General features: G+C 45.8%; 4 protein-coding genes and 5 long non-coding RNA genes across 9 annotated transcripts in view; 6 read left to right on the top strand and 3 right to left on the bottom strand.

Moving 5' to 3' along the window:
• Nucleotides 1-3,610, bottom strand: part of LOC116780410 — a 7,042-nt gene extending 3,432 nt beyond the window's left edge. The window contains exons 1-2 of the long non-coding RNA XR_004354461.1: nt 2,341-3,610; nt 1,189-1,264 (exon numbers count right to left, since the gene is read on the bottom strand). This is a non-coding gene — a long non-coding RNA (uncharacterized LOC116780410). The remainder of the gene's footprint in view (nt 1-1,188; nt 1,265-2,340) is intronic.
• Nucleotides 3,611-3,687: 77 nt separating this feature from the next.
• LOC116780404 (heat shock factor protein 5-like) lies at nt 3,688-10,202 on the top strand. Its single transcript, XM_032675374.1, has 5 exons — nt 3,688-4,249; nt 5,261-5,563; nt 6,440-6,627; nt 8,811-8,931; nt 9,996-10,202. Exons 1-5 carry the CDS (start codon nt 3,757-3,759, stop codon nt 10,064-10,066), a joined length of 1,176 nt encoding a protein of 391 aa, XP_032531265.1. The 5' UTR covers nt 3,688-3,756; the 3' UTR covers nt 10,067-10,202.
• A 973-nt stretch (nt 10,203-11,175) lies between these two features.
• LOC116780408 lies at nt 11,176-12,990 on the top strand. The gene is made up of 2 exons (XR_004354459.1): nt 11,176-11,369; nt 12,030-12,990. It is a non-coding gene; the product is annotated as an uncharacterized LOC116780408 (long non-coding RNA).
• Nucleotides 12,991-30,412: 17,422 nt separating this feature from the next.
• Nucleotides 30,413-33,954, top strand: LOC116780409. Its single transcript, XR_004354460.1, has 3 exons — nt 30,413-30,550; nt 32,705-32,826; nt 33,887-33,954. It is a non-coding gene; the product is annotated as an uncharacterized LOC116780409 (long non-coding RNA).
• Nucleotides 33,955-38,870: 4,916 nt separating this feature from the next.
• Nucleotides 38,871-45,848, bottom strand: LOC116781092. Its single transcript, XM_032676692.1, has 3 exons — nt 45,830-45,848; nt 44,348-45,341; nt 38,871-38,936 (listed from the first exon to the last, which is right to left on the bottom strand). The coding sequence occupies exons 2-3, from the start codon at nt 45,143-45,145 to the stop codon at nt 38,871-38,873; spliced, it is 864 nt and encodes a 287-aa protein (XP_032532583.1). The 5' UTR covers nt 45,146-45,341; nt 45,830-45,848.
• A 730-nt stretch (nt 45,849-46,578) lies between these two features.
• LOC116780406 lies at nt 46,579-64,616 on the bottom strand. The gene is made up of 2 exons (XM_032675376.1): nt 64,606-64,616; nt 46,579-48,067 (listed from the first exon to the last, which is right to left on the bottom strand). Exon 2 carries the CDS (start codon nt 47,691-47,693, stop codon nt 46,635-46,637), a length of 1,059 nt encoding a protein of 352 aa, XP_032531267.1. The 5' UTR covers nt 47,694-48,067; nt 64,606-64,616; the 3' UTR covers nt 46,579-46,634.
• LOC116780411 lies at nt 47,874-49,795 on the top strand. Its single transcript, XR_004354462.1, has 3 exons — nt 47,874-48,500; nt 48,648-48,851; nt 49,618-49,795. It is a non-coding gene; the product is annotated as an uncharacterized LOC116780411 (long non-coding RNA).
• On the top strand, nt 51,535-58,033 carry LOC116780405 (heat shock factor protein 5-like). The gene is made up of 5 exons (XM_032675375.1): nt 51,535-52,096; nt 53,108-53,404; nt 54,281-54,468; nt 56,642-56,762; nt 57,827-58,033. Exons 1-5 carry the CDS (start codon nt 51,604-51,606, stop codon nt 57,895-57,897), a joined length of 1,170 nt encoding a protein of 389 aa, XP_032531266.1. The 5' UTR covers nt 51,535-51,603; the 3' UTR covers nt 57,898-58,033.
• On the top strand, nt 59,006-60,653 carry LOC116780407. Its single transcript, XR_004354458.1, has 2 exons — nt 59,006-59,199; nt 59,860-60,653. It is a non-coding gene; the product is annotated as an uncharacterized LOC116780407 (long non-coding RNA).
• Nucleotides 64,617-69,572: the final 4,956 nt, after the last annotated feature.

Raw genomic sequence — 69,572 nt, 5'->3', positions numbered from 1 at the left:
CCCTTCCCAAATAGATGAAGCCCATCTGGTTTGACGAGACTAGGCAACATGGAGTTTGCCCCATGATCAAAAAACCCAAAATTTTGATGAAAGTATATTTCTTCCTTTTTTATTTTTTTAGTTTAGAAGTTTATTTTATTTCCTGTCCAGTAGATTCAAATTTTAGAAGCTGGAATTTAGGTGAGAAATATCTACAACAGATATTTGAAGGATTCTTAACAAAATTTGCAAATACATATATGCATACATACACATGTAAATACACTAACAACCTTAAGCACCAGATGAATGTCTAACTGTGAAAGGGCTACACAGTATAATAGCTTGAAACCACCTGCAAAGGATTGATTAAAAGATGAAGTCTGTTTAGCCATTGCCTTGAGCATGGAGCTAAAAAGTCTTGATGCAACAGCTACACTGCTGCAGGAGCTGAGCTGTTTGAAAAAGCTCCAGGAAGCACCTAGCAAGCCACAGAGGAGCAAAAAAGCTAAAAAGTGTTACAATCAATAACACAGCAGAACTTACTCTCCCAAATAAGGTATGCCAGGCAGATCTTGAGGGGAAACTGGGGAACCAGCCAGTGGACACTCAGGGCCCACCAGGCGAACTTTGCTTGGATATTGGTGAAGTGGCCAACAGGCATTTCAGGGGCTACTATGGTGAGGGTATTTAAGATGATGCCTAGGGTGGTATGGGGGGAGGGAATGCTGAGTGGACTGCCGCGGGAGCTGCTGCCACTCTGTTAATACTCTGCCTGCCAGTTCACTCTTCCCAGGGTGCAGGACTTGGCTCTTCTCCTGGCTGACCTGCAGGAGGTTCCTGTCGCCCCTTTCTCAAGCCCCTCCAGTCCCTCTGCTGGGCAGCAGCACAGCCCTTGGGCCCAGGAGCCTCCACTCCCACTTGCTCAGAGCCATATGCAGCTGTCTGAGGGGACTCTCAGCCCTGAAGGTGAACAGGGTCCTCAGAGGATAGCACAGGGTGTGCAAGCATGCACCCTGAGAACATGCAAATCTCAAGTTGACAACTACTCCCCTCTATCATAAATTTCTAGGTATTTTGTACTTTGCTTGAGCACATGCCTAAAACGTTCAAGAATCCATCCTCGATAACGGGTTAACAAAACATAATTTTTTGCGATATTAGAATCCCAGTTTGGTTTTATTTTTGGCACATGTTGTCCCGCTGTACCTTGGAAAGCTTTAGTCCTGAATGCAGATTCATATCTCCAGAAATCTGGAAGCCTTTCCCAACAATGCCTTCCCGTCTAATAAAAACAGGAAAGTAGGGGCAAGACATCCCCACATCACCATTGGCCAATCAGAGCTCAAATCAGTCCAACAGTTTAATTACCTTGGTAGCCTCATCTCCTCAGATGGTAAGATCGACGGAGAGATAGACAACAGGTTAGCTAAGGTATATAATGCTTTTGGAAAACTCCACAGAAGAGTATGGCGTAATAAACACTTGAAGAAAAGCACCAAGATCAGTGTTTACAAAGCCATAGTGTTGTCTACTCTCCTATACGGCTCTGAATCATGGGTCATCTACCGCCACCACCTGCGTCTCCTAGAACGCTTCCATCAGCGCTGCCTCCATACAATCCTTAACATCCGTTGGTCAGATTATGTGACCAATACATCTGTACTAGAGCAAGCAGCTGTCACTAGTATTGAGGCCATGTTACTGAGAACACAGCTGCGATGGGCAGGGCACGTCTCAAGGATGAAGGACCACTGCCTCCCTAAGATCTTGCTTTATGGTGAACTTGCCACTGGCTGCCACATGAGAGGAGCCCCGAAGAAAAGATTCAAGGACTCCCTGAAACAACACCTCAGCCTTGGCCATATTGATCACCATAACTGGTCTACTCTGGCCTCAAATCGGGAGGCCTGGAGACACACCATCTATAACGCAGCTATCTCCTTTGAGAACACACGCAGGATCACTCTTGAGGAAAAAAGGCAACGCAGAAAGAACCGTATCTTGCAAAATACACCATCTAAGGAGTCTTTCTGCTGTGCCTTTTGCAATCAGATATGTCTGTCACGTATTGGCCTCATAAGCCACCAGCGTGGCTGCAGCAAATGTGGATAGTGCCTTCCCAAATCTTCGTTCGCGAAGCCTAGCCATGAGAAATCAAAGTGGAAACAACAAAATTAATTTTGTTTTCTGTTTCATTACAATAGAGGTTTCCTTTGAGCTTCTGAATTTATAGACTGTCCCATGCATTTTACAGACAGTAGTCTGCTCAACAATATTGCTACAAGACAAGTTTTTTTCTCTTCTTTGGTTTACTTTTGACAAAAATACGTTCTGCTGAGACAAAATATCCTGGTTTACCTTTAAGATTCCCACTCCGAAAGCCAATGCCCAGCAACATCTGTGTGCTTATTAAGGAAGTCTGTTAAGTGAGTTCAAAGCAAATCAATAGATGACAAAATGTTTTCAGTCCAGGAGTTGCGTTACTTAATGGCTAGACACACCTCTTGTTTCCTATTCCTTACATGAAAATGTGAAAATTTAAAAGGAAAACGAGAAATTGAACCTACTTGAAAAGCACTGGTCTTGAAGAGTATTTTTCATTCTCCATCAGTCACAACATTTGAAAAAAACTTGAAACTGAGCTGCCAGCCAAGTGACGAGTTACTATATAGAAATATTTTATGTGACACATTTCTACAGTTTTCTAAATGGGATTTAATTAATTGAGTTTTATTCTTATTTTGACACATCCATGGTTTAATATGTACTTCTCTGCTAGGGAACCTGTTATTTTACAATCCAGTCACTTTATGAGTTAAATTCTGACCAAGAGAAGCTTGAAGCAGTCAGTAAGAGCAAAAAATTACATAATATCACCCACAAAGTTGCTGAACTCTCTAAAACGTAATTAATTCAAGCCAGCTATAAATTCAGTCCACAGAATCCTGAGATGGAGTGAAAGCAGGCTCTTCAAACACCTTACCCAGCTCCTTGCAACCCCTTTGTCGCTGTAAGAAGCAACGTGGTAAATGCCCATCCCTTGGATACATCACGGCATAAACATCTCTCAGGTTCTCCAGATCCTCCAGTCTGTTTGATGGCCTGCAAGCTCATCTGAATATGGTGTCAGCTTTGGGGACAGGCCCCAACTAAAGGTCCGCAATTAACAAACCCGCTGTGCCGGCTGGTGTTTTACAGTGTGCACAATTATGTTTAAGCCCCACTTTGTTTGCCAGGCAAACTGTGATTGACAGGTCAAATCAAAACTGAAGGTACCATGGGCCTCTGCTGTTTAGGAAAAGTTAGCGAAAAGCTCACACCCCACACTCCATTGCAAAAGAAGACACGGATTCCTGATAGCTATGCCAGGCTTGCTCAGCCCTTGGACAGCTGCTCTCTGGCATTTCCACAGGGGTTTGCATTTAGCCCTGAAGACCCGACCTGTGCCAGGAGACCAGCAAGTACAAGAGCTCTTTCGGCTCATGGTGGAACCAACCAGCTCCATTCTACACTTGGTTTCTATCAACTCGCTGTGATTCCAGTTTCACGAGCTGCCGCCGAGCTCTGCCCGCCACTCCGGTTCCCGCTCCCCCCCATTCGCGTCCCCGCTCCCCTCACGGCCCCTCCCGGGCGCGCTCCGGGCTCTGCCCCGCGGGCTCTCCAGCGCCCCCCTCGGGCCGCGCGGCGCCGCCGCAGCCGCGGCCGTTGCGCTCCGGGCGTTGTGTCCTCGCGGCGCCGCGTGTCGCGACAGTCCGTCCGTCGGCGACCGGCGCGATGGAGGAGCTGCCGCTGCCCGCCGGCGTCAGCCCCAGCACCTTCCCCGCCAAGCTGTGGCAGCTGGTGAACAGCCCACGCGTCCGCTCCGTGCGCTGGGACCCCCGCGCCCAGGGGCTGCTCGTCGACCGGGCGCTATTCGAGCGGGAGCTGCTAAACGCGGGCGGCGCGGGCGGCGATGCGGCGGCGGCGGCCCCGGGCGCCTTCAAAGCCACCAACTTCGGCAGCTTCGTGCGCCAGCTCAACCTGTACGGCTTCCACAAGACGCCGGTGCTGGCGGGGGGCGGTGCCGCGGCCCTGCCGGGCTCTGCCGGGCCTCTGCTCCGCTTCTGCAGCCCCTACTTTCGGCGCGACCGCCCCGAGCTCCTGGTGCACATCAAGCGCCTGACCAGGGCCAACAGGGAGCGGCTGGCGGCCGGGCTGGAGGTGCGCAGCCGGCAGCCCAGCCGCTTCCAGCCGCTCCACAGGGACCGGCTGCTGCCGCCCGGGGCCGGTGAGACGGCTGGGACACGCGGGGGCGAGGGGGTGGAAATGGAAATGGGCACTGCCCCGAGTCAGGAGGGCTCCCTGCCCTTGCTGGGGCGGCTCAGCTCAGCTCAGCTCGGCTCACCCGGGGCCAGACAGGGTTGTCCTTGGGGAAGGCAGATCTGCTGGCACAGCCCGGGAGCTGTTCCCGTGTGTCCCGCTCTGCCCGTGGGCTGCAGCAGGACAGTCTCGGCTGGGCTGCGCTGGGAACACCCTCACTCCTCGCTTTCGAGCTGGCCCAGCCCTGCCCGGGGATGTCCCTGCTCCCTGCCCAGCTCTGGGGAGGCTTAAGGAGCTCTCTGGGAGTCCGTGGGACACGATGGGTCGGTCCTGTGCAGGGACAGCTGGCGGGAGTATCCTGTGAGTTTTGTGCAGAGGGGAGGAAGTCTCCTGCCAAAGCTAGACGGTATTCCACGAGGATTGAATGAGTCATCATCATGGCCAGTCTTCGCGAACGAAGATTTGGGAGATTTGGGAAAGGTCTCTACCCACATTTGTTACAAGCGCGCTGGTGATACAGGGCTTTGCAAATGCGGGTAAGGCCTTCGAGCCTGCGCAATGGATTTTTTAGGTGAGACACGGTGTGTGCTGAACTGAGCCCACCCTTTAATCTTAAGGTTCATCTGCTGGGGCCGAGCGAGCTTGGACAGTGGCAGCGAGGTCCTCAGGACGTAGGTTTGTTAAGAGTGACCTTCTCTTAGATGGATGGCCTTACAGGGCTGAATGAGCTCCATCTGCCCGGGTTTAGAGTTGTCCTTCCATGTGTTATTGAATGAGTAGTTGAGAGCTAAATAGACAAGTTATTTGTTGTTGAAAATCCCCAGAACATGGGATTTTTTCTTTCTAACCCTGCTTGGGAGTATCTGAGATTTTATATGGCCTGGTAGAAGTACAATTGCTGCCAAGGGAGGAGTACAGGAGGACCAATATTGACTCTCTATCTCCTTTCTTCCTTTCTTCTTCCATTACTCCTACACAGTGAGTTTGGGCCAGAACCTCTTTACTTTACCAGCCAGAGGTTTAGATGTGCCTCCAGTCCCTTCCAGGACAACTCAAGGTGTTCAAGGCCGTGAGGCTTCTCCAGCACCTCGCAGTAAAGTGGTTGTCACTCCAGGACTTCTCAGGTTTTCAAGGGAGGTCCCGGTCACGTCCACATCCACAGTGCAGCCTGTGTTCTTCCTTCCACTGCTTCACCAAGGGCCTCAAACCGCTGCCGTGGCCCTTCCAGAGCACAGCAGCTGCACAGCTTCAGAGCAGAACTCACCAGCCTACAATCCTGCAGGTATGGAAACAGCTTCTGCACTTGCTTTTCAAAACATACTAAAAAGTGATAGGTTTAAGTATCTTTCCACAATGCTCTGTCACCTGTTTATCTCAAGTGAGAATCAGATAGAAAGCGCAAGGCCTAAAAGGAAGAGAGATCTTGAAAGCAAAAAGATTCACTGTCTGGTTTTCCTATCCTTCCTCCAGATTTAGAGCATCCTCTGGGGGTTTTGCACACAGCCTCTCTGTTGAGGTGAAAGGGCAAGGAGAAAAGCATTTGCCCACAACTAGTCGGTGTTAGGTTGACTTTCATCTTTCTTTTAATTAAGCAAAACTCGGACAATGATAGGATAGTGCAGATTTTTAAGATTATCTGTCCTGCAAATAATGGCATTACTTTTAGATGACCTCGGTGTGTCACCCAAACAGTCGTACCTGGAGAACACTGTTCCACAACGCTGCTTTTTAGAATAAAATCACAGTTCAGTTTTGGTGTGTGCGTCTGAAGATGTAATCTCATCTTAGGTGAATCCACTTTCAGTGGTATGTTGTGATGAGAAACTAAAACAGCCAAATCAAAAAGCTGATGGGAAGATACAGAAGTCTGCAATTATGAAGCTTTTATGTGTGTGTATAGACTTTACAATCCATATTTTAAGATTTTATATAATATATATAATTTATGTATCATTTCAATATACACATCAACTAGAATACTTTTTTTTAAGATTAATAAATCGGTAATTGGTCTTCAGATGACCCGGAGAGCACAAATACATTTCTGGAATTGATTTTACTGTGTGATTCCTGAAAAGTTTGATCAAAGGGAGCAATAGAGCTCTGCAAACCAAACCCAAATTCTGGAAGCCTGATGACCGTGTTTGGATTCTTGCAGCCACACTGGGGAGTTCAGCCTTCGATTCTCTGACTGGCAGTGCTGGTTCTGCAGCATCAACGACCTCCAGCTGGGCCTGTAATCCCTCTGCTGCAGACGAGTGGGCAGGAATACGTCTGGAAGTTGTGTTTCAGATGCTCGAGGAGGTGCTTGCATCAAACCTGCCTGAAATGTTTCCCTTTCTTCAGGTAACTCCGTTCAATAGCAATGCTGGGGGTGGACTGACATGTTTTTGATGTAGTTGCCCGCCTGAGAAGTAAAGGCTTCTTTAATTCAGCTTCTAATGGACAGCAAAGAGTTTCACTGGTAAAGTAAGATTGAAAGAAGAAGAGGGACTGAAAAAGTATCCCACATTCATGAGCATGAGGTGGGTTAGCTTGTGTTGGCCAAATTAGGGGACTCATTTTCTTGGGAAAAATACCTCCTGCAGTTGCATTCACAGTGATGAAGTGGAAGCTTTGTCGGTTATAACATGATGTCTTGGATCCTAAATAAGAGAAGAGTATTTTGAGCATTGCCACTGAAGGCAAAGTCTCACGCGCAGTGAGGGGCATGTGAGAGGTCCCTCTGTTGCAGCACCAGATGTGGGCTCTAGCTCTTTTTCTTTTGAACCCCAAAGAAAGCCAAGAGCTGGGCTGCACCTGGTGCTGCTGCCCGTGACTCCAAGTGCTGTGGTGTGCATGTGCTGGAACTGCAGCAGTTTATTGTCCTCTTTGTGTTTTGAGGTCTCCAGTAAAGTTTCTGGCTTGGAAATCCTCAACTGGAGCAAACTTGCCACTACTGCTCTCCATGTTCCATAGCTTAGTCATCTTCCTCTTGGGTATCCCTCTTTCTAGAAAGGGATATGTATTCTAATCTAAGGTCCCTGCAAAGCTCCAGCCTCGATGGGACTGTTGTGCTCAGTGCAGTGCAGGGAAGAGCACGTCCTTGCACCAGCACACACGGAGCTGGCAGGACTCTTTCCTTAGAGCCCTCTCAGTGTATTGAGTGTCACCTGCACGTTAAACATTGTCAGCTTTGACAGCTTTTGAACTGTGTTTGAGAAGTAAATCTCCATTTTTAAGGCCTTTGGGGCCCAGACTTCCTTGTTAGCAAGGAGGGATTAAGTGTGTGAGCCATGGAGTTGATGGGGGGCAGGCGTTTGGGTTTTGAGGCCCCATGACTTGTGTAATTGGTGTGAAGGACAGTGTTGGTCCTGGATGTGAAATGGTCAAGGACTTATTGAAGTGGTCAAAGGCTTATTCTGTGTTGAAGAGCAATTCATGGACTATTAGACTCTTTGTTGGACAAGTTGCCTCTTTTGATTAGGAATCCCCTTTCTCTAACTCTTGCTCTTCCCAGACTTCTCTGGAGTGTTCAGTTCCTGTATTGGCACAGGCCTTTTTGCTTATTGTTACACAACTTTGCCAGAGAATATCTCTATTTCTATTAATGTACGGACCTGTTGCCTTTTGTATATTTAACATTGAGTAAGGGCAGAGTCAAGGTGGGGAGTGTGATTTTTTGGCGTGACCAGTATCTTCTTCCAAGTGTGATGCCCTTTTGTCTACTGTAACATCACACATACCAGTTTTCAAAAGCGTTTGATTGCTTAATAGAAGGAAATGTTGCAGGCTCTGAGCAGTCATTCATCTCTAGGATTCTGATGGATAGGCTGTGGCAGAAGAGATGAATATCCTAGAACTGGTCATAGTGAGAATATCTTTGTGTCTAAAGGTAATTTCCAGGTGCTTAACCTTGGGTCTTTACTTCCTCAGCGGAGCAGAAACATGAGTTGGTTGTCTGGTTTTGGGGGGCTTTTTACCCTGCAGATTTTTGTCACATGATCGTGGAAATACACCAGTTCAGTAAATGGCTGGCTGCAAAGTACGTGTTGGGCAGCAGCAGAAGGCTCCAAAAAGCAAGCAACACCTTGTAATTTATTGTCTTAGAAGGAGGATGGGCGGGGGAGGGGGGATTCCCAGCCAGAAATGTGTGGCTCATGTGTAGTTTTGCACCACACAGCCCTGTGCAGTGGTTTGAGCAACCTGACACACGTGTGGGTAGCAAGGAGGGCACCTGGATTTCTGTTGACTGGTTTCTTGCAGCTCCTGTGATAAGTGAGGGCAAAGTTCTGACTGTGAGGACACACAGCCTCACTTAGTGTATTCTGGTTTTCTGATTTCATGTTTTGCTTAATAGGACAAGAGCTTTCACTTTGGCAACCTTAATTCTGAGTTTAGAGCACTTGTCCTGTAAACCATCTGAGCAGTGTTCACTTCGTGTTACACATCCTTCTGGAGCGTAGAACAGTTTTTACTGTGTCCCTAAAGTGATTCCAAGAAAATATCGAGTGATCCTTGGGTTTATTACCATTTGTTTTTCTTTTAAGGGGAATATTAGTGTTCCCTCTGAGTCTTCAGGAGGGGAGCCTGGGAACAAGGCTGCAGCAGAGAAAGCTTTGCCTGGCAATGCGAGCAGCGGGAACAGTTCCCTGGAGCCAAATGAGCCTGGTAAGAAGAGAGTCTACGTTCTTTTAGAGATGACCGAGACAGCTGCTCTAAGGCTGACTATTACAGGAAGGGAGATCAGAACAGTTGAGTTATTGTCTGCAGTGTTAGTGCTTCCTTGTGCCTTCAGTGAAAATATTGTGCTCGTACAACCTCACAGAGTACTCACCAACACACTTCTCTAGATGTGCTCAGACCTGGGCTGCTTCTGTGCAAAAGGGTGTGAATTAGATGAGTGAACAAAACCTGACGTTCTGGGAGTTGTGCCACCAACCCAGATGTGCTACAGAGGCAGTGCTGAGTAATGAGGTGACTATTAAAGCAACAGGGAGAAAACCCAGCAAACTGGTGATGTCAGCGTAGAAGTCCAGGCTTTTTGTCTCAAATCACTACCTACATTTTATACCAATCTGCTGATACCTATGCTGAGACACATGAGAAAAACAAGAGGCAGAACATCCGAGGCCAAGCAATTCACAAATCCAGTAACTAAAGGAAAAAACCTGAATGTCCCCAAATCAGCAAGACGCAAGAGGAGAAAGAGAGCACTTTAGATCTATTCTAGGGCAAAGGTGGTGCAGGCTGCTGGCCTTGTAGGGAGGCCTTTTCCCTCCCAGCTGTTCATCCAAGAGCCGATGGGAGAGTTGGAGGAACTGTTGCTCACTTCAGAGGGCGGTTTCTAGATCCCGGATAACGATGCTGGTTAATAACTCAGCTCACATTGCCCATGAGTTTCAGCCATGTAAGTAAGGACTGAGGCCTTTGGCGGCACAGAGAAAGAGCAAGGCTGGAGTTGTCTTTGTGAGATGTGACTGTCTCTGTTTAAAGCTCTTGTGCCATTTGCAGGGTGAGTGCTGGGACTTTATTGGGTACTTCAAAACTTTAAAGTATTGAAAACTTGGAAGAATTCCTATTCTTTAAACAGCAGGCCTCAAATTCCCAAGTGAGAGCCTGCCTTTGAGGCCACCTTTTACAGTCCCTGAGTACAGGGAGTTCAACTGCTCGATGTGCTGCTGAGGAAAATGTACACAAGGCCCCACAGTGACTCTGTTCCCTTTGCTTCCCAGAGGTCCATGAGCTGTACCTCGCCAGGAGAGCTGCTCTGCGTGGGAGGAAGAGACTGAGGGAGAGCCTGTGAAACAGGGCAGCTGGAATCCCTCTGTATATAGTTGTATTTAAAGATGAGTAGAGTTACATTTCTAGATATAGTTGCATATTTATATTTATAGATGTATAGAGATGAAATAATATATTAATATCTATTATTATTTTAATATAACATTTAATATTATTAGTATTGTAATTATTGCTAATATCAATATTTTAATAATGATATAATTAGGTAATTTTATTATATTATCATATAATAATATAATTATATATCGTTGTTATTAATATGTTTTATAGTTAGTACTATATTATTACAATATTTTATATTATTAGAATTATTTAATATTTTTAATTTATTTTAAAATATTATATATATTATTATTTATATTTATTTTATTTATAGATGTACATATTTATATTTATATATACGTATCTTTGCATCTTTATATAGTTATATTTTTATATATTATATTTATTTATATATATACAAACTACATACAATTTTATATCTAGTTATATTTATAGGTGTATTTAGTTACATAGTTAGATGTAGATGGATGTTTAGGTATGTATATTGATATTTGTAGAGGTATAGGCTGCTTTCTCACCTCTTGTCTCACTCTGCTGCCTTTTCCATCCCTCACTCTTCCCGCTGTGCCGCCTCTGTCTCCGCTCCCTGTGCCGCCTCTGGGCTGGTGGCCGGGCCGGGGGAGCCCCCATGGGACTGGGGGGAGCTTCTGGTGGCACCAGGCACCACTCCCCAAGGAGCTGCTGGAGAATGGTGAGGCTGAGGGGGCTGGAGGGATGGAGGAGACGGTGATGCTGAAGGGACGGTGATGCTGAGGTGATGGTGGCACTGAGGGGACAGAGGGCTGAGGGGGCTGGGGGAGCTGTAGGGGACCGTGGGGACTAAAGGGTCTGAGGAACCTGAGCAGAATGGCAGGAATGGAGGGACCTGAAGGAGCTGTGGGGAAGCGTGGGACTGAAGGAACTGGCAAGAGGCACAGGCTGAGGCAGGTGTTGGGGCTAAGTGGGCTGGGAAACTGAGGGAAATGAGACTCTGAAGGGACTGAGGAGACTGGAGGGGCTCTGGGTTTGCCGAGGGCATGGTGGGGCCGAGGGGATAGTGGGGGACTGACAGGGAGCACAATGGGGTCCAAGCCTGTCCAAGCCTGCTGGGCCACAGCACCGGTTCCAGACTCTCCACTTTTGCCAGGACTGCCCTGAACTCCTTGTGAGCAGCAAGAGAGTGATGAGGGCCAAGAGAGAGAAGCTGACGACCACCAGCCACATCTTGAACAGGGACCTGCTGCTGCTGCCTGAGACCCTTGGTGAGGCCACTGGGGCCGGTGAGATGGGATGGGTGTGAGGGTAGTTTGGGGTTGGAAATGGGCACTGCCCCGAGTCAGGAGGGCTCCCTGCCCTTGCTGGGGCAGCTCAGCTCGGCTCAGCTCACCCAGGGCCAGACAGGATTGTCCTTGGGGAAGGCAGATCTGCTGGCACAACCCAGGAGCTGTTCCCGTGTGTCCCGCTCTGCCCGTGGGCTGCAGCAGGACAGTCTCGGCTGGGCTGAGCTGGGAACACCCTCACTCCTCGCTTTCGAGCTGGCCCAGCCCTGCCCAGGGATGTCCCTGCTCCCTGCCCAGCTCTGGGGAGGCTTAAGGAGCTCTCTGGGAGTCCGTGGGACACGATGGGTCGGTCCTGTGCAGGGACAGCTGGCGGGAGTATCCTGTGAGTTTTGTGCAGAGGGGAGGAAGACCTGGCAGGAAGTCTCCTGAAAGCTAGACGGTATTCCACAAGGATTGAATGAATAGGTGAGAGCTAAATAGACAAGTTATTTGTTGTTGAAAATCCTCAGAACATGGGATTTTTTCTTTCTAACCCTCCCTGTTAGGATCTAAGATTTTGTAGTCCCTGATAGAAGTACAATTGCTGCCAAGGGAAATGTACACGAGGACCAATGTTGACTCAATATCCCCTTTGCTTCCCAGATGTCCATCTGTACCTCTCCAGGAGGGCTGCTCTGCATGGGAGGGAGAGACCAAGGAAGAGCCTGTGAAGATGGGGCGGCTGGGATCCCTCTGTATATACTTATATTTAGAGATGTGTATAGTTATAGTTATACCTAGGTAGTTATAGGTGTATAGATATTTACATATGTAGATTGAATATTTGTATAGGTATATTTATATATTTATCTGGTTATTTTTATATATGTATGCAATTGTATAGATGCATAGTTATATTGATGTAGTTATAGGTATATGGATATTTAGATAGGTATATTGATATTTGTATAGATATATTGATATATTTATTGATATATGTATATTATATTTATATCTGTATTTAATTATATTTATGTATGTATACAGTTGTATAGCTGTATAGGTTTATTGATGTAGCTATAGGTATGGGTATTTAGACTGGCATATCAATTTCTGTATATTTTTATATGGATTTCCTATGTATATATTTATGTGTTATATATAATATACCGTATATAAGATATATTTATTAAAATATAAATATAATACACATTTAATACTTAATTATATTTGTGTCTGTATTTTGTTATCTTTTTATGCAGTTATATTTAAATATGAATGGAGTTTTATAGTTATATAATTTTATTTATGTACGTATAGTTATAGGATTATTTAGATAGGTATATTTATATTTGTGAATTTGTGTATAGGCTGTACAGTTGTAAAAATCTATAATATTTTTTTTAAACTTAAATTGATATTTGTATAGTTTTATATCAGTAGCACAGGTGTAGCTATTTAATAAATTTAATTTTTTGACTAAGTTGATTTTTGTGTATTTATGTATCAGCAGCATGGGTGTATCATTTTGTATTGTAATTTTTAAACTTAAATTGACTTTTGTGTATTTATGTCTCAGTCGCAGGGGTGTAGCTATTTGTAATAAATTTCATTTTTTAACTAAGTTAATTTTGTGGTTTTATATATCAGCAGCACAGGTGTATCATTTTGTAATAAATTTAATTTTTTAACTTAAATTGATTTTTGTATTTTTATTTATTGGCAGCGCAAGTGTAGAAATCTGCAATAAATTTTTAAACTGAAATAAGTAGTTTTTGAAGCGATTAGCAGATTTTGGCAATGAGAGAAGGGGACTGGGGGAAAATATCCAGACATGCCCAGCAGATCCCCCAGTTCCAGTAAAGCTGGGGAATGAAACTGTAGATTTTGGATAGACAATGGAGCCACAAGCTTGGTAAAAACTCAGTGCAAAGGCCTACTAAGAGAACATGACTCCACTCAATGCAGAACTCAAACCATGAGCAAACCTGGTAAGGATAAATCTTTTAAAGTGAAGGTGACTCCTTGGGGCCTTTCGCCACCACAGGTTTTGTCATTTTTATTCAGAAGAGGAGGAGCTCTATCCCAGGAGTGAAAGTAAACTCTGTATGCATCAGTAAGGTCTGGGTGATATCAAGTGGCCTGAAATTTTGTTCAAACTTTTTCTCAACTTTGACCACAATCGATGTCCTTACTAAATCTTAAAACAATTGTATAGTGCATGTGCTATGCCTGTATCCCCCCAAAAAAAACCAATGAGAACCAAGAATCGGCCAGGAAATCAATAGAAAACAATGGGCAACAGAAATTATGCTGACTCACCTGGCTCTTTTCTGTGCAAATATCACATCTTCAAGCAGCATGCCCAATGGAAATGACCAGGGACAAATTTGAAAATGGTGCTAAAAGAATTAATCTTGGAGGGTAGAAGATTTATGAATCTATTTGCAGAACACTGGTGTGAAGGACAAGGAATCAGAATGGGGAAAATCTCAGAAATGGAAAAATATGTACAGTGATTGAATGGACTTTATGATGCAGGCTTTATAGTTATTATGTATACACACATTGTATGTTCCCCCCCGAGTTTGTATCTTCTGGGCATATCCAGGCCTGTCCACCTCCCTGCTCCCCTGTTTCTCTGCCGATTGGCTGGAGGAGCTGCAGGGAGGAAACAACCTCCATTCGCCCCTTCTCTCCCCAGTTCCTCCTACGTTCCTCCCTCTTTCGCCTGTGCCCCTATCCTGATTTGCTCCCCCGTTTGTCTGTCTGATACCCCACCCTATGTTCTGGCCTTTCCCTACCTGAACCGATAAGAATCCGGCACACGGCTGAATGAACCATTCTACCTGCATCCCACCCTCGTGTAGTGCCATGGTCCCATCCCCTCTTCAGACCGCAGCACACTGGTGCGTAAAGGAATTAAATAATCAGAGGATGACTAGATGATGAGCACCAAAAGAATCTCATAGTTGTAATAGATTTGTAGTAGTAACATAATTTACTCATCAAATTATTAGTAAAGTAATTTACTAATTCAGTGGCATTGCATGTTATATTTCTATATATGCATATAATTGTAATCAAGGTTCTGTTAAGCCCGGTGGACTGTAAGTTGCAGAATGGGTAATTAATCTGTCAGTACTATAAGCTGATAGTCCTGCAGCTGCAGTTCCTAAGCTGACAAAACAAGTTGTTATGCCTTACTGAATAAGTCTTTTGTATATTGTCTAAAAGTGTACGCTTAAAGTAACGAAGGAAAGGACAAGGATCAAAGGGTCAAGAACGAAGATGATAAAAAGTATCCCAGATGGACATCTGGAGAGACTCAAACAGTAGGCCTCAAGGACGAAAAATTACCTAAAACTATGGAAAGGGAAGTACCTGGCAACTGAAAGCGAGCTTGCAAAAGAACCAACTAGAACCAGACTTGTGAACTCGGATCCAATAGAAGGATAACAAGTGACTATGGGAAGGGAATTGACAATAGTATAAAGAATATTGGTTTTGCCCACTGCTTTGCTGGCCGTGAGTGGAGCAGGGGTCTCCCTGGCAGCCCAGCGCACTGATTTGCTTATTTGCAATTTATATAAATCTTTAATAAATTTTTGCTGCTATATTTCAGCCTAAGTTTCATTTACCCGTAACATAGTTGTAACAGGCTGAATGAAGTTCACAGAGATGCTTTTGGTCTACAGAAGAGGAGAAGAAAAGTTTATGTGATAAAACAACAAATGTAGGAATTTACTATCCCAGTGGAATTACAGTTATCACCAAAATATATGACTGATTACCTATGAGTGGTAACATATCTGTGGAACAAAATATTTATAACAAGGCAATGAACTACGTTTCTTAACTGTATGAATATTTCTGTGAATATCTGATGCAAAAATATACAGCTGTCAAGACTGAGCCATTACTCACCCAAGGCTATAGTGGAAAATTTTTTGTGGGCACACTGTTTTCTGCCAGTTAACAAACTTAACTTCTTACCTAGTTCTCAGTTCACAAATTACTCCTCCATGTGAACATTTTCACAGTGCAAAGCATGTGGAGTAAGCTTCTAGAAAAAATGCTGCTTGTTTCAGGAGAGGTATTGTCCCTCATTAATAGAAACTACCCCCAAAGCTTCAGTAAAACTGGGAAAAGGCTAAAACAAATAATTGAAAAAATACTTTAAAAAACTTTGTTTTTACTGGGGCAGGTACAACTGATTAAAGGGTCTGCAGGCTCTAAGAACAGACAATGCTTCTGGGGGGCTCAGGATATGCCAGTAAACCTTCTCAACACCCGGTGAGCAGAGTTCTCTTACCTTTCATCAACCTGTTTTGCCAGTATGGTATTTTCCTAAGAGCAGCTGCTCACCTCCAGCAAGGAACAGGCTGGAACATAGCTGGGATAAAACACACCAACTGAGAGACACTTCAGGTCAAATGGTTGCTATATCTCTTCCTTCTATATTCTCATGTGACACTTTTCTATGCAGCCCAACTATAGCTGAAAAGTGCTCGTTAGTGTATCACAGCTGTCTGTTTCCAGATGAGACACTGTGGTGCTGAGAAAAATATCAGAGACTGTGCTGAGTATTTAAACCAGAGCCCTCATTAGCATGAGAGACACGAAACACATTACTATCGAGTACACAAACGCATTTACCACCCTTTCATCCAACAGCAACAGCAGAGGGTGGTTTAAATCCAGACTTAGGGAGGGAGGTTTTCTACAAGCTGACAGTGACAGGATAAGGTGCAATGGTTTTAAACTGAAAGAGGACAGGTTTAGATTAGATGTTAGAGAGAAAGTCTTTACTGTGAGGGTGGTGAGGCCCCTGCCACAGGTTGTCCAGAGAAGCTGTGGATGCCCAACCCCCAGAAGTGTTCAAGGCCAGGTTGGATGGGGCTTAGAGCAACCTTGTCTAGTGGAAGGTGACCCTGCCCATGCAAGGGGGGTTGGAACAAGATGGTCTTTGAGGTCACTTTCAACCCAAACCATTCTCTGATTCTTGAAAAACAGCACTGCTGCTATAATAAAATTCTTGTTGATTAGCTAAATCAGATAGGAGAAGGGAATTATCTTTAGCAAACGTAGTTTTCAAGGGGGATTTGTTTGTTGTTTTTATTGGGTTTTGATGGTTTGGCTTTGTTTTTGGTTTGTTTGGTTGTTTGGGGTTTTTTTTAATTCTTGGTAGAACTCAAGAAGGTGCAAAGAAAGGAATTAAAGATTTCAGAACTGGAAAAAGATCTGAAAACAATTCATTTCTCACCCAGGCCTTCCCCTGACTGCTAACAGTTAAATAGGTTGCTTTGGTAGAACTACAGGTTTTCAATCACTCTGTACAGTAGCATTTTCCACCTAAAGAATAATTTCTGAAGCACTTGACCTGGTAGAAAACAGCCACATCCTCTGAGTTTCCTTCACTGACATTTGACATCCTTCCAGATGCCAGAACTATGCCTGAGACCTAAACCTGCAGCAGGAGGGAGGCAGACAAAGAAACAGATAAACCTTGTTTTGTTCAGCTAATTTGTGCCAATAAGGGAAGCAAACAGCTTTTGGTGTACAATCTGCTGTCTCTGGTTTCCTTCCATCATGTAGTATTACTGCTGGAGCATGTCTGAAGGTCAGTTTCATCATGAAAATTCAGTCTGTTGGGCCCTGAACAATTTTTACAAATCAAGAGCTGTTTTTTTGCTTCCATTTCCATCTGTTGAGGAATGAGCAGAGTCACTGCGAGCATCTGAGACTAATGACCTGCTTCTCACAGCAAAAGATAAGCCTCTTTATTTATCCTCCAGTATGGCAAGAGAGATTAAGTTGTGAGGAAGTTGTAAACAGTAATTTCATTACAATAGTGGTATTACCAAGTACCAGAGATATACCTGTGTGCACAACTGATGAACTTCAGACATTAGTCCTTTAAGTGGTCCAGAAACTTAATTTCTAGTTATTTTCATAGCTCAGATAATGAATTGGATTGATGAATGGATCAAAAATGGACTGGCTCAATACTGGTGGGCTGAGTGACTTCTGTCCATTTCATAACTCAGAGATATAGGAGCTCTCTGGGTCAGAAGCTCCAACTGTCCTAAGAAATTCCTCCAGGCAGCTCCTACTGTGACTAGAAGAACTTTAAATGTGTCATTTGACATTGCAGGTGAATAATCTGGCCTTTTTAAGTGATGGTTCTTGCTGCAGCATTGATCTGCTGACACACAGGAAAGACAGTTGTGAACAGCTGGTGCTTCAGAGGCAGAAATAGTTACCCTGGCTAATTGCTTGGACGTGGAAAAGCTGAAACGCGCTTTGTACGTACTTTCAGAAAGTTTGCGCTGGAGTGTCGCTCAGGGCCTTGGACCATCTGGACTATTAGGGATGAACTGAATAGCAGCAATTCTGACCATCATTTAGAAATGCAGGATGGAGCCAGGTAAGCCAAGGATCCTCAAAGCCTTAGGCAAAAGGCAAAAAGTTACACATGACTTGCATGGCCTTGGCTCTTCACTGCTACTGTCTTTTGCCAGAAATAACTGAGCATTAGCTCACATTCAAATGCTTCCACCAGCACACAGCCTATGATCATTTGCTCCCTGAGAGCCACATGATGGCTCTAGCAAACATAACAAGGATAGCACAACCTTCACCAGCTGGCCTAGAACTAGCACTGATGTCTCCCTGATCGTTCAGTCTGACTCCACAATTAGAGCACAAATAGCTCTAAATATCATCTAAGTTTCCTTGTCCATGTCCCCCATCCTTCAGTGATGTCAAATCTTCCCCTCATAGCATCGCTATCCTGAATTCCCACACATGAGAACTTCTCCCCATGTTATTCCTGGAAGTCTTTCTTATTCTGTACCCTGAATACATCCACTGTCAGCACAAGCATTGGATTTTGGTTCTAAAAAAGACTTAACCCAGTGCCTTCTATCTGGACATGAGCTGAGTTTGGCTTTGAAATGGCTCTGCTTTCAAACCAGCAAAAGCAAATACTGAAAATAAAGGAAATAAAAAAGCTGATAGACTTGCTTAGGCTCTTGTTTAAAAAATATCAGAACAATGTTTCAGGTGAAATGTCAGTCTCTTTGTACTTCAAGTGCAGAGAGTACACACTTCTAGACCTTTGAGAAACAGAGCAGGGTTGATTCTAAAAAATAAACAGGGACTGAGAAATAACTCTGTTTCCCTTTATTTTTTTTGCAATAAAATAACTTGCAATATTTGACAATAAAGTTGTCCGTTATCCATTCTAGTGGTGGATTTCTTTACCAAATTAAAATAGTTGCTTCTCTTTACCTTTTTTTAAAATATTTTTCTTTAAAAATCAAAATACCTGTTATTCTTTGCCTTTTATATTAAAATAATTTAAAAGAATATTTTTTAAATAAATCTTTTCTCTTTCCTGAAAGAGTAATTTTTTTACCTCTTATTGCAAGGCAATGTGGCCTCTAAAATTTGCTCATTTATAACTGAACAACAAAACAACCCCTCTGCTCTTTAAGTCCTGGGTCCCCATCAACCTCAGTCATGTGTACCTCTGCCAGATATATGATTCTCATTACGCACTATTGTATTAATTCTTTTTGCAATGAGTAATTTTTATTCTACTCTTCTGAGACAGTGTATCTACTTGACATATTATTTCAGTAAATTTCCTTAAACTGGGCAACTCCAGTCTTTTTATTAATAGGAAATTAAGAGTATTATCTTAAAAGTGCTTTTCCAAGATTTAATATGGGCTAGAACCAAAACTATTACTGTCTCCTTCAATAATATTGTCAATAACATAAATCTGTGCTGAACAATTTTATTTGTTTGGGACATAGAGATAAAATTATGACTCAGGATGAATTTTGCACTAGAACTTGCCTGTCTGCCAGAACATGTACTCTCTGCACGCTGCCCTGTTTGTCATCAGACAGTGGAGAGAAACCAGAGCAGAAGTGTGGTTGGCTGGGCAGAGAGGGGGACTGGAGGCAGGCTGAGGGCATCGTCCTGCAATAAGCCCAGCTGCCCCTGCTGCCTACTCTGCCTTTGGCATCTGCTGCACTGTGAGTGGGTGGCTGCAGCAGGAATTCTTATGGGAAGAAGCATGTCCAAAATGGCCCTGGGGCTCCAGGGGCCCATGGCTGTGTACCTCACCACATGGGTGCCACCCTATAACACTCCAGCCCTGGAGCCACAAGCTCATGGGCTTAGAGTTTTACTTTAAAATATATAGAGAGTTTTACTTTAAAATATATATATATATATATAGAGAGAGAGAGAGAGAGAGAGATTTTACTTTAAAATATATATCTCAAGGTTCTTCAACACCTTGAGATAGTGTCAGGACAATAAGCACACACTTGTTCCCAAGAGGCACTTTTTTTTAGGGAAGAAAATAAAGCAGCTTAGCAAAAGGAGGAGATAGATTATATAGCTACCAGCTCTCACGTCTGGATGGCAGGGCCACGATTGCATGGCAATACCTGCTCTGGTCCTTATGGTCAACCCCCGCCAGGTGGGGCCTCTGACCCACTGAACACTCTGGGGCTCCAGGCCAGGGTGAAGGGCAGTATCATCATTGTCCCTGCTAATCTGAGGTTGGGTTAGGGGCTCCAGGACCTGTGGGGTGTTGAAATTTTCCAGGACTGTTTGTGACTGACAGCTGCTCCAGGCTCCAGGCCCTGACATGAGGGATACAACACCACCTCAGCTCCGTGAGATTTGACCCATCCCTTCCCCCTCTGTATACACCTCCCTGAACCCCTTCAAGGTGTTTCCACCCCAACAATTACTGATCTGGTGTGTAAAACACATCAGTGGGGCACAAGGGGAAGAGGAAAGGAAGTAGAAGAGAGAGAAAGCAACAAGAGAGACTGTGTGAGGGAAATAAAAATTTATTTCCCTTTCTTTGAATAAAGAGCTGCAAGAGCTCTGCTAATGCTGCCAGTGGGGGTGGCCTCTTGCTGGGCTGAGAAGAGTCTTGGGAGCTGGAGGCCTTCCTGTTTGGGGGGTGCCAGGATCCCTCGGGCAATCACTCCCTGCCCTGGCTGGGCATAGAGAGGCTGCAGCTGCTGCCCTGGGCAGAGGGACCTGCCACTGTCATTGCCTGCCCCAGCTCCTCCTGGGGCTGGTCCTGCTCTGCAGGGACAGGCACAGGTGGGGGATGTCTGGGACTCCTGGAAGAAGCAGCCTCCAATGTGCTGACTTCCTCCTCCAAGTTACAGCCTTTGGGACCACTGGTGGGACTCCTCTCCCAGGAACTGCTGGTCCTGGAGCTATTGGAGCTGGAGCTGGAGTTGCTGGAGCTGGAGTTCCTGGAATTGCTGGAGCTGGCTCTGGCCACAGGGCTGTTGTTCTCATCTCTGACTGCACCAGATTGCAGCAGCCTCTGGGCCTCCTCGCTGCACTGGCCCACAATTATGTTGATGGCACCATGGACCAACAGTGCTGTGTGCTGTTCGAGGAGAGGCTCCAGCCCTCAATCAAGGCCTGTGCATTCGGCCCCTTGACACAGAGGTCATGCAGGATGGTGCTCTCTGCGGCCTCGACCAGCCACCACCAGCTCCGGTATATTCCCTCCAGCCTCTGGCGCAGCCAGGGCCGCACAGGGTCCAGGAGCTGCTGTCGTCCACGGGAAAACTCCTGCCCGGACCTCAGGAAGAAGACCACCCCCAAACTCCAGCCCTGAGGCCCTCTGCTCAGGTGGGATAGTGCACCCCTGTGGAGAAGATGGATGGGATGCCACCGGGAAATAGGGGCTGTTCTCATCTAGGACATCAGGAGTTGTCCCTGCCAGGCTGCTGCCATCTGGCAGCTCCTCAGGGCTGTGATGGCTGTCTCCAGATAGTCATCTTCACGTCAGAAAACCTGATAGTCTCTATTGTTCTCTGCAGAGTGGGCATGATGGATTTCTCTGAGCCCACCGCAGGATACAGCCCAGGCAGAAACAGTGGTGACAGGGCAGAGTAGAAGCCACGTCCTTCTGAGTGTCCTGGCAAATGGGGCAGTTGCCGTCTGTCTCCATGGCCATTTTGTGCTCTGCAGTGGGCTGAGAAGAGCTGAGGATCAGGAGCTGCTTACCTTCACTGGTGTCACACACTGAAGGAGGGAGAGGCCATGGTCACTGGCTATGGCAGGAAAGGGAGGAAGAAATGTCCAGGTCCCTTGAGAAGGACATCCTCCAAGCTCCCTGCACCTCTTCAGTCACCCCAGGGGGACATTGTCCCACACAGCCAACCCTTCAACTGCTGCCAGTACTCCCAGCTGCCTGAACCAGGCAGGGCCAGGAGTGATGGCCCTGGGACTGGCACTGAGACTCTGCCAATGATAGGCACCAGCCAGCACTGGACAAGCCTGGCTGATTCTCCAGACTTCACTGTCCTGCTCACATGAAGTCAGGCTGCGACCAGACAGGCCCAGGCTCTGCACACACAGAAGCAGACAGCAACAAGATGTCACAACCACACTGTGATGTCACAATCTACTCCTCAGTGACATCAGCCTCCATGCCCAGTGACAGCACAAAAGGCATTCTGTCCCCCCAGGCTCCCAAGATAAACCGTGAGGGAAGTGAGGTCACAATCCGTTACCTGGTGATGTCACAGTTCACAGCTTGGTGACATCAGCCTCCACCCCCCAGTGTTGTCACAGCAGGCCTTCCCATGCTGCAGACACATGGCATCAGCTAAAACTGGGCAATTCAGCTGGAGACCAAGTTCCTCTTCCCTTATGAGGATAGACTGGCAGGGCCAGGTTTCCCAGTGAGGTTTTTGCCATCTCTCTGCTTGGTGGTTTCAAGCCCCATCTGGACAAAGCCCTGAGCACCTGATCTAACCCCAGCAGCAACCCAACTTAGGCAGAAGTTTGGACCAGAGACCTTCCAAGGTTCTCTGCACCCACATCCATTTCTGTGATCTTTCCCTACTGCTGTGAGAAGACTCAAGTTTAAGATGGCCATCAACAGAGTTCATATCAGCAATTTTAGCAGGGTTTTAGGTTCATGTTCTATATCTCTGCCGTATTAGTCAGTTTAGCATCTGCTTAATTTGCAAAGTGTAAAGTTCTCTCTTCACACAGCCTTGTCCCACAGTCTGGCAGTGCAGCAGAACTGATGAACTCCAACTCAGACTGCCAAAAGTAATTGCCTCTGGATCGATGCATGAACAACAGTCATGAGGGATGTTTGCAGCAGAATGGTCACATAGACCCAGGACTTTCTAACGGTCTCGGTGGTAAATTCTGCCCGTGCTACCACATGTGGGTGGCACCCATACTGGGGCATAAGGGGAAAGGGAAGGGCATTAGAAAGGGGCAGAAAACAGCACCTAGAGATTGCATGAAGGAAATAAAAATTCTTTGTTTTTCCTGAATAAAGAGTTTCGAGAACCCTGTTATTGCTGCCGGCGGGGCGACCCTCTTGCTGGGCTGGGGAAAGTCTTGGGAGCTGAGGGCCCTCCTCTTTGGGGGGCGCCGGGGCCCCCGAGGTGAGTGGTCCTGCCCTGGCTGGGAGTGGAGGGGCTGCAGCTGCTGCCCTGGGCAGAGGGACCTGCCACTGTCATTGCCTGCCCTGGCTCCTCCTGGAGCTGGTCCTGCTCTGCAGGGACAGGCAACAGGGTGTGGCAGATTGTGATGCCTGGGTGGGGAAGGCCTCCACTGTGCCAGCTTCTTCCTCCTGCAAAGAGTCTGCAGGGCTGCTGGTGGGAGTCCCCTCTCGTGATGTTGCTGCAGCTGGAGCTGGAGTTGCTGGAACTAATGATGGAGGAGCTGGAGCTGGAGTTGCTGGAGTTGGTGCTGGCGCTGGGATGTTGTCCTCATCCCCAGCAGACGTGGGAGCGCAGAAGCCTCCTGGCCTCTTCACTGCACTGGCCCACAATGATGTTGATGGTGTCCTGGACCAGTGGCACTGTGTGTTCCTCCAGGATGTCCTGCAGCCTCTGGACCATGATCTCCACATCTGGACCAAAGACACAGAGGGCATGCAGGATGCTGCTCTGTGCATTCCTTGCCAGCCACCACTGGTCCCATAGATGCGTCTCCAGCCTCCGGTGCAGCCAGGGCCGCAGCGGGTCCAGGAGCTGCTGTTGTCGACGGAAAGTTCTGCCCAGCGGTCAGGCAGGACACCACCGACAGCTTGGGGTGGTGTCCACTGTGAAGAAGATGGATGGGATGCCACAGGGGAATGGGGGCTGTTTCCTTGAGGGCCATCAGGAGCTGTCCATGCCTGGCGGATGGCATCTGGCAGCTCCCTCAGGGGCTGTGATGACAATCTCCATGGAGTCATCAGAAAACCGCACAGTCTCTATCATTCTTCTGCAGAGTGGGCACACGGGATTTATGTGTGTCCACCGCAGGATGCAAGCCCGGCAAAACGGTGGTGACAGGGCAGAGCAGAAGCACGTCCTTCTGAGGGTCCTGGCAGATTGAGCAGTTGCCATTTGTCTCCGAAGCCATTTTTGTGCCTGCAGCACACTGGGGAGAGCTGAGGATCAGGAGCCGCTTGCCCCCCCTGGTGTCACACACCACAGGAGGGAGACACCATGGTCACTGGTATCCCAGGAATGGGAGGAAGAAATGTTCAGGTCCCTTAAGAACAACACACTCTCAGCTCCCTGAGCCCTGTCACTCACCCCTGACCACCCCAGGGGATGTTGTCCCACACAGCCAACCTTCACTGCTGCAAGCACCCACAGTGCCCAGCTGCCAAACTAGCCAGGGCCAGGAAAACAGGAGAGATTGCTTCGAGTCTGCACTGAGATCCACTCAGCACCAGAGAGAAGCCTGGCTCAATCCTCCAGACCTCACAGTCCTGCCTGGATGGACTTCAGGCTGGAGCCAGACTGGCCAAGGCTCCTGCCTACAGAAAAATATAAGCAGTGAGGGATGATATGTCACAATGCATCCCCCAGTGGTGTCACAATCTGCTGCTCAGTGACATCACCTTCCACCAGCAGGTGATGTCACAATGGGATGTCTTCCCTGCCAGCACTCAGTATCAGGAGAAAAAGGGAAAGACTGTTTTCTGTTTTCAACTTCTACATTTCTGTGTTGCTCTCTCCCTTGGCCACCTGTATCATGCATCCATGGCCTTGCGTCTTATCCCTGCTCCTGACCCCTTGCCAAGATTTCCTGTGAGGGGCAGAGTGGTGGGAACAATCAGCATGGACTGCCTGCAGCTGGATGACACCTTCTCTCTCACTGCCTTTCCTTGGGCTATGCCAGGATTTGGAGGACTTGGGTGATCAGTGGCCAACCCTGGGTGTGAGTCTCACTCCTGTGGATCATGTCCCTGCCTCAGGGAGAAGCAGAAAGGGGCATTTTTGCTCCAGTCTCATCCAGTGCCACTGGCACTCACGCACAGTGCCAAGTCCCTCTCCACTTGCCAAGTCTCCATGCTTCTGAAAGACAGTGCATTGATGCTCCTCAAAAGCCTAAGCGATGGAGCCTGGCCCCACACCTGCAAGAAGGAGCTGGATGTTTGCAGTCCCTTCAGACTAGGGTAGAAGGGCTGGTGGCACCTGCTCATGACTCTCGAGAGCCCAGGATCCATCACCACCTGGGCTGGGCTGTCCCCCACATCCCTGCTACATCTTTAGCTCCAAGGAAGCCGTGAAGGTCAGGCCCACATATGTTAGAATAACTCATAGCTCAGCGAAGGGAGTGAGACTGCCTTGCCAGGTGGCCAGAGGTGTCGGATTGAACGTTTTGGCTCCTGCACCCGAGTCTTCAGCCTTTTGCCTTCATGCAGCCTGTCTTCTGTGGGCAAGGGGACGGCGTGTTTTTATGAGAACAGGCTGCTCTTTTTCTTCTCATCTTCTCACATATCACGCCTCAATTTCTTCATGAGCTTGAAAGCTGGAAGTACCTGTTTCTAAGATGGTTCAGATAACTAGCTTTAAGCTCTATAACCGAGAAGTGTTTCCAGAAGTACATGAAATACTGCATCCTGAGAGTAAGGGGAAGAAGCCAAAGGAGCAGACCACTGTCTTTTCAGACGTTCTCCCAGATCAGTCTGTCTGGTTCCCTCCAGACACACTCCGAAATTGCTAGTAAACATCTTGCTCCACATTGTTGTCTAAAATCAGGCATGAGGGAAGGCCACTAGCTGGCCATGTGGCCTCCCAGCAGAAGCTGCTGTGGGACTATGTGCTGGTGCAGATCTGTGCTTAAAGCTCCCAGCTTAATCATTATTAATACATAGCTCCAGATTAATACATTTTACTTCAGTCAACAGGTATTGGATTTAATTATTTTAGCTTTGTGTCTCTTTCTTCTGTTTAACCAGTGGTAATAGCAAGTAGACGGAAGCCTAGGTGCCAGGCCACCTGTCCCTGCTCCCACTGGGTCTCATTTCCTTTTTCTCCTCATTTCAGGAGCAGATCCTTGCTTAGCCATGGAAGGATGAAAACATCTACAAACAACATTTACAGAAAGAAAAAAAATCAGTGGTTTTCTGCAATGGAAGATTGGCAGTCTTGTTTCTTAAGGTTTGGTTTTTTCTTACATTTGAATCGTCAGTAATTTTGCTCACTTTTTTTACTGTGGAGAGTCTTTAAAGCACACGATGATTTGCAGTCACATATTTGGCAGCAACTTAAGCTTTAGTCCTGAATGCAGATTCATATCTCCAGAAATCTGAAGCCTTTTCCCAACAATGCCTTCCCGTCTAATAAAACAGGAAAGTCGGGGCAAGAAGTTTGGAAAACACCAAGAGGGGCAGAACATTTGGCAGCAAGGTGAATCAAAGTGGAAACAACAAAATTAATTTTGTTTTCTGTTTCATTACAATAGAGGTTCCTTTGAGCTTCTGGATTTATAGACTGTCCCATGCATTTTACAGACAGTAGTCTGCTCAACAATATCGCTACAAGACAAGTTTTTTTCTCTTCTTTGGTTTACTTTTGACAAAAATACGTTCTGCTGAGACAAAATATCCTGGTTTACCTTTAAGATTCCCACTCCGAAAGCCAATGCCCAGCAACATCTGTGTGCTTATTAAGGAAGTCTGTTAAGTGAGTTCAAAGCAAATCAATAGATGACAAAATGTTTTCAGTCCAGGAGTTGCGTTACTTAATGGCTAGACACACCTCTTGTTTCCTATTCCTACATGAAAATGTGAAATTAAAAGGAAAACGAGAAATTGAACCTACTTGAAAAGCACTGGTCTTGAAGAGTATTTTTCATTCTCCATCAGTCACAACATTTGAAAAAAACTTGAAACTGAGCTGCCAGCCAAGTGACGCGTTTACTATATAGAAATATTTTATGTGACACATTTCTACAGTTTTCTAAATGGGATTTAATTAATTGAGTTTTATTCTATTTTGACACATCCATGGTTTTAATATGTACTTCTCTGCTAGGGAACCTGTTATTTTACAATCCAGTCACTTTATGAGTTAAATTCTGACCAAGAGAAGCTTGAAGCAGTCAGTAAGAGCAAAAAAATTACATAATATCACCCACAAAGTTGCTGAACTCTCTAAAACGTAATTAATTCAAGCCAGCTATAAATCAGTCCACAGAATCCTGAGATGGAGTGAAAGCAGGCTCTTCAAACACCTTACCCAGCTCCTGCAAACCCCTTTGTCGCTGTAAGAAGCAACGTGGTAAATGCCCATCCCTTGGATACATCACGGCATAAACATCTCTCAGGTTCTCCAGATCCTCCAGTCTGTTTGATGGCCTGCAAGCTCATCTGAATATGGTGTCAGCTTTGGGGACAGGCCCCAACTAAAGGTCCGCAATTAACAACCCGCTGTGCCGGTGGTGTTTTACAGTGTGCACAATTATGTTAAGCCCCACTTTGTTTGCCAGGCAAACTGTGATTGACAGGTCAAATCAAAACTGAAGGTACCATGGGCCTCTGCTGTTTAGGAAAAGTTAGCGGAAAAGCTCACACCCCACACTCCATTGCAAAAGAAGACACGGATTCCTGATAGCTATGCCAGGCTTGCTCAGCCCTTGGACAGCTGCTCTCTGGCATTTCCACAGGGGTTTGCATTTAGCCCTGAAGACCCGACCTGTGCCAGGAGACCAGCAAGTACAAGAGCTCTTTCGGCTCATGGTGGAACCAACCAGCTCCATTCTACACTTGGTTTCTATCAACTCGCTGTGATTCCAGTTTCACGAGCTGCCGCCGAGCTCTGCCCGCCACTCCGGTTCCCGCTCCCCCCCTTCGCGTCCCCGCTCCCCTCACGGCCCTCCCGGGCGCGCTCCGGGCTCTTGCCCCGCGGGCTCTCCCGCGCCCCCCTCGGGCCGCGCGGCGCCGCCGCAGCCGCGGCCCGTTGCGCTCCGGGCGTTGTGTCCTCGCGGCGCCGCGTGTCGCGACAGTCCGTCCGTCGGCGACCGGCGCGATGGAGGAGCTGCCCGCTGCCCGCCGGCGGTCAGCCCCAGCACCTTCCACGCCAAGCTGTGGCAGCTGGTGAACAGCCCAACGCGTCCGCTCCGTGCGCTGGGACCCCCGCGCCCAGGGGCTGCTCGTCGACCGGGCGCTATTCGAGCGGGAGCTGCTAAACGCGGGCGGCGCGGGCGGCGATGCGGCGGCGGCGGCCCCGGGCGCCTTCAAAGCCACCAACTTCGGCAGCTTCGTGCGCCAGCTCAACCTGTACGGCTTCCACAAGACGCCGGTGCTGGGGGGGGCGGTGCCGCGGCCCTGCCGGGCTCTGCCGGGCCTCTGCTCCGCTTCTGCAGCCCCTACTTTCGGCGCGACGCCCCGAGCTCCTGGTGCACATCAAGCGCCTGACCAGGGCCAACAGGGAGCGGCTGGCGGCCGGGCTGGAGGTGCGCAGCCGGCAGCCCAGCCGCTTCCAGCCGCTCCACAGGGACCGGCTGCTGCCGCCCGGGGCCGGTGAGACGGCTGGGACACGCGGGGGCGAGGGGGTGGAAATGGAAATGGGCACTGCCCCGAGTCAGGAGGGCTCCCTGCCCTTGCTGGGGCGGCTCAGCTCAGCTCAGCTCGGCTCACCCGGGGCCAGACAGGGTTGTCCTTGGGGAAGGCAGATCTGCTGGCACAGCCCGGGAGCTGTTCCCGTGTGTCCCGCTCTGCCCGTGGGCTGCAGCAGGACAGTCTCGGCTGGGCTGCGCTGGGAACACCCTCACTCCTCGCTTTCGAGCTGGCCCAGCCCTGCCCGGGGATGTCCCTGCTCCCTGCCCAGCTCTGGGGAGGCTTAAGGAGCTCTCTGGGAGTCCGTGGGACACGATGGGTCGGTCCTGTGCAGGGACAGCTGGCGGGAGTATCCTGTGAGTTTTGTGCAGAGGGGAGGAAGTCTCCTGCCAAAGCTAGACGGTTTCCACGAGGATTGAATGAGTCATCATCATGGCCAGTCTTCGCGAACGAAGATTTGGGAGATTTGGGAAAGGTCTCTACCCACATTTGTTACAAGCGTACTGGGATACAGGGCTTTGCAAATGCGGGTAAGGCCTTCGAGCCTGCGCAATGGATTTTTAGGTGAGACACGGTGTGTGCTGAACTGAGCCCACCCTTTAATCTTAAGGTTCATCTGCTAGGGCCAAGCGAGCTTGGACAGTGGCAGCGAGGTCCTCAGGACGTAGGTTTGTTAAGAGTGACCTTCTCTTAGATGGATGGCCTTACAGGGCTGAACGAGCTCCATCTGCCCGGGTTTAGAGTTGTCCTTCCATGTGTTATTGAATGAGTAGTTGAGAGCTAAATAGACAAGTTATTTGTTGTTGAAAATCCCCAGAACATGGGATTTTTCTTTCTAACCCTGCTTGGGAGTATCTGAGATTTTATATTGCCTGGTAGAAGTACAATTGCTGCCAAGGGAGGAGTACAGGAGGACCAATATTGACTCTCTATCTCCTTTCTTCCTTTCTTCTTCCATTATTCCTACACAGTGAGTTTGGGCCAGAACCTCTTTACTTTACCAGCCAGAGGTTTAGATGTGCCTCCAGTCCCTTCCAGGAAACTCAAGGTGTTCAAGGCCGTGAGGCTTCTCCAGCACCTCGCAGTAAAGTGGTTGTCACTCCAGGACTTCTCAGGTTTCAAGAGAGGTCCCGGTCACATCCACAGTGCAGCCTGTGTTCTTCCTTCCACTGCTTCACCAAGGGCCTCAAACGCTGCCGTGGCCCTTCCAGAGCACAGCAGCTGCACAGCTTCAGAGCAGAACTCACTAGCCTACAATCCTGCAGGTATGGAAACAGCTTCTGCACTTGCTTTTCAAAATATACAAAAGTGATAGGTTTAAGTATCTTTCTACAATGCTCTGTCACCTGTTATCTCAAGTGAGAATCAGATAGAAAGCGCAAGGCCTAAAAGGAAGAGAGATTGAAAGCAAAAAGATTCACTGTCTGGTTTTCCTATCCTTCCTCCAGATTTAGAGCATCCTCTGGGGGTTTTGCACACAGCCTCTCTGTTGAGGTGAAAGGGCAAGGAGAAAAGCATTTGCCCACAACTAGTCGGTGTTAGGTTGACTTTCATCTTTCTTTTAATTAAGCAAAACTCGGACAATGATAGGATAGTGCAGATTTTTAAGATTATCTGTCCTGCAAATAATGGCATTACTTTTAGATGACCTCGGTGTGTCACCCAAACAGTCGTACCTGGAGAACACTGTTCCACAACGCTGCTTTTTAGAATAAAATCACCGTTCAGTTTTGGTGTGTGGTCTGAAGATGTAATTCATCTTAGGTGAATCCACTTTCAGTGGTATGTTGTGATGAGAAACTAAAACAGCCAAATCAAAAAGCTGATGGGAAGATACAGAAGTCTGCAATTATGAAGCTTTTATGTGTGTGTATAGACTTTACAATTCATATTTTATGATTTTATATAATATATAATTTATGTATAATTTCAATACACATCAACTAGAATACTTTTTTTAAGATTAATAAATCGGTAATTGGTCTTCAGATGACCCGGAGAGCACAAATACATTTCTGGAATTGATTTTACTGTGTGATTCCTGAAAAGTTTGATCAAAGGGAGCAATAGAGCTCTGCAAACCAAACCCAAATTCTGGAAGCCTGATGACCGTGTTTGGATTCTTGCAGCCACACTGGGGAGTTCAGCCTTCGATTCTCTGACTGGCAGTGGTTCTGCAGCATCAACGACCTCCAGCTGGGCCTGTAATCCCTCTGCTGCAGACGAGTGGGCAGGAATACGTCTGGAAGTTGTGTTTCAGATGCTCGAGGAGGTGCTTGCATCAAACCTGCCTGAAATGTTTCCCTTTCTTCAGGTAACTCCGTTCAATAGCAATGCTGGGGGTGGACTGACATGTTTTTGATGTAGTTGCCCGCCTGAGAAGTAAAGGCTTCTTTAATTCAGCTTCTAATGGACAGCAAAGAGTTTCACTGGTAAAGTAAGATTGAAAGAAGAAGAGGGACTGAAAAAGTATCCCACATTCATGAGCATGAGGTGGGTTAGCTTGTGTTGGCCACTCTTTCTTGGGAAAAATACCTCCTGCAGTTGCATTCACAGTGATGAAGTGGAAGCTTTGTCGGTTATAACATGATGTCTTGGATCCTAAATAAGAGAAGAGTATTTTGAGCATTGCCACTGAAGGCAAAGTCTCACGCGCAGTGAGGGGCATGTGAGAGGTCCCTCTGTTGCAGCACCAGATGTGGGCTCTAGCTCTTTTTCTTTTGAACCCCAAAGAAAGCCAAGAGGGACTGCACCTGGTGCTGCTGCCCGTGGCTCCAAGTGCTGTGGTGTCATGTGCTGGAGCTGCAGCAGTTTATTGTCCTCTTTGTGTTTGAGGTCTCCAGTAAAGTTTCTGGCTTGGAAATCCTCAACTGGAGCAAACTTGCCACTACTGCTCTCCATGTTCCATAGCTTAGTCATCTTCCTCTTGGGTATCCCTCTTTCTAGAAAGGGATATGTATTCTAATCTAAGGTCCCTGCAAAGCTCCAGCCTCGATGGGACTGTTGTGCTCAGTGCAGTGCAGGGAAGAGCACGTCCTTGCACCAGCACACACGGAGCTGGCAGGACTCTTTCTTAGAGCCTCTCAGTGTATTGAGTGTCACCTGCACGTTAAATTGTCAGCTTTGACAGCTTTTGAACTGTGTTTGAGAAGTAAATCTCCATTTTTAAGGCCTTGGGGCCCAGACTTCCTTGTTAGCAAGGAGGGATTAAGTGTGTGAGCCATGGAGTTGATGGGGGGCAGGTTTGGGTTTTGAGGCCCCATGACTTGTGTAATTGGTGTGAAGGACAGTGTTGGTCCTGGATGTGAAATGGTCAAGGACTTATTGAAGTGGTCAAAGGCTTATTCTGTGTTGAAGAGCAATTCATGGACTATTAGACTCTTTGTTGGACAAGTTGCCTCTTTTGATTAGGAATCCCCTTTCTCTAACTCTTGCTCTTCCCAGACTTCTCTGGAGTGTTCAGTTTCCTGTATTGGCACAGGCCTTTTTGCTTATTGTTACACAACTTTGCCAGAGAATATCTCTATTTCTATTAATGTACGGACCTGTTGCCTTTTGTATATTTAACATTGAGTAAGGGCAGAGTCAAGGTGGGGAGTGTGATTTTTTGGCGTGACCAGTATCTTCTTCCAAGTGTGATGCCCTTTTGTCTACTGTAACATCACACATACCAGTTTCAAAAGCGTTTGATTGCTTAATAGAAGGAAATGTTGCAGGCTCTGAGCAGTCATTCATCTCTAGGATTCTGATGGATAGGCTGTGGCAGAAGAGATGAATATCCTGAACTGGTCATAGTGAGAATATCTTTGTGTCTAAAGGTAATTTCCAGGTGCTTAACCTTGGGTCTTTACTTCCTCAGCGGAGCAGGAAACATGAGTTGGTTGTCTGTTGTTGGGGGGCTTTTAACCCTGCAGATTTTTGTCACATTATCGGGAAATACACCAGTTCAGTAAATGGCTGGCTGCAAAGTACGTGTTGGGCAGCAGCAGAAGGCTCCAAAAAGCAAGCAACACCTTGTAATTTATTGCTTAGAAGGAGGATGGGCGGGGGAGGGGGGATTCCCAGCCAGAAATGTGTGGCTCATGTTAGTGTTGCACCACACAGCCCTGTGCAGTGGTTGAGCAACCTGACACCGTGTGGGTAGCAAGGAGGGCACCTGGATTTCTGTTGACTGGTTCTTGCAGCTCCTGTGATAAGTGAGGGCAAAGTTCTGACTGTGAGGACACACAGCCTCACTTAGTGTATTCTGGTGTTCTGATTTCATGCTTTGCTTAATAGGACAGAGCTTTCACTTTGGCAACCTTAATTCTGAGTTTAGAGCACTTGTCCTGTAAACCATCTGAGCAGTGTTCACTTCGTGTTTACACAGCCTTCTGGAGCGTAGAACAGTTTTTACTGTGTCCCTAAAGTGATTCCAAGAAAATATCGAGTGATCCTTGGGTTTATTACCATTTGTTTTTCTTTTAAGGGGAATATTAGTGTTCCCTCTGAGTCATTCAGGAGGGGAGCCTGGGAACAAGGCTGCAGCAGAGAAAGCTTTGCCTGGCAATGCGAGCAGCGGGAACAGTTCCCTGGAGCCAAATGAGCCTGGTAAGAAGAGAGTCTACCGTTCTTTAGAGATGACCCGAGACAGCTGCTCTAAGTGACTATTACAGGAAGGGGAGATCAGAACAGTTGAGTTATTGTCTGCAGTGTTAGTGCTTCCTTGTGCCTTCAGTGAAAATATTGTGCTCGTACAACCTCACAGAGTACTCACCAACACACTTCTCTAGATGTGCTCAGACCTGGGCTGCTTCTGTGCAAAAGGGTGTGAATTAGATGAGTGAACAAAACCTGACGTTCTGGGAGTTGTGCCACCAACCCAGATGTGCTACAGAGGCAGTGCTGAGTATGAGGTGACTATTAAAGCAACAGGGAGAAAACCCAGCAAACTGGTGATGTCAGCGTAGAAGTCCAGGCTTTTTGTCTCAATCACTACCTACATTTTATACCAATCTGCTGATACCTATGCTGAGACACATGAGAAAAACAAGAGGCAGAACATCCGAGGCCAAGCAATTCACAAATCCAGTAACTAAAGGAAAAAACCTGAATGTCCCCAAATCAGCAAGACGCAAGAGGAGAAAGAGAGCACTTTAGATCTATTCTAGGGCAAAGGTGGTGCAGGCTGCTGGCCTTGTAGGGAGGCCTTTTCCCTCCCAGCTGTTCATCCAAGAGCCGATGGGAGAGTTGGAGGAACTGTTGCTCACTTCAGAGGGCGGTTTCTAGATCCCGGATAACGATGCTGGTTAATAACTCAGCTCACATTGCCCATGAGTTTCAGCCATGTAAGTAAGGACTGAGGCCTTTGGCGGCACAGAGAAAGAGCAAGGCTGGAGTTGTCTTTGTGAGATGTGACTGTCTCTGTTTAAAGCTCTTGTGCCATTTGCAGGGTGAGTGCTGGGACTTTATTGGGTACTTCAAAACTTTAAAGTATTGAAACTTGGAAGAATTCCTATTCTTTAACAGCAGGCCTCAAATTCCCAAGTGAGAGCCTGCCTTTGAGGCCACCTTTTACAGTCCCTGAGTACAGGGAGTTCAACTGCTCGATGTGCTGCTGAGGAAAATGTACACAAGGCCCCACAGTGACTCTGTTCCCTTTGCTTCCCAGAGGTCCATGAGCTGTACCTCGCCAGGAGAGCTGCTCTGCGTGGGAGGAAGAGACGAGGGAGAGCCTGTTGAAACAGGGCAGCTGGAATCCCTCTGTATATAGTTGTATTTAAAGATGAGTAGAGTTACATTTCTAGATATAGTTGCATATTTATATTTATAGATGTATAGAGATGAAATAATATATTAATATCTATTATTATTTTAATATAACATTTAATATTATTAGTATTGTAATTATTGCTATATCATATTTAATAATGATATAATTAGGTAATTTTATTATATTATCATATAATAATATAATTATATATCGTTGTTATTAATATGTTTTATAGTTAGTACTATATTATTACAATATTTTATATTATTAGAATTATTTAATATTTTTAATTTATTTTAAAATATTATATATATTATTATTTATATTTATTTTATTATAGATGTACATATTTATATTTATATATACGTATCTTTGCATCTTTATATAGTTATATTTTTATATATTATATTTATTTATATATATACAAACTACATACAATTTTATATCTAGTTATATTTATAGGTGTATTTAGTTACATAGTTAGATGTAGATGGATGTTTAGGTATGTATATTGATATTTGTAGAGGTATAGGCTGCTTTCTCACCTCTTGTCTCACTCTGCTGCCTTTTCCATCCCTCACTCTTCCCGCTGTGCCGCCTCTGTCTCCGCTCCCTGTGCCGCCTCTGGGCTGGTGGCCGGGCCGGGGGAGCCCCCATGGGACTGGGGGGAGCTTCTGGTGGCACCAGGCACCACTCCCCAAGGAGCTGCTGGAGAATGGTGAGGCTGAGGGGGCTGGAGGGATGGAGGAGACGGTGATGCTGAAGGGACGGTGATGCTGAGGTGATGGTGGCACTGAGGGGACAGAGGGCTGAGGGGGCTGGGGGAGCTGTAGGGGACCGTGGGGACTAAAGGGTCTGAGGAACCTGAGCAGAATGGCAGGAATGGAGGGACCTGAAGGAGCTGTGGGGAAGCGTGGGGACTGAAGGAACTGGCAAGAGGCACAGGCTGAGGCAGGTGTTGGGGCTAAGTGGGCTGGGAAACTGAGGGAAATGAGACTCTGAAGGGACTGAGGAGACTGGAGGGGCTCTGGGTTTGCCGAGGGCATGGTGGGGCCGAGGGGATAGTGGGGACTGACAGGGAGCACAATGGGGTCCAAGCCTGTCCAAGCCTGCTGGGCCACAGCACCGGTTCCAGACTCTCCACTTTTGCCAGGACTGCCCTGAACTCCTTGTGAGCAGCAAGAGAGTGATGAGGGCCAAGAGAGAGAAGCTGACGACCACCAGCCACATCTTGAACAGGGACCTGCTGCTGCTGCCTGAGACCCTTGGTGAGGCCACTGGGGCCGGTGAGATGGGATGGTGTGAGGGTAGTTTGGGGTTGGAAATGGGCACTGCCCCGAGTCAGGAGGGCTCCCTGCCCTTGCTGGGGCAGCTCAGCTCGGCTCAGCTCACCCAGGGCCAGACAGGATTGTCCTTGGGGAAGGCAGATCTGCTGGCACAACCCAGGAGCTGTTCCCGTGTGTCCCGCTCTGCCCGTGGGCTGCAGCAGGACAGTCTCGGCTGGGCTGAGCTGGGAACACCCTCACTCCTCGCTTTCGAGCTGGCCCAGCCCTGCCCAGGGATGTCCCTGCTCCCTGCCCAGCTCTGGGGAGGCTTAAGGAGCTCTCTGGGAGTCCGTGGGACACGATGGGTCGGTCCTGTGCAGGGACAGCTGGCGGGAGTATCCTGTGAGTTTTGTGCAGAGGGGAGGAAGACCTGGCAGGAAGTCTCCTGAAAGCTAGACGGTATTCCACAAGGATTGAATGAATAGGTGAGAGCTAAATAGACAAGTTATTTGTTGTTGAAAATCCTCAGAACATGGGATTTTTTCTTTCTAACCCTCCCTGTTAGGATCTAAGATTTTGTAGTCCCTGATAGAAGTACAATTGCTGCCAAGGGAAATGTACACGAGGACCAATGTTGACTCAATATCCCCTTTGCTTCCCAGATGTCCATCTGTACCTCTCCAGGAGGGCTGCTCTGCATGGGAGGGAGAGACCAAGGAAGAGCCTGTGAAGATGGGGCGGCTGGGATCCTCTGTATATACTTATATTTAGAGATGTGTATAGTTATAGTTATACCTAGGTAGTTATAGGTGTATAGATATTTACATATGTAGATTGAATATTTGTATAGGTATATTTATATATTTATCTGGTTATTTTTATATATGTATGCAATTGTATAGATGCATAGTTATATTGATGTAGTTATAGGTATAGGATATTTAGATAGGTATATTGATATTTGTATAGATATATTGATATATTTATTGATATATGTATATTATATTTATATCTGTATTTAATTATATTTATGTATGTATACAGTTGTATAGCTGTATAGGTTTATTGATGTAGCTATAGGTATGGGTATTTAGACTGGCATATCAATTTCTGTATATTTTTATATGGATTTCCTATGTATATATTTATGTGTTATATATAATATACCGTATATAAGATATATTTATTAAATATAAATATAATACACATTTAATACTTAATTATATTTGTGTCTGTATTTTGTTATCTTTTTATGCAGTTATATTTAAATATGAATGGAGTTTTATAGTTATATAATTTTATTTATGTACGTATAGTTATAGGATTATTTAGATAGGTATATTTATATTTGTGAATTTGTGTATAGGCTGTACAGTTGTAAAATCTATAATATTTTTTTAAACTTAAATTGATATTTGTATAGTTTTATATCAGTAGCACAGGTGTAGCTATTTAATAAATTTAATTTTTTGACTAAGTTGATTTTGTGTATTTATGTATCAGCAGCATGGGTGTATCATTTTGTATTGTAATTTTTAAACTTAAATTGACTTTTGTGTATTTATGTCTCAGTCGCAGGGGTGTAGCTATTTGTAATAAATTTCATTTTTAACTAAGTTAATTTTGTGGTTTTATATATCAGCAGCACAGGTGTATCATTTTGTAATAAATTTAATTTTTTAACTTAAATTGATTTTTGTATTTTTATTTATTGGCAGCGCAAGTGTAGAAATCTGCAATAAATTTTTAAACTGAAATAAGTAGTTTTTGAAGCGATTAGCAGATTTTGGCAATGAGAGAAGGGGACTGGGGGAAAATATCCAGACATGCCCAGCAGATCCCCCAGTTCCAGTAAAGCTGGGGAATGAAACTGTAGATTTTGGATAGACAATGGAGCCACAAGCTTGGTAAAACTCAGTGCAAAGGCCTACTAAGAGAACATGACTCCACTCAATGCAGAACTCAAACCATGAGCAAACCTGGTAAGGATAAATCTTTTAAAGTGAAGGTGACTCCTTGGGGCCTTTCGCCACCACAGGTTTTGTCATTTTTATTCAGAAGAGGAGGAGCTCTATCCCAGGAGTGAAAGTAAACTCTGTATGCATCAGTAAGGTCTGGGTGATATCAAGTGGCCTGAAATTTTGTTCAAACTTTTCTCAACTTTGACCACAATCGATGTCCTTACTAAATCTTAAAACAATTGTATAGTGCATGTGCTATGCCTGTATCCCCCCAAAAAAAAACCAATGAGAACCAAGAATCGGCCAGGAAATCAATAGAAAACAATGGGCAACAGAAATTATGCTGACTCACCTGGCTCTTTTCTGTGCAAATATCACATCTTCAAGCAGCATGCCCAATGGAAATGACCAGGGACAAATTTGAAAATGGTGCTAAAAGAATTAATCTTGGAGGGTAGAAGATTTATGAATCTATTTGCAGAACACTGGTGTGAAGGACAAGGAATCAGAATGGGGAAAATCTCAGAAATGGAAAAATATGTACAGTGATTGAATGGACTTTATGATGCAGGCTTTATAGTTATTATGTATACACACATTGTATGTTCCCCCCCGAGTTTGTATCTTCTGGGCATATCCAGGCCTGTCCACCTCCCTGCTCCCCTGTTTCTCTGCCGATTGGCTGGAGGAGCTGCAGGGAGGAAACAACCTCCATTCGCCCCTTCTCTCCCCAGTTCCTCCTACGTTCCTCCCTCTTTCGCCTGTGCCCCTATCCTGATTTGCTCCCCCGTTTGTCTGTCTGATACCCCACCCTATGTTCTGGCCTTTCCCTACCTGAACCGATAAGAATCCGGCACACGGCTGAATGAACCATTCTACCTGCATCCCACCCTCGTGTAGTGCCATGGTCCCATCCCCTCTTCAGACCGCAGCACACTGGTGCGTAAAGGAATTAAATAATCAGAGGATGACTAGATGATGAGCACCAAAAGAATCTCATAGTTGTAATAGATTTGTAGTAGTAACATAATTTACTCATCAAATTATTAGTAAAGTAATTTACTAATTCAGTGGCATTGCATGTTATATTTCTATATATGCATATAATTGTAATCAAGGTTCTGTTAAGCCCGGTGGACTGTAAGTTGCAGAATGGGTAATTAATCTGTCAGTACTATAAGCTGATAGTCCTGCAGCTGCAGTTCCTAAGCTGACAAAACAAGTTGTTATGCCTTACTGAATAAGTCTTTTGTATATTGTCTAAAAGTGTACGCTTAAAGTAACGAAGGAAAGGACAAGGATCAAAGGGTCAAGAACGAAGATGATAAAAAGTATCCCAGATGGACATCTGGAGAGACTCAAACAGTAGGCCTCAAGGACGAAAAATTACCTAAAACTATGGAAAGGGAAGTACCTGGCAACTGAAAGCGAGCTTGCAAAAGAACCAACTAGAACCAGACTTGTGAACTCGGATCCAATAGAAGGATAACAAGTGACTATGGGAAGGGAATTGACAATAGTATAAAGAATATTGGTTTTGCCCACTGCTTTGCTGGCCGTGAGTGGAGCAGGGGTCTCCCTGGCAGCCCAGCGCACTGATTTGCTTATTTGCAATTTATATAAATCTTTAATAAATTTTTGCTGCTATATTTCAGCCTAAGTTTCATTTACCCGTAACATAGTTGTAACAGGCTGAATGAAGTTCACAGAGATGCTTTTGGTCTACAGAAGAGGAGAAGAAAAGTTTATGTGATAAAACAACAAATGTAGGAATTTACTATCCCAGTGGAATTACAGTTATCACCAAAATATATGACTGATTACCTATGAGTGGTAACATATCTGTGGAACAAAATATTTATAACAAGGCAATGAACTACGTTTCTTAACTGTATGAATATTTCTGTGAATATCTGATGCAAAAATATACAGCTGTCAAGACTGAGCCATTACTCACCCAAGGCTATAGTGGAAAATTTTTTGTGGGCACACTGTTTTCTGCCAGTTAACAAACTTAACTTCTTACCTAGTTCTCAGTTCACAAATTACTCCTCCATGTGAACATTTTCACAGTGCAAAGCATGTGGAGTAAGCTTCTAGAAAAAATGCTGCTTGTTTCAGGAGAGGTATTGTCCCTCATTAATAGAAACTACCCCCAAAGCTTCAGTAAAACTGGGAAAAGGCTAAAACAAATAATTGAAAAAAATACTTTAAAAAACTTTGTTTTTACTGGGGCAGGTACAACTGATTAAAGGGTCTGCAGGCTCTAAGAACAGACAATGCTTCTGGGGGGCTCAGGATATGCCAGTAAACCTTCTCAACACCCGGTGAGCAGAGTTCTCTTACCTTTCATCAACCTGTTTTGCCAGTATGGTATTTTCCTAAGAGCAGCTGCTCACCTCCAGCAAGGAACAGGCTGGAACATAGCTGGGATAAAACACACCAACTGAGAGACACTTCAGGTCAAATGGTTGCTATATCTCTTCCTTCTATATTCTCATGTGACACTTTTCTATGCAGCCCAACTATAGCTGAAAAGTGCTCGTTAGTGTATCACAGCTGTCTGTTTCCAGATGAGACACTGTGGTGCTGAGAAAAATATCAGAGACTGTGCTGAGTATTTAAACCAGAGCCCTCATTAGCATGAGAGACACGAAACACATTACTATCGAGTACACAAACGCATTTACCACCCTTTCATCCAACAGCAACAGCAGAGGGTGGTTTAAATCCAGACTTAGGGAGGGAGGTTTTCTACAAGCTGACAGTGACAGGATAAGGTGCAATGGTTTTAAACTGAAAGAGGACAGGTTTAGATTAGATGTTAGAGAGAAAGTCTTTACTGTGAGGGTGGTGAGGCCCTGCCACAGGTTGTCCAGAGAAGCTGTGGATGCCCAACCCCCAGAAGTGTTCAAGGCCAGGTTGGATGGGGCTTAGAGCAACCTTGTCTAGTGGAAGGTGACCCTGCCCATGCAAGGGGGGTTGGAACAAGATGGTCTTTGAGGTCACTTTCAACCCAAACCATTCTCTGATTCTTGAAAAACAGCACTGCTGCTATAATAAAATTCTTGTTGATTAGCTAAATCAGATAGGAGAAGGGAATTATCTTTAGCAAACGTAGTTTTCAAGGGGGATTTGTTTGTTGTTTTTATTGGGTTTTGATGGTTTGGCTTTGTTTTTGGTTTGTTTGGTTGTTTGGGGTTTTTTTAATTCTTGGTAGAACTCAAGAAGGTGCAAAGAAAGGAATTAAAGATTTCAGAACTGGAAAAAGATCTGAAAACAATTCATTTCTCACCCAGGCCTTCCCCTGACTGCTAACAGTTAAATAGGTTTGCTTTGGTAGAACTACAGGTTTTCAATCACTCTGTACAGTAGCATTTTCCACCTAAAGAATAATTTCTGAAGCACTTGACCTGGTAGAAAACAGCCACATCCTCTGAGTTTCCTTCACTGACATTTGACATCCTTCCAGATGCCAGAACTATGCCTGAGACCTAAACCTGCAGCAGGAGGGAGGCAGACAAAGAAACAGATAAACCTTGTTTTGTTCAGCTAATTTGTGCCAATAAGGGAAGCAAACAGCTTTTGGTGTACAATCTGCTGTCTCTGGTTTCCTTCCATCATGTAGTATTACTGCTGGAGCATGTCTGAAGGTCAGTTTCATCATGAAAATTCAGTCTGTTGGGCCTGAACAATTTTTACAAATCAAGAGCTGTTTTTTTGCTTCCATTTCCATCTGTTGAGGAATGAGCAGAGTCACTGCGAGCATCTGAGACTAATGACCTGCTTCTCACAGCAAAAGATAAGCCTCTTTATTTATCCTCCAGTATGGCAAGAGAGATTAAGTTGTGAGGAAGTTGTAAACAGTAATTTCATTACAATAGTGGTATTACCAAGTACCAGAGATATACCTGTGTGCACAACTGATGAACTTCAGACATTAGTCCTTTAAGTGGTCCAGAAACTTAATTTCTAGTTATTTTCATAGCTCAGATAATGAATTGGATTGATGAATTGGATCAAAAATGGACTGGCTCAATACTGGGTGGCTGAGTGACTTCTGTCCATTTTCATAACTCAGAGATATAGGAGCTCTCTGGGTCAGAAGCTCCAACTGTCCTAAGAAATTCCTCCAGGCAGCTCCTACTGTGACTAGAAGAACTTTAAATGTGTCATTTGACATTGCAGGTGAATAATCTGGCCTTTTTAAGTGATGGTTCTTGCTGCAGCATTGATCTGCTGACACACAGGAAAGACAGTTGTGAACAGCTGGTGCTTCAGAGGCAGAAATAGTTACCCTGGCTAATTGCTTGGACGTGGAAAAGCTGAAACGCGCTTTGTACGTACTTTCAGAAAGTTTGCGCTGGAGTGTCGCTCAGGGCCTTGGACCATCTGGACTATTAGGGATGAACTGAATAGCAGCAATTCTGACCATCATTTAGAAATGCAGGATGGAGCCAGGTAAGCCAAGGATCCTCAAAGCCTTAGGCAAAAGGCAAAAAAGTTAACACATGACTTGCATGGCCTTGGCTCTTCACTGCTACTGTCTTTTGCCAGAAATAACTGAGCATTAGCTCACATTCAAATGCTTCCACCAGCACACAGCCTATGATCATTTGCTCCCTGAGAGCCACATGATGGCTCTAGCAAACATAACAAGGATAGCACAACCTTCACCAGCTGGCCTAGAACTAGCACTGATGTCTCCCTGATCGTTCAGTCTGACTCCACAATTAGAGCACAAATAGCTCTAAATATCATCTAAGTTTCCTTGTCCATGTCCCCCATCCTTCAGTGATGTCAAATCTTCCCCTCATAGCATCGCTATCCTGAATTCCCACACATGAGAACTTCTCCCCATGTTATTCCTGGAAGTCTTTCTTATTCTGTACCCTGAATACATCCACTGTCAGCACAAGCATTGGATTTTGGTTCTAAAAAAGACTTAACCCAGTGCCTTCTATCTGGACATGAGCTGAGTTTGGCTTTGAAATGGCTCTGCTTTCAAACCAGCAAAAGCAAATACTGAAAATAAAGGAAATAAAAAAGCTGATAGACTTGCTTAGGCTCTTGTTTAAAAAATATCAGAACAATGTTTCAGGTGAAATGTCAGTCTCTTTTGTACTTCAAGTGCAGAGAGTACACACTTCTAGACCTTTGAGAAACAGAGCAGGGTTGATTCTAAAAAATAAACAGGGACTGAGAAATAACTCTGTTTCCCTTTATTTTTTTTGCAATAAAAATAACTTGCAATATTTGACAATAAAGTTGTCCGTTATCCATTCTAGTGGTGGATTTCTTTACCAAATTAAAATAGTTGCTTCTCTTTACCTTTTTTTAAAATATTTTTCTTTAAAAATCAAAATACCTGTTATTCTTTGCCTTTTATATTAAAATAATTTAAAAGAATATTTTTTAAATAAATCTTTTCTCTTTCCTGAAAGAGTAATTTTTTTACCTCTTATTGCAAGGCAATGTGGCCTCTAAAATTTGCTCATTTATAAACTGAACAACAAAACAACCCCTCTGCTCTTTAAGTCCTGGGTCCCCATCAACCTCAGTCATGTGTACCTCTGCCAGATATATGATTCTCATTACGCACTATTGTATTAATTTCTTTTTGCAATGAGTAATTTTTATTCTACTCTTCTGAGACAGTGTATCTACTTGACATATTATTTCAGTAAATTTCCTTAAACTGGGCAACTCCAGTCTTTTTATTAATAGGAAATTAAGAGTATTATCTTAAAAAGTGCTTTTCCAAGATTTAATATGGGCTAGAACCAAAACTATTACTGTCTCCTTCAATAATATTGTCAATAACATAAATCTGTGCTGAAACAATTTTATTTGTTTGGGACATAGAGATAAAATTATGACTCAGGATGAATTTTGCACTAGAACTTGCCTGTCTGCCAGAACATGTACTCTCTGCACGCTGCCCTGTTTGTCATCAGACAGTGGAGAGAAACCAGAGCAGAAGTGTGGTTGGCTGGGCAGAGAGGGGGACTGGAGGCAGGCTGAGGGCATCGTCCTGCAATAAGCCCAGCTGCCCCTGCTGCCTACTCTGCCTTTGGCATCTGCTGCACTGTGAGTGGGTGGCTGCAGCAGGAATTCTTATGGGAAGAAGCATGTCCAAAATGGCCCTGGGGCTCCAGGGGCCCATGGCTGTGTACCTCACCACATGGGTGCCACCCTATAACACTCCAGCCCTGGAGCCACAAGCTCATGGGCTTAGAGTTTTACTTTAAAATATATAGAGAGTTTTACTTTAAAATATATATATATATATAGAGAGAGAGAGAGAGAGAGAGATTTTACTTTAAAATATATATCTCAAGGTTCTTCAACACCTTGAGATAGTGTCAGGACAATAAGCCACACACTTGTTCCCAAGAGGCACTTTTTTTTAGGGAAGAAAATAAAGCAGCTTAGCAAAAGGAGGAGATAGATTATATAGCTACCAGCTCTCACGTCTGGATGGCAGGGCCACGATTGCATGGCAATACCTGCTCTGGTCCTTATGGTCAACCCCCGCCAGGTGGGGCCTCTGACCCACTGAACACTCTGGGGCTCCAGGCCAGGGTGAAGGGCAGTATCATCATTGTCCCTGCTAATCTGAGGTTGGGTTAGGGGCTCCAGGACCTGTGGGGTGTTGAAATTTTCCAGGACTGTTTGTGACTGACAGCTGCTCCAGGCTCCAGGCCCTGACATGAGGGATACAACACCACCTCAGCTCCGTGAGATTTGACCCATCCCTTCCCCCTCTGTATACACCTCCCTGAACCCCCTTCAAGGTGTTTCCACCCCAACAATTACTGATCTGGTGTGTAAAACACCATCAGTGGGGCACAAGGGGAAGAGGAAAGGAAGTAGAAGAGAGAGAAAGCAACAAGAGAGACTGTGTGAGGGAAATAAAAATTTATTTCCCTTTCTTTGAATAAAGAGCTGCAAGAGCTCTGCTAATGCTGCCAGTGGGGTGGCCTCTTGCTGGGCTGAGAAGAGTCTTGGGAGCTGGAGGCCTTCCTGTTTGGGGGGTGCCAGGATCCCTCGGGCAATCACTCCCTGCCCTGGCTGGGCATAGAGAGGCTGCAGCTGCTGCCCTGGGCAGAGGGACCTGCCACTGTCATTGCCTGCCCCAGCTCCTCCTGGGGCTGGTCCTGCTCTGCAGGGACAGGCACAGGTGGGGGATGTCTGGGACTCCTGGAAGAAGCAGCCTCCAATGTGCTGACTTCCTCCTCCAAGTTACAGCCTTTGGGACCACTGGTGGGACTCCTCTCCCAGGAACTGCTGGTCCTGGAGCTATTGGAGCTGGAGCTGGAGTTGCTGGAGCTGGAGTTCCTGGAATTGCTGGAGCTGGCTCTGGCCACAGGGCTGTTGTTCTCATCTCTGACTGCACCAGATTGCAGCAGCCTCTGGGCCTCCTCGCTGCACTGGCCCACAATTATGTTGATGGCACCATGGACCAACAGTGCTGTGTGCTGTTCGAGGAGAGGCTCCAGCCCCTCAATCAAGGCCTGTGCATTCGGCCCCTTGACACAGAGGTCATGCAGGATGGTGCTCTCTGCGGCCTCGACCAGCCACCACCAGCTCCGGTATATTCCCTCCAGCCTCTGGCGCAGCCAGGGCCGCACAGGGTCCAGGAGCTGCTGTCGTCCACGGAAAACTCCTGCCCGGACCTCAGGAAGAAGACCACCCCCAAACTCCAGCCCTGAGGCCCTCTGCTCAGGTGGGGATAGTGCACCCTGTGGAGAAGATGGATGGGATGCCACCGGGAAATAGGGGCTGTTCTCATCTAGGACATCAGGAGTTGTCCCTGCCAGGCTGCTGCCATCTGGCAGCTCCTCAGGGGCTGTGATGGCTGTCTCCAGATAGTCATCTTCACTGTCAGAAAACCTGATAGTCTCTATTGTTCTTCTGCAGAGTGGCATGATGGATTTCTCTGAGCCCACCGCAGGATACAGCCCAGGCAGAAACAGTGGTGACAGGGCAGAGTAGAAGCCACGTCCTTCTGAGTGTCCTGGCAAATGGGGCAGTTGCCGTCTGTCTCCATGGCCATTTTGTGCTCTGCAGTGGGCTGAGAAGAGCTGAGGATCAGGAGCTGCTTACCTTCACTGGTGTCACACACTGAAGGAGGGAGAGGCCATGGTCACTGGCTATGGCAGGAAAGGGAGGAAGAAATGTCCAGGTCCCTTGAGAAGGACATCCTCCAAGCTCCCTGCACCTCTTCAGTCACCCCAGGGGGACATTGTCCCACACAGCCAACCTTCACTGCTGCCAGTACTCCCAGCTGCCTGAACCAGGCAGGGCCAGGAGTGATGGCCCTGGGACTGGCACTGAGATCTGCCAATGATAGGCACCAGCCAGCACTGGACAAGCCTGGCTTGATTCTCCAGACTTCACTGTCCTGCTCACATGAAGTTCAGGCTGCGACCAGACAGGCCCAGGCTCTGCACACACAGAAGCAGACAGCAACAAGATGTCACAACACACTGTGATGTCACAATCTACTCCTCAGTGACATCAGCCTCCATGCCCAGTGACAGCACAAAAGGCATTCTGTCCCCCAGGCTCCCAAGATAAACCGTGAGGGAAGTGAGGTCACAATCCGTTACCTGGTGATGTCACAGTTCACAGCTTGGTGACATCAGCCTCCACCCCCCAGTGTTGTCACAGCAGGCCTTCCCATGCTGCAGACACATGGCATCAGCTAAAACTGGGCAATTCAGCCTGGAGACCAAGGTTCCTCTTCCCTTATGAGGATAGACTGGCAGGGGCCAGGTTTCCCAGTGAGGTTTTTGCCATCTCTCTGCTTGGTGGTTTCAAGCCCCATCTGGACAAAGCCCTGAGCACCTGATCTAACCCCAGCAGCAACCCAACTTAGGCAGAAGTTTGGACCAGAGACCTTCCAAGGTTCTCTGCACCCACATCCATTCTGTGATCTTTCCCTAATGCTGTGAGAAGACTCAAGTTTAAGATGGCCATCAACAGAGTTCATATCAGCAATTTTAGCAGGGTTTTAGGTTCATGTTCTATATCTCTGCAGTATTAGTCAGTTTAGCATCTGCTTAATTTGCAAAGTGTAAAGTTCTCTCTTCACACAGCCTTGTCCCACAGTCTGGCAGTGCAGCAGAACTGATGAACTCCAACTCAGACTGCCAAAAGTAATTGCCTCTGGATCGATGCATGAACAACAGTCATGAGGGATGTTTGCAGCAGACTGGTCACATAGACCCAGGACTTTCTAAAGGTCTCGGTGGTAAATTCTGCCCGTGCTACCACATGTGGGTGGCACCCATACTGGGGCATAAGGGGAAAGGGAAGGGCATTAGAAAGGGGCAGAAAACAGCACCTAGAGATTGCATGAAGGAAATAAAAAATTCTTTGTTTTTCCTTGAATAAAGAGTTTCGAGAACCCTGTTATTGCTGCCGGCGGGGCGACCTCTTGCTGGGCTGGGGAAAGTCTTGGGAGCTGAGGGCCCTCCTCTTTGGGGGGCGCCGGGGCCCCCGAGGTGAGTGGTCCCTGCCCTGGCTGGGAGTGGAGGGGCTGCAGCTGCTGCCCTGGGCAGAGGGACCTGCCACTGTCATTGCCTGCCCTGGCTCCTCCTGGAGCTGGTCCTGCTCTGCAGGGACAGGCACAGGGTGTGGCAGATTGTGATGCCTGGGTGGGAAGGCCTCCACTGTGCCAGCTTCTTCCTCCTGCAAAGAGTCTGCAGGGCTGCTGGTGGGAGTCCCCTCTCGTGAGTTGCTGCAGCTGGAGCTGGAGTTGCTGGAACTAATGATGGAGGAGCTGGAGCTGGAGTTGCTGGAGTTGGTGCTGGCTGCTGGGCTGTTGTCCTCATCCCCAGCAGCGTGGGAGCGCAGAAGCCTCCTGGCCTCTTCACTGCACTGGCCCACAATGATGTTGATGGTGTCCTGGACCAGTGGCACTGTGTGTTCCTCCAGGATGTCCTGCAGCCTCTGGACCATGATCTCCACATCTGGACCAAAGACACAGAGGGCATGCAGGATGCTGCTCTGTGCATTCCTTGCCAGCCACCACTGGTCCCCATAGATGGTCTCCAGCCTCCGGTGCAGCCAGGGCCGCAGCGGGTCCAGGAGCTGCTGTTGTCGACGGAAAAGTTCTGCCCAGCGGTCAGGCAGGACACCACCGACAGCTTGGGGTGGTGTCCACTGTGAAGAAGATGGATGGGATGCCACAGGGGAATGGGGGCTGTTTCCTTGAGGGCCATCAGGAGCTGTCCCTGCCTGGCGGATGGCATCTGGCAGCTCCTCAGGGGCTGTGATGACAATCTCCATGGAGTCATCAGAAAACCGCACAGTCTCTATCATTCTTCTGCAGAGTGGGCACACGGGATTTATGTGTGTCCACCGCAGGATGCAGCCCCGGCAAAAACGGTGGTGACAGGGCAGAGCAGAAGCCACGTCCTTCTGAGTGTCCTGGCAGATTGAGCAGTTGCCATTTGTCTCCGAAGCCATTTTTGTGCCCTGCAGCACACTGGGGAGAGCTGAGGATCAGGAGCCGCTTGCCCCCCCTGGTGTCACACACCACAGGAGGGAGACACCATGGTCACTGGTATCCCAGGAATGGGAGGAAGAAATGTTCAGGTCCCTTAAGAACAACACACTCTCAGCTCCCTGAGCCCTGTCACTCACCCCTGACCACCCCAGGGGATGTTGTCCCACACAGCCAACCTTCACTGCTGCAAGCACCCACAGTGCCCAGCTGCCAAACTAGCCAGGGCCAGGAAAACAGGAGAGATTGCTTCGAGTCTGCACTGAGATCCACTCAGCACCAGAGAAGCCTGGCTCAATCCTCCAGACCTCACAGTCCTGCCTGGATGGACTTCAGGCTGGAGCCAGACTGGCCAAGGCTCTGCCTACAGAAAAATATAAGCAGTGAGGGATGATATGTCACAATGCATCCCCCAGTGGTGTCACAATCTGCTGCTCAGTGACATCACCTTCCACCAGCAGGTGATGTCACAATGGGATGTCTTTCCCTGCCAGCACTCAGTATCAGGAGAAAAAGGGAAAGACTGTTTTCTGTTTTCAACTTCTACATTTCTGTGTTGCTCTCTCCCTTGGCCACCTGTATCATGCATCCATGGCCTTGCGTCTTATCCCTGCTCCTGACCCCTTGCCAAGATTTCCTGTGAGGGGCAGAGTGGTGGGAACAATCAGCATGGACTGCCTGCAGCTGGATGACACCTTCTCCTCTCACTGCCTTTCCTTGGGCTATGCCAGGATTTGGAGGACTTGGGTGATCAGTGGCCAACCCTGGGTGTGAGTCTCACTCCTGTGGATCATGTCCCTGCCTCAGGGAGAAGCAGAAAGGGGCATTTTGCTCCAGTCTCATCCAGTGCCACTGGCACTCACGCACAGTGCCAAGTCCCTCTCCACTTGCCAAGTCTCCATGCTTCTGAAAGACAGTGCATTGATGCTCCTCAAAAGCATAAGCGATGGAGCCTGGCCCCACACCTGCAAGAAGGAGCTGGAGTTGCCGTCCCTTCAGACTAGGGTAGAAGGGCTGGTGGCACCCTGCTCATGACTCTCGAGAGCCCAGGATCCATCACCACCTGGGCTGGGCTGTCCCACCATCCCTGCTACATCTTTAGCTCCAAGGAAGCCGTGAAGGTCAGGCCCACATATGTTAGAATAACTCATAGCTCAGAGAAAGGGATGAGACTGCCTTGCCCAGGTGGCAGAGGTGTAGGATTGAACGTTTGGCTCCTGCACCCGAGTCTTCAGCCTTTTGCCTTCATGCAGCCTTTCTTCTGTGGGCAAGGGGAAGGCGTGTTTTATGAGAACAGGCTGCTCTTTTCTTCTCATCTTCTCACATATCAAGCCTCAATTTCTTCATTGAGCTTGAAAGCTGGAAGTACCTGTTTCTAAGATGGTTCAGATAAACTAGGCTTTAATGCTTTATAACCGAGAAGTTGTTTCCAGAAGTACATGAAATACTGCATCCTTGAGAGGAAGGGGAAGAAGCCAAAGGAGCAGACACTGTCTTTTCAGACTTCTCCCAGATCAGTCTGTCTGTGTTCCTCCAGACACACTCCGAATATTGCTAGTAACATCTTGCTCCACATTGTTGTCTAAATCAGGCATGAGGGAAGGCCACTAGCCTGGCATGTGGCCTCCAGCAGAAGCTGCTGTGGTGGACTATGTGCTGGTGCAGGATCTGTTGCTTAAAGCTCCCAGCTTAATACATTTATTAATACATAGCTCCAGATTAATACATTTTACTTCAGTCAACAGGTATTGGATTTAATTATTTTAGCTTTGTGTTCTCTTTCTTCTGTTTAACCAGTGGTAATAGCAAGTAGACGGAAGCCTTAGGTGCCAGGCCACCTGTCCCTGCTCCCACTGGGTCTCCATTTCCTTTTTCTCCTCATTTCAGGAGCAGATCCTTGCTTAGCCATGGAAGGATGAAAACATCTACAAAAAACATTTACAGAAAGAAAAAAAATCAGTGGTTTTCTGCAATGGAAGATTTGGCAGTTCTTGTTTCTTAAGGTTTGTTTTTCTTACATTTGAATCGTCAGTAATTTTGCTCACTTTTTTACTGTGGAGAGTCTTAAAGCACACGATGATTTGCAGTCACATATTTGGCAGCAACTTAAGCTTTAGTCCTGAATGCAGATTCATATCTCCAGAAATCTGAAGCCTTTCCCAACAATGCCTTCCCGTCTAATAAAAACAGGAAAGTAGGGGCAAGAAGTTTGGAAAACACCAAGAGGGGCAGAACATTTGGCAGCAAGGTGAATCAAAGTGGAAACAACAAAATTAATTTTGTTTTCTGTTTCATTACAATAGAGGTTTCCTTTGAGCTTCTGGATTTATAGACTGTCCCATGCATTTTACAGACAGTAGTCTGCTCAACAATATCGCTACAAGACAAGTTTTTTTCTCTTCTTTGGTTTACTTTTGACAAAAATACGTTCTGCTGAGACAAAATATCCTGGTTTACCTTTAAGATTCCCACTCCGAAAGCCAATGCCCAGCAACATCTGTGTGCTTATTAAGGAAGTCTGTTAAGTGAGTTCAAAGCAAATCAATAGATGACAAAATGTTTTCAGTCCAGGAGTTGCGTTACTTAATGGCTAGACACACCTCTTGTTTCCTATTCCTTACATGAAAATGTGAAAATTTAAAAGGAAAACGAGAAATTGAACCTACTTGAAAAGCACTGGTCTTGAAGAGTATTTTTCATTCTCCATCAGTCACAACATTTGAAAAAAACTTGAAACTGAGCTGCCAGCCAAGTGACGAGTTACTATATAGAAATATTTTATGTGACACATTTCTACAGTTTTCTAAATGGGATTTAATTAATTGAGTTTTATTCTTATTTTGACACATCCATGGTTTAATATGTACTTCTCTGCTAGGGAACCTGTTATTTTACAATCCAGTCACTTTATGAGTTAAATTCTGACCAAGAGAAGCTTGAAGCAGTCAGTAAGAGCAAAAAATTACATAATATCACCCACAAAGTTGCTGAACTCTCTAAAACGTAATTAATTCAAGCCAGCTATAAATTCAGTCCACAGAATCCTGAGATGGAGTGAAAGCAGGCTCTTCAAACACCTTACCCAGCTCCTTGCAACCCCTTTGTCGCTGTAAGAAGCAACGTGGTAAATGCCCATCCCTTGGATACATCACGGCATAAACATCTCTCAGGTTCTCCAGATCCTCCAGTCTGTTTGATGGCCTGCAAGCTCATCTGAATATGGTGTCAGCTTTGGGGACAGGCCCCAACTAAAGGTCCGCAATTAACAAACCCGCTGTGCCGGCTGGTGTTTTACAGTGTGCACAATTATGTTTAAGCCCCACTTTGTTTGCCAGGCAAACTGTGATTGACAGGTCAAATCAAAACTGAAGGTACCATGGGCCTCTGCTGTTTAGGAAAAGTTAGCGAAAAGCTCACACCCCACACTCCATTGCAAAAGAAGACACGGATTCCTGATAGCTATGCCAGGCTTGCTCAGCCCTTGGACAGCTGCTCTCTGGCATTTCCACAGGGGTTTGCATTTAGCCCTGAAGACCCGACCTGTGCCAGGAGACCAGCAAGTACAAGAGCTCTTTCGGCTCATGGTGGAACCAACCAGCTCCATTCTACACTTGGTTTCTATCAACTCGCTGTGATTCCAGTTTCACGAGCTGCCGCCGAGCTCTGCCCGCCACTCCGGTTCCCGCTCCCCCCCATTCGCGTCCCCGCTCCCCTCACGGCCCCTCCCGGGCGCGCTCCGGGCTCTGCCCCGCGGGCTCTCCAGCGCCCCCCTCGGGCCGCGCGGCGCCGCCGCAGCCGCGGCCGTTGCGCTCCGGGCGTTGTGTCCTCGCGGCGCCGCGTGTCGCGACAGTCCGTCCGTCGGCGACCGGCGCGATGGAGGAGCTGCCGCTGCCCGCCGGCGTCAGCCCCAGCACCTTCCCCGCCAAGCTGTGGCAGCTGGTGAACAGCCCACGCGTCCGCTCCGTGCGCTGGGACCCCCGCGCCCAGGGGCTGCTCGTCGACCGGGCGCTATTCGAGCGGGAGCTGCTAAACGCGGGCGGCGCGGGCGGCGATGCGGCGGCGGCGGCCCCGGGCGCCTTCAAAGCCACCAACTTCGGCAGCTTCGTGCGCCAGCTCAACCTGTACGGCTTCCACAAGACGCCGGTGCTGGCGGGGGGCGGTGCCGCGGCCCTGCCGGGCTCTGCCGGGCCTCTGCTCCGCTTCTGCAGCCCCTACTTTCGGCGCGACCGCCCCGAGCTCCTGGTGCACATCAAGCGCCTGACCAGGGCCAACAGGGAGCGGCTGGCGGCCGGGCTGGAGGTGCGCAGCCGGCAGCCCAGCCGCTTCCAGCCGCTCCACAGGGACCGGCTGCTGCCGCCCGGGGCCGGTGAGACGGCTGGGACACGCGGGGGCGAGGGGGTGGAAATGGAAATGGGCACTGCCCCGAGTCAGGAGGGCTCCCTGCCCTTGCTGGGGCGGCTCAGCTCAGCTCAGCTCGGCTCACCCGGGGCCAGACAGGGTTGTCCTTGGGGAAGGCAGATCTGCTGGCACAGCCCGGGAGCTGTTCCCGTGTGTCCCGCTCTGCCCGTGGGCTGCAGCAGGACAGTCTCGGCTGGGCTGCGCTGGGAACACCCTCACTCCTCGCTTTCGAGCTGGCCCAGCCCTGCCCGGGGATGTCCCTGCTCCCTGCCCAGCTCTGGGGAGGCTTAAGGAGCTCTCTGGGAGTCCGTGGGACACGATGGGTCGGTCCTGTGCAGGGACAGCTGGCGGGAGTATCCTGTGAGTTTTGTGCAGAGGGGAGGAAGTCTCCTGCCAAAGCTAGACGGTATTCCACGAGGATTGAATGAGTCATCATCATGGCCAGTCTTCGCGAACGAAGATTTGGGAGATTTGGGAAAGGTCTCTACCCACATTTGTTACAAGCGTACTGGTGATACAGGGCTTTGCAAATGCGGGTAAGGCCTTCGAGCCTGCGCAATGGATTTTTTAGGTGAGACACGGTGTGTGCTGAACTGAGCCCACCCTTTAATCTTAAGGTTCATCTGCTAGGGCCAAGCGAGCTTGGACAGTGGCAGCGAGGTCCTCAGGACGTAGGTTTGTTAAGAGTGACCTTCTCTTAGATGGATGGCCTTACAGGGCTGAACGAGCTCCATCTGCCCGGGTTTAGAGTTGTCCTTCCATGTGTTATTGAATGAGTAGTTGAGAGCTAAATAGACAAGTTATTTGTTGTTGAAAATCCCCAGAACATGGGATTTTTTCTTTCTAACCCTGCTTGGGAGTATCTGAGATTTTATATTGCCTGGTAGAAGTACAATTGCTGCCAAGGGAGGAGTACAGGAGGACCAATATTGACTCTCTATCTCCTTTCTTCCTTTCTTCTTCCATTATTCCTACACAGTGAGTTTGGGCCAGAACCTCTTTACTTTACCAGCCAGAGGTTTAGATGTGCCTCCAGTCCCTTCCAGGACAACTCAAGGTGTTCAAGGCCGTGAGGCTTCTCCAGCACCTCGCAGTAAAGTGGTTGTCACTCCAGGACTTCTCAGGTTTTCAAGAGAGGTCCCGGTCACATCCACAGTGCAGCCTGTGTTCTTCCTTCCACTGCTTCACCAAGGGCCTCAAACCGCTGCCGTGGCCCTTCCAGAGCACAGCAGCTGCACAGCTTCAGAGCAGAACTCACTAGCCTACAATCCTGCAGGTATGGAAACAGCTTCTGCACTTGCTTTTCAAAATATACTAAAAAGTGATAGGTTTAAGTATCTTTCTACAATGCTCTGTCACCTGTTTATCTCAAGTGAGAATCAGATAGAAAGCGCAAGGCCTAAAAGGAAGAGAGATCTTGAAAGCAAAAAGATTCACTGTCTGGTTTTCCTATCCTTCCTCCAGATTTAGAGCATCCTCTGGGGGTTTTGCACACAGCCTCTCTGTTGAGGTGAAAGGGCAAGGAGAAAAGCATTTGCCCACAACTAGTCGGTGTTAGGTTGACTTTCATCTTTCTTTTAATTAAGCAAAACTCGGACAATGATAGGATAGTGCAGATTTTTAAGATTATCTGTCCTGCAAATAATGGCATTACTTTTAGATGACCTCGGTGTGTCACCCAAACAGTCGTACCTGGAGAACACTGTTCCACAACGCTGCTTTTTAGAATAAAATCACCGTTCAGTTTTGGTGTGTGCGTCTGAAGATGTAATCTCATCTTAGGTGAATCCACTTTCAGTGGTATGTTGTGATGAGAAACTAAAACAGCCAAATCAAAAAGCTGATGGGAAGATACAGAAGTCTGCAATTATGAAGCTTTTATGTGTGTGTATAGACTTTACAATTCATATTTTATGATTTTATATAATATATATAATTTATGTATAATTTCAATATACACATCAACTAGAATACTTTTTTTTAAGATTAATAAATCGGTAATTGGTCTTCAGATGACCCGGAGAGCACAAATACATTTCTGGAATTGATTTTACTGTGTGATTCCTGAAAAGTTTGATCAAAGGGAGCAATAGAGCTCTGCAAACCAAACCCAAATTCTGGAAGCCTGATGACCGTGTTTGGATTCTTGCAGCCACACTGGGGAGTTCAGCCCCCGATTCTCTGACTGGCAGTGCTGGTTCTGCAGCATCAACGACCTCCAGCTGGGCCTGTAATCCCTCTGCTGCAGACGAGTGGGCAGGAATACGTCTGGAAGTTGTGTTTCAGATTCTCGAGGAGGTGCTTGCGTCAAACCTGCCTGAAATGTTTCCCTTTCTTCAGGTAACTCCATTCAATAGCAATGCTGGGGGTGGACTGACATGTTTTTGATGTAGTTGCCCGCCTGAGAAGTAAAGGCTTCTTTAATTCAGCTTCTAATGGACAGCAAAGAGTTTCACTGGTAAAGTAAGATTGAAAGAAGAAGAGGGACTGAAAAAGTATCCCACATTCATGAGCATGAGGTGGGTTAGCTTGTGTTGGCCACTCATTTTCTTGGGAAAAATACCTCCTGCAGTTGCATTCACAGTGATGAAGTGGAAGCTTTGTCGGTTATAACATGATGTCTTGGATCCTAAATAAGAGAAGAGTATTTTGAGCATTGCCACTGAAGGCAAAGTCTCACGCGCAGTGAGGGGCATGTGAGAGGTCCCTCTGTTGCAGCACCAGATGTGGGCTCTAGCTCTTTTTCTTTTGAACCCCAAAGAAAGCCAAGAGCTGGACTGCACCTGGTGCTGCTGCCCGTGGCTCCGAGTGCTGTGGTGTACATGTGCTGGAGCTGCAGCAGTTTATTGTCCTCTTTGTGTTTTGAGGTCTCCAGTAAAGTTTCTGGCTTGGAAATCCTCAACTGGAGCAAACTTGCCACTACTGCTCTCCATGTTCCATAGCTTAGTCATCTTCCTCTTGGGTATCCCTCTTTCTAGAAAGGGATATGTATTCTAATCTAAGGTCCCTGCAAAGCTCCAGCCTCGATGGGACTGTTGTGCTCAGTGCAGTGCAGGGAAGAGCACGTCCTTGCACCAGCACACACGGAGCTGGCAGGACTCTTTCCTTAGAGCCCTCTCAGTGTATTGAGTGTCACCTGCACGTTAAATATTGTCAGCTTTGACAGCTTTTGAACTGTGTTTGAGAAGTAAATCTCCATTTTTAAGGCCTCTGGGGCCCAGACTTCCTTGTTAGCAAGGAGGGATTAAGTGTGTGAGCCATGGAGTTGATGGGGGGCAGGCATTTGGGTTTTGAGGCCCCATGACTTGTGTAATTGGTGTGAAGGACAGTGTTGGTCCTGGATGTGAAATGGTCAAGGACTTATTGAAGTGGTCAAAGGCTTATTCTGTGTTGAAGAGCAATTCATGGACTATTAGACTCTTTGTTGGACAAGTTGCCTCTTTTGATTAGGAATCCCCTTTCTCTAACTCTTGCTCTTCCCAGACTTCTCTGGAGTGTTCAGTTCCTGTATTGGCACAGGCCTTTTTGCTTATTGTTACACAACTTTGCCAGAGAATGTCTCTATTTCTATTAATGTACGGACCTGTTGCCTTTTGTATATTTAACATTGAGTAAGGGCAGAGTCAAGGTGGGGAGTGTGATTTTTTGGCGTGACCAGTATCTTCTTCCAAGTGTGATGCCCTTTTGTCTACTGTAACATCACACATACCAGTTTTCAAAAGCGTTTGATTGCTTAATAGAAGGAAATGTTGCAGGCTCTAAGCAGTCATTCATCTCTAGGATTCTGATGGATAGGCTGTGGCAGAAGAGATGAATATCCTAGAACTGGTCATAGTGAGAATATCTTTGTGTCTAAAGGTAATTTCCAGGTGCTTAACCTTGGGTCTTTACTTCCTCAGCGGAGCAGGAACATGAGTTGGTTGTCTGGTTTTGGGGGGCTTTTTACCCTGCAGATTTTTGTCACATGATCGTGGAAATACACCAGTTCAGTAAATGGCTGGCTGCAAAGTACGTGTTGGGCAGCAGCAGAAGGCTCCAAAAAGCAAGCAACACCTTGTAATTTATTGTCTTAGAAGGAGGATGGGCGGGGGAGGGGGGATTCCCAGCCAGAAATGTGTGGCTCATGTGTAGTTTTGCACCACACAGCCCTGTGCAGTGGTTTGAGCAACCTGACACACGTGTGGGTAGCAAGGAGGGCACCTGGATTTCTGTTGACTGGTTTCTTGCAGCTCCTGTGATAAGTGAGGGCAAAGTTCTGACTGTGAGGACACACAGCCTCACTTAGTGTATTCTGGTTTTCTGATTTCATGTTTTGCTTAATAGGACAAGAGCTTTCACTTTGGCAACCTTAATTCTGAGTTTAGAGCACTTGTCCTGTAAACCATCTGAGCAGTGTTCACTTCGTGTTACACATCCTTCTGGAGCGTAGAACAGTTTTTACTGTGTCCCTAAAGTGATTCCAAGAAAATATCGAGTGATCCTTGGGTTTATTACCATTTGTTTTTCTTTTAAGGGGAATATTAGTGTTCCCTCTGAGTCTTCAGGAGGGGAGCCTGGGAACAAGGCTGCAGCAGAGAAAGCTTTGCCTGGCAATGCGAGCAGCGGGAACAGTTCCCTGGAGCCAAATGAGCCTGGTAAGAAGAGAGTCTACGTTCTTTTAGAGATGACCGAGACAGCTGCTCTAAGGCTGACTATTACAGGAAGGGAGATCAGAACAGTTGAGTTATTGTCTGCAGTGTTAGTGCTTCCTTGTGCCTTCAGTGAAAATATTGTGCTCGTACAACCTCACAGAGTACTCACCAACACACTTCTCTAGATGTGCTCAGACCTGGGCTGCTTCTGTGCAAAAGGGTGTGAATTAGATGAGTGAACAAAACCTGACGTTCTGGGAGTTGTGCCACCAACCCAGATGTGCTACAGAGGCAGTGCTGAGTAATGAGGTGACTATTAAAGCAACAGGGAGAAAACCCAGCAAACTGGTGATGTCAGCGTAGAAGTCCAGGCTTTTTGTCTCAAATCACTACCTACATTTTATACCAATCTGCTGATACCTATGCTGAGACACATGAGAAAAACAAGAGGCAGAACATCCGAGGCCAAGCAATTCACAAATCCAGTAACTAAAGGAAAAAACCTGAATGTCCCCAAATCAGCAAGACGCAAGAGGAGAAAGAGAGCACTTTAGATCTATTCTAGGGCAAAGGTGGTGCAGGCTGCTGGCCTTGTAGGGAGGCCTTTTCCCTCCCAGCTGTTCATCCAAGAGCCGATGGGAGAGTTGGAGGAACTGTTGCTCACTTCAGAGGGCGGTTTCTAGATCCCGGATAACGATGCTGGTTAATAACTCAGCTCACATTGCCCATGAGTTTCAGCCATGTAAGTAAGGACTGAGGCCTTTGGCGGCACAGAGAAAGAGCAAGGCTGGAGTTGTCTTTGTGAGATGTGACTGTCTCTGTTTAAAGCTCTTGTGCCATTTGCAGGGTGAGTGCTGGGACTTTATTGGGTACTTCAAAACTTTAAAGTATTGAAAACTTGGAAGAATTCCTATTCTTTAAACAGCAGGCCTCAAATTCCCAAGTGAGAGCCTGCCTTTGAGGCCACCTTTTACAGTCCCTGAGTACAGGGAGTTCAACTGCTCGATGTGCTGCTGAGGAAAATGTACACAAGGCCCCACAGTGACTCTGTTCCCTTTGCTTCCCAGAGGTCCATGAGCTGTACCTCGCCAGGAGAGCTGCTCTGCGTGGGAGGAAGAGACTGAGGGAGAGCCTGTGAAACAGGGCAGCTGGAATCCCTCTGTATATAGTTGTATTTAAAGATGAGTAGAGTTACATTTCTAGATATAGTTGCATATTTATATTTATAGATGTATAGAGATGAAATAATATATTAATATCTATTATTATTTTAATATAACATTTAATATTATTAGTATTGTAATTATTGCTAATATCAATATTTTAATAATGATATAATTAGGTAATTTTATTATATTATCATATAATAATATAATTATATATCGTTGTTATTAATATGTTTTATAGTTAGTACTATATTATTACAATATTTTATATTATTAGAATTATTTAATATTTTTAATTTATTTTAAAATATTATATATATTATTATTTATATTTATTTTATTTATAGATGTACATATTTATATTTATATATACGTATCTTTGCATCTTTATATAGTTATATTTTATATATTATATTTATTTATATATATACAAACTACATACAATTTTATATCTAGTTATATTTATAGGTGTATTTAGTTACATAGTTAGATGTAGATGGATGTTTAGGTATGTATATTGATATTTGTAGAGGTATAGGCTGCTTTCTCACCTCTTGTCTCACTCTGCTGCCTTTTCCATCCCTCACTCTTCCCGCTGTGCCGCCTCTGTCTCCGCTCCCTGTGCCGCCTCTGGGCTGGTGGCCGGGCCGGGGGAGCCCCCATGGGACTGGGGGGAGCTTCTGGTGGCACCAGGCACCACTCCCCAAGGAGCTGCTGGAGAATGGTGAGGCTGAGGGGGCTGGAGGGATGGAGGAGACGGTGATGCTGAAGGGACGGTGATGCTGAGGTGATGGTGGCACTGAGGGGACAGAGGGCTGAGGGGGCTGGGGGAGCTGTAGGGGACCGTGGGGACTAAAGGGTCTGAGGAACCTGAGCAGAATGGCAGGAATGGAGGGACCTGAAGGAGCTGTGGGGAAGCGTGGGACTGAAGGAACTGGCAAGAGGCACAGGCTGAGGCAGGTGTTGGGGCTAAGTGGGCTGGGAAACTGAGGGAAATGAGACTCTGAAGGGACTGAGGAGACTGGAGGGGCTCTGGGTTTGCCGAGGGCATGGTGGGGCCGAGGGGATAGTGGGGGACTGACAGGGAGCACAATGGGGTCCAAGCCTGTCCAAGCCTGCTGGGCCACAGCACCGGTTCCAGACTCTCCACTTTTGCCAGGACTGCCCTGAACTCCTTGTGAGCAGCAAGAGAGTGATGAGGGCCAAGAGAGAGAAGCTGACGACCACCAGCCACATCTTGAACAGGGACCTGCTGCTGCTGCCTGAGACCCTTGGTGAGGCCACTGGGGCCGGTGAGATGGGATGGGTGTGAGGGTAGTTTGGGGTTGGAAATGGGCACTGCCCCGAGTCAGGAGGGCTCCCTGCCCTTGCTGGGGCAGCTCAGCTCGGCTCAGCTCACCCAGGGCCAGACAGGATTGTCCTTGGGGAAGGCAGATCTGCTGGCACAGCCCGGGAGCTGTTCCCGTGTGTCCCGCTCTGCCCGTGGGCTGCAGCAGGACAGTCTCGGCTGGGCTGAGCTGGGAACACCCTCGCTCCTCGCTTTCGAGCTGGCCCAGCCCTGCCCAGGGATGTCCCTGCTCCCTGCCCAGCTCTGGGGAGGCTTAAGGAGCTCTCTGGGAGTCCGTGGGACACGATGGGTCGGTCCTGTGCAGGGACAGCTGGCGGGAGTATCCTGTGAGTTTTGTGCAGAGGGGAGGAAGACCTGGCAGGAAGTCTCCTGAAAGCTAGACGGTATTCCACAAGGATTGAATGAATAGGTGAGAGCTAAATAGACAAGTTATTTGTTGTTGAAAATCCTCAGAACATGGGATTTTTTCTTTCTAACCCTCCCTGTTAGGATCTAAGATTTTGTAGTCCCTGATAGAAGTACAATTGCTGCCAAGGGAAATGTACACGAGGACCAATGTTGACTCAATATCCCCTTTGCTTCCCAGATGTCCATCTGTACCTCTCCAGGAGGGCTGCTCTGCATGGGAGGGAGAGACCAAGGAAGAGCCTGTGAAGATGGGGCGGCTGGGATCCCTCTGTATATACTTATATTTAGAGATGTGTATAGTTATAGTTATACCTAGGTAGTTATAGGTGTATAGATATTTACATATGTAGATTGAATATTTGTATAGATATATTTATATATTTATCTAGTTATATATGTACCTAGTTGTATTTATGTATGTATCTAGTTGTATTTATATATGTGTGTTATATTTCTATCTGTATTTAGTTATAATTACATATGTGTGCAGTTGTATAGCTATATAGTTATATTATTCTAGTTATAGGTATATGGATTTTTAGATGCATATATTAGTATATGTATCTAGTTATATTTATGTACGTATATTGCTATATTTATGTATATTGTTGTATTTTCATTATATTTAAATATGTATAGAGTTGTATAGCTGTCTAGTTATATTGATGTAGTTATAGGCCTATGGATATTTAAATTGGTATATTGATATTTGTATATTTATACATAGGTTCACTATGTATATATTTATATATGTATTTATATAGTATATTTAATATGTAATTATATTTATATCTATATTGTTATGGTTATGTGTATGTAGTTATGTTTCCGTAGGTACAGAGTTGTATAGTTTTATAATTATATTTATTTACTTATAGGTATGGTGTTATTTGGATAGGTATATTGATATTTTTGTATTAGTTTATAGCCTGTACAGTTGTAGTACTCTGCAATAAATTAACTTTTTTAACTGCAGTTAATATTTGTATATTTTTACATAACATAGTTGTAGCAATCTAATAAATTTTTTTAAACTTAAATTGATATCTGTGTATTTATAAATCAGCACAGGTGTAGCAATTTGTATTAAATTTTATTTTTTTAACTGAAATTTATTTTTGTATGTTTTTGTATCAGTAGTGTGGGTGTAGAAATGTGCAATAAATTTAATTTTTAAACTGGAATAAATGTTGATTTGTGTTTTTTGAAGCAATTAGCAGAATTTTGAAGATTTTGGCAGCAGATTGGGGGAAAATATCAAGACATGCACAGCAGATCCCCCTGTTCCAGTAAAGCTGGGAAATGAAACCATAGATTTTGGATAGACAGTGGAGTCACGTTCAGTGATAACCCACTGCAAGGGCCCACTAAGAGAATTGACTCCACTCAATGTAGAACAAACCAGGAGCAATCCCAGCAAGGTAAATCCATACTCTGTCAGACTGGAAGTCCCTCACAGATGGCTCAGGGAGTTCCAACTGAACTTAATCCCTGACAGAAACAAACAGGGACTCTGAGCTAGCTCTGCTCTGTTTGGCAGTGTGTTGGCAAACCAACTGGAACAGTGGTGGAGTAACAGTACCAGTGTAACTGCTGCAACATGTGGATGAATGAAGATCAGTTGATAGAAATGTTGAAATGTTCTAAAATCCAGAAGGATGGGGGATAACTGGGAATTAACAAGTTCTTGTAACCACTTGTAGGGGGGGTACTTTTGAATTGGATGATCAATGGAGCATAGAGGCGTGAGAAAGGAATCATATTAGGATGTTAAACCAGCTAGAGTATGGTACAATGTAACTTCATGGCACAGGCTAATTGTAAGGTCCATTGTGCTTTTTAGCAAGTCAGCTTGATATCCCCTATTATCAGAGCTGAGTTCTTCCTTAGTTTTGCTACATACTGCAAGATAGATAAATCTACCCTTGAAACACAATGGTAGAGGTCATACATAGGGGTGAGAAAGATGATGATGGGAGGAAGATTATGTGGGCAGGGGTCGCTCGACCCTTGCCCTACAAGTAGGGTATACACAGACTGTTGCCATTAGGTAATGATTAGGCGGGGTTTGGCTGCCACTTAGGCATCACCTTATACTGCGTACTGGCCCTACATAGTGTAATGTGGAACTGATAGAAATGGGGTGTCGGGGCTGCTGAGTTGAGCGATACTCATCCTACTACCGAGACTGTGTTGCTCCGCGGGGACGCCCGCTAAGCATGGGTACCAACCAGCTGCTGCAGATCCTGACAGCCCTGGCCTGTCTGTGTGGGTAAGCACAGTTTATTGATAGGAAGCAACTGAGAGAACAAACTTTTCTTTTTAATATCCTTTTAGTGTTCCTTTAATTCCCCTTTTTGTTATTGAATATTGTTACATAAATAAGTTGTTCATAATATTTCCCTTTAATTTCCCTTTTTACTAACCAATATTGTGTTAATAGTTATCCATAATATTGTGTTAAGATCCCTTTTTTGGTATCCCTTTAACCCTTCCCCTTTTCACTAGTTAATACTGTATTAAAAGCTGTTCGTAGTATTTGTTTTAATGTCACCCAATAAGGTAGTTATTTTGTATCCTTTTTTTTAGTTTTTGATTCCTCTTGCTAAGTTTATTACTATTATTATTATTCTCACTGTAATAAAAGATATTTTGTGTGTTTGAATATTTCTGGCACTTGTCTTTATTCTGGACATGTATCCAAATGAACTGTTACACCACTAAAATGACAGAAGCCCTTTTTTGAGAAGTTCCACAAAGGAACTCACATGGATGGTGATGCTACGATAAGTAGTATCAGAAGACATCAGTATCTTCTTGGTTTAGTGGATATATTTTCAGGACACAGGCTATGATCACCCCCTACTCACATAAGCCCCTTCCTCACACACCCTGCACAGTAAAACAAGTGTCCATGGTGTCTCCAAACAGAAGAATTTAAGGGACTGAATATTTCATATGCAGACCAAAATGTTTCTGGCAATAAGAAAAAAAAGTCCTAGAAAAGACAAAGAAAATCCTTAACACATTAACGAATTCAACAATAAATAGAGAGGGCACTGATGTCTTTGTCCACAACCTGGAATACTTTTAGGTGCTCCTTCCATGCTAGAAGCAGAAAAAAAGTCATCTCTGGAAGGAAGTTCAGAAGAACACGTGCTCCCATCTGAATATATGTGCTACAGCTGCGTTTACAGACAAGTACATATGTACTGCAAGTGATTAAGTTTGTACAGGCTTGATGCTGGCTTGTGTTAAACTGGTGGGTCAGCAAAAACAACAGATTTGTATGTAAGCCAACTCTTTAGCAAAGACATGCCTCTTGTCAATCTTGTCGAGAAACTTTTGAGATTTAGAACTTCTTGTTGTCACTGATCCCTTTTTCCAGTCTAAGCTCTCAGGGCTGGTCAGGTTCTACACTCTGTTCCACTCAGCATCTGAACATGTTTCCTGCCACCCAGGCTCCTGCTCTTGTTGGGGTCATGCAGAGACCAGAGAGCGCTTGTGCCTGTGCTGATGTGCAGCACCACAAAGTCATTACCCTGCTGGACCTGGACGTGAGCTGACTTGTGCAAGAACCATCTCTACCTATGAATAAATCTGGGGGGGTTGAGTTGAAAAGCAAATCAAATACTCAAAAGATTCCCTGGGAGACCATCTCAAGGAGAGAAGACATGAGGGAAGGAAGGCATTATAAAGAAAAATAAACCCTTCCTCTTTCTCTTTTGGAAGAAATAAAAGAAGTTTCTTAATATCCAGACACAAATCTTTGGAGTCTTGACAGCTGAGAAGCACAGGAGTGTGGAAACTTTGTACACCCAGAAAACAAAGAAGTTTTTAACAGATAGTTAAAAAACAGAAACTGTGTGTAATGCATTGTATTTTCAGTCTGAAGTGTGAAAACTGTTCGCAGCAACAACTTTGGGACATGTCAAGTTGTGGTAGGTTAAGGTCATATGTAGGTCTCAAACCCTTCTCCCCTTGTTGCAAGCCAAGAAATTCTTAATTTTTTTCAAGGACTCCCTTGATCTCCAGTAACCTTGATATTACCAGAGGTCAGCAGCAGCTTATTATTACATTGCCCATCCAAGTACACTCACGAAAAGAATCTGGTGTTATAATGTATAGGTAGAATTAACGAGGACACTTCATAACTTAGTCAGACCCCTCACAAACCTCACTGCAGTCTTTGGAAATGCTCTTATTTATGTCATAGTTCTTCAAGTAAGACCAGGAATGATATTGCTTTTCACATGTCTTTTCTCTGAATGGCTCAAGGGTGTCAGTGGTTTTTCTTAAGAGTACTGAGGACAAGGCACAGCAAGTTGCATTTAACTCTGTTCAGATGTTTTTCTATTAAGCAGGATTTTAACAGAAATAATAGTTTCTGATTAAAGTCTTTGTTTTCTTGTTATTAAAAAAAAATGGCCAAAATACAATAAGCACTGGTTTAAAGTTCTCTGTAGTCCTTCCAATTATTCTGTAATTCCACATCTAAAAATTCACAATGAAAAAAACAGAGAAAACGTGGCAGAACAGATGTGAGGATACTCTTGTGAGCCTGATTAGATGCCCTAAATCACCACTGGGTACCTCTTCAGCAAAAATAATTTGATAAAAATTAAGGACTTTCCATGAAAGACAGATTACACTTTCTCCCTTCATTCACCTTGCTCTGTAAATGGAAGATGTCCTTATAACTGAGAATTTTTGCCCTTTAGCACCTCCCTTTTCAACTCTAAATAAAAGATTATGTACTACTGCTTGTCGCCATAAACAAGAAGAACACTGACTTCATGAGACAGTGTTTGGAAATGCTTCTTTCCTCCTCCTGTCCCCCATATCCATAAACTGTCTGAAAAAGTCCCTTCCTGACCAAACTGTGTCTGAGGTGAGTAAGGGCTTCAGGAGAGGGCAATACCACCAGATAGGAAGGTTATGCAATGCTTCCTAAGGATCAGTAAACTCTCAATGTACCTGTCTTCCTCTGCAATATTGTTCTACTCATGGATGATCCCAGAGGTCACTGTGCCTCCAGTTTTGCTGCAAAATTTCTTTTCTGCATGATTTGAATAGAGGGAAATAAGACTTGTAATGTATACAGTGAAATTTGGATTCTGGTGGAGTTGGATTTGCTCCATTATTTGCTTTGGAAATTAGGATCAAAATTTAAATTCGTAACAGAAGTTGACTAGCAGCCCACACGTCCAGATGTACTTTCTGCATGCATCTCCAAGGGAAAAGTCAGGAACAAAATCCCCTTTTATTGCAGATTGAGGCTCTATATATTGTTGTCTTTACAACTCACTGTGGTAAGACATGATAATCAAGCCAGAAGGAGTGGATATATGAGTTCTAGTGGTGACCTGCTTCTCTGGAGTGAGGGATAATCCCAACCCAAAAGCCAGTGTTGAAAAGTGTCCTGGGTACTGGAGATGACCAGGCTGTCCTTTCACAGTGAGTGTCCTTAAATAGGACCTTCACACCTGTGCTGGTTTAAAGGTAAACCAGCAGGAGAAATGAACCCAACTCCAAAGAGACTGTAAGTCAGAGTTACAATTTAATGGAAATAATACCATAAATATAATTATATGGACAAACAATTGGTTTAACCCACAAAACCCAGATGTATAACCCAGCACCCTGGGGCATGAACAGTGGTGTTTGTTGGCCCCCGTGCTGAGTCCCACATGGTCTCCCTGAGTCCAGAGTAAAAGGAGAGGGAAAACCTCTTGGTGAGAGCGCTGGTCACAGTCCGGTCAACAGTGCTGTCACAATCTGGTTGAGGGTGGTGATCACAGTCTGGCTGAAAGTGGTGGTCACAGTCTGGTCAAGATTCTGGTCCTCCTCTGGATCCAGTGAATGGTACCATAAGTCCCAAGACCCCAAGATTATATACCCTCAGGTTCAGGCAGGAATCCCAGTACCTCCCTCAGGGCAGGGAGTTCCACAATGGGTGTGAGGACAGGAACATCCTCCTATCTCACAGGCCTCTTAACACCCAGTTTATAGCCTGTGGGGCCAGGAGTGCTCTGGGCAGCTGCTGCAAATGGTCTGTTGTTAACAGTTTCTGGGCAATGACATGGAGGGTGTAGAATACACAGTTTGGGTTACACCCACACAGTGATGAACTGGTCCCAGCTGTTCTAACTAGGATAACACCCTATGCTACTGAGAAAGGGGAACTGGTTGCCCTCCACAAAATGTGTTGTCCAGCTCTTTGGAATGTTCCCCCTTACAGCCAGCACCATTTCTTACTGCTTACACCAGCTCCTTTCTAAGCAGGAGGCAATTCTGTGTAGGCAGCCTGACAGCTTAGTGACAGGAGAATAAAATACACAGTGCAGTGTTATCAGCATGTCAGAAGCTGCATCTGCAGTCCATTATCTCTTCCAGTTGTCTCAGAGAGACATGAAGAAAGTGGTAGGAAAAGTACTGATCCTGGCAGAGCAAGCTGAGGGAGGAAAAGCGGTAACTGGTCCCCAGAGTCCTGGAAGCAATGAGAGCAATCCAAAATAGGACCTCTGGTGTGTTGTGGAGATAAGAGTGATAAACCCAGCAATCTTCTGTGTGAGACTGGAGCCATCTGTGAATATGAGCATGGAAATCTGACTCATGTAAAACAAATGAAAAATTGTCCTTTGTTGTCTGCTGAAGGCTGGATAGGGCTCTGATACACCTAGTCTAGCAGAAGGTGTCCCTGCCCATGGCAGAGGTCTTGGAACAGAATGATCTTTAAGGTCCCTTTCAACCCAAACCATTCTGTGAGTCTATTAATTACAAACCCACTTACCTGATGACAAATCAAACACAGCAGCCATGGATTCACCACTACATTACTGAAGGTTGCTGTAGTCACTTGTGTCACCTGGAGACAGGTTTGTATTTGGAGAGACTTCAGGGTCCTACTGTGTCTATAGGTAACTTTTCCTGGTTCAGTAACACAAGAGATGTCAGAACAGACTGTTTGCGAACACAGTATTGTTTAACCTGCCTGTGAGCCTGATGAGAGAAGTCTATTTGTGTTATTGCAGTCTTCCATACGCTGTACAGGTAGTGGGTTATATTTGTTTTACCTTTTGAATATGCAATGTTCATACACAATGCTATATGCATAAATACTAGCATTAAGTCCCAATTCCCTCTTTGCACAAGGATATGTAATCATCAGAAATATTTAACAAGGAGCCATATTAGCTTCAGGCTTGATAGTGTGGGTTGTTTAAATAATGAGATGAATAATGGTAACGCTTAATAAGTTCCACTCTTTCCAGTTGCAGTTTGTCCTTTATCAACCCTGTTCCATAGAAATCCCTTGTTTATGGGAAAGACTAAATGAAATTCTTGAATACAGATGAGAATTTTACAATTCAGGCTGATTAGAGGGGGAGTTTTCTGTTATTGTGAAAAGACAACGTAAATGATCTTTTTGCTAGAGGAGACTTTGCAGTTAAGAATGAAAAGGAAAACATTTATCTTAAGAACTATCTTCAAAGAGTATTATCTGAAGTGTTATCTGTGTTATCAGAAGCAGCTACACTGACATTAACCTCCACTATTACATATGCACAATCACTCTTTGCATGGCTTAATTTGGCCATAATTTTGAGCTGCAATTCCAAAATCTCATAAAATATGCTGTAAACAATGGAGGAAAGCAGAAATACCAACATTTCTCATCAGCCTTTTGGATTGGAAGGGCTGTTTCATTTATGCTCCCTTAACTGTCAGCCTCAGGTCCGCTGTGCAAACTGTTCAGTTCTACACTGAACCTTATGTACTTTTCTAACACCAACATAGGTGCAAACCTGTAAAATCTTCCAAGCATCACACTGATTTAGACTGACAGAACTTACACAGAAATTCCTTTACATGCTTCTGCAAGTCCTTCTTCATTTCCAAAGTTGAAAGACATTTCCTCAGTGGAACTGGAATTAGTGCCTTACTCTCTGGATGTGGTAGTGTTTTACACCTGTCTTGCCAGGTAAAGGGGCAGCAAATTTGTTCATACTGGCCATTACAGTTAAATCTTTGGTCTGAGACCAAAAGGAAGATGTTAATTTAAGAGCAGTTTTGCCTGGATTTTTTTTCACATGTGGACAAACTGTGGTCTGCTGACAAGAATGATACTGTCCTTGTGAGTACAAACCTCCCTGAGAGGTGAACAATCACAGAGGTCACATCTGCAGATTAAAACCCACCACGCCATTAATTTGATGTTAAGTAAACACAAGTGACACAGTTCTTCATCCTCAGCAAGGACTTACCATTGCAAAGACATTATTAACATGCAGAGCTCTTGTTTACAACTGTTATTAAAATGACGGACAAAGCAGCCAATCAAATTCCTTTATCCTTCTGTAACTCTTGCTGTTGCTGCTGAGAAAGGAAGAAGAGCCCTTCAGGGTAAACAGAGAAGACTTTCCAATAGGGAGAAACTTCCTCTTTTGTATTCCAATGACAACAGAGGGTTTTGTCTTGAATCTCTGTGTCAGCAGCTGCAGAAATGCTGAGAAGTTGTGTTTGGTCATCACGAGGAGGATATGAACAACCCACACTTTTACTGCTCTGAAATCCAGAGGCTTTAGGCAGTGACATGACCTTCTGCAGGAATATGGAGACAAAAGTAGAACCACATATGCCAATGTCCAACAACAAATATCATCAAAACTTCTTCTGAACTATTAAATATCAGGAATTCCCCAGTGCTCATGTTTGGGGAATTGACAGTAAATCTGACCATAGCTATATCAATTCACATCCAGTGCAGCTTGACCAACAGACACCAAAAACCTGTGGAAGAGCATCTAAGTCATAAAGCAGCACATGGAGTCCAGGGGAGATTTCCCTGAAATCTCAAAATGATTCACTGTAGGCTGAAGGACAGGTCAATGCTGAAAGATGAGCACTGCTGAGGTGGTGGTTGCATCCCCAGGTTTAACAAAAGAGGAGGTTCTAGAGGCTTTTTCTACATTCAGGTACAGGTAGTTGTTCCCATCTCTCCACTTTGTTGCATCTACACAGTGTTAATACAGTTCTGTGCTGAGCAGGGCAAGGGACTGATGGAACTGGAAAACAGCCTGGAAAAACTGAGTGATATGACTCTCTACTTGATATGGCCTTAGAACAGCCCAGGGTGGAAGGGACCTCAGAAGATCATGTGGTCCAATTTTTTGGTGGAAAGGCAAGAAGCCTTTTCAGATTATCCAGAACCCTGTCCAATGCATCTTGAAAACCTCCAGCAATGGGGACTCTACCACATCCCTGGGAAAGTTGTTCTAGCAAATACTTGTTCTTACTGTAAAAAATATCTTTCTTGTGTTGACATGAAACCCCTCCAGGGTTACTTGTTTGTGTTCCTCCTTGTTTTCTCCATGTGTCTCTTTGTGAGTAGAGATCCTCCACTCTCTTTGTAGCTCCCTTATATGTACCAGAGTAATGTGGTAAGGTTCCTCTCAAGTCTTGGGTTCTCCAGGGAGGAAAGACCTGACTGCTTCACTCTTCCTCATAGCGCAGGAATATATGGTTCAAGACATATTTGGAAGAAGCAAAAATGGGAATGGAGAAGGAATGAAAAAAAGGAAAACGAAACTGAAATGAAAAAAAAAAAAAAAGAAAAGAAAAAAAAGAGAGGAAGAAAATTATCCCTAATGATACTTTTTAGAAGTCTACCAAAAGTTTCTGACAGTTAGATACCAGTACAGCTGCCAGCACAGAAATAGGAGCAATTATTTCTACAATGAGAACTTTATCTGTTGTGGTAACTGTTCTTCACTGTTCAGGCTCCATTCAGACACAGTGACTTGTTTGTAAATCATCCAGTTGTGCTTCTTTTCAAAAGGGACTGATTGACACAAAATGTGGTTATCAGTTTCCCTTGGACAAAGCAGA

The sequence above is a fragment of the Chiroxiphia lanceolata genome, chromosome Z, assembly GCF_009829145.1.
Source record: "Chiroxiphia lanceolata isolate bChiLan1 chromosome Z, bChiLan1.pri, whole genome shotgun sequence".
NCBI lineage: Eukaryota > Metazoa > Chordata > Aves > Passeriformes > Pipridae > Chiroxiphia > Chiroxiphia lanceolata.
Note: the sequence above shows the minus strand (reverse complement) of the source record. Positions and strands in the feature narration are given on the sequence as shown.

Bases quoted from the DNA above. Each gene is read 5' to 3' on its own strand.
- LOC116780404 (XM_032675374.1), top strand. From the start codon at position 3,757: ATGGAGGAGCTGCCGCTGCCCGCCGGCGTCAGCCCCAGCACCTTCCCC. The intron at 5,564-6,439 runs GTATGGAAACAG...GGATTCTTGCAG, and splicing joins ACCAGCCTACAATCCTGCAG to CCACACTGGGGAGTTCAGCC. The intron at 8,932-9,995 runs GTAAGAAGAGAG...TTTGCTTCCCAG, and splicing joins CCTGGAGCCAAATGAGCCTG to AGGTCCATGAGCTGTACCTC.
- LOC116781092 (XM_032676692.1), bottom strand. From the start codon at position 45,145: ATGCCACTCTGCAGAAGAACAATAGAGACTATCAGGTTTTCTGACAGT. The intron at 38,937-44,347 runs GCAATGACAGTG...CCTCTTCTGTAG, and splicing joins CCCAGGAGGAGCTGGGGCAG to ACCAAAAGCATCTCTGTGAA.
- LOC116780406 (XM_032675376.1), bottom strand. From the start codon at position 47,693: ATGGCTTCGGAGACAAATGGCAACTGCTCAATCTGCCAGGACACTCAG.
- LOC116780405 (XM_032675375.1), top strand. From the start codon at position 51,604: ATGGAGGAGCTGCCGCTGCCCGCCGGCGTCAGCCCCAGCACCTTCCCC. The intron at 52,097-53,107 runs GTGAGACGGCTG...ATTCCTACACAG, and splicing joins GCTGCTGCCGCCCGGGGCCG to TGAGTTTGGGCCAGAACCTC. The intron at 56,763-57,826 runs GTAAGAAGAGAG...TTTGCTTCCCAG, and splicing joins CCTGGAGCCAAATGAGCCTG to AGGTCCATGAGCTGTACCTC.